General features: G+C 45.0%; 1 non-coding gene across 1 annotated transcript; it reads right to left on the bottom strand.

Annotated features, from left to right (window-relative positions):
• Window positions 1-53,963: 53,963 nt before the first annotated feature.
• On the bottom strand, window positions 53,964-54,037 carry trnat-agu (transfer RNA threonine (anticodon AGU)). Its single transcript has one exon. It is a non-coding gene; the product is annotated as a tRNA-Thr (tRNA).
• Between the last annotated feature and the right edge of the window lie 18,052 nt (window positions 54,038-72,089).

Genomic DNA, 72,089 nt, shown 5'->3' with positions numbered 1-72,089 from the left:
GAGACCGCACCTGGAGTATTGCGTGCAGTTCTGGTCACCGCATTATAGGAAGGATGTGGAAGCTATGGAAAAGGTGCAGAGGAGATTTACTAGGATGTTGCCTGGTATGGAGGGAAGGTCTTACGAGGAAAGGCTGAGGGACTTGAGGTTGTTTTCGTTAGAGAGGAGGAGGAGAGGTGACTTAATAGAGACATATAAGATAATCAGAGGGTTAGATAGGGTGGATAGTGAGAGTCTTTTTCCTCGGATGGTGATGGCAAACACGAGGGGACATAGCTTTAAGTTGAGGGGTCTTAGATATAGGACAGATGTCAGAGGTAGTTTCTTTACTCAGAGAGTAGTAGGGGCGTGGAACGCCCTGCCTGCAACAGTAGTAGACACGCCAACTTTAAGGGCATTTAAGTGGTCATTGGATGGACATATGGATGAAAATGGAATAGTGTAGGTCAGATGGTTTCACAGGTCGGCGCAACATCGAGGGTCGAAGGACCTGTACTGTGCTGTAATGTTCTAATTCTAATTCTAATTCTAATTCTAATTATCCCTGGTGTTATGATCAATATTTTCCCCTCAATCAGATCAGTTGGTCATTATCACATTGCTGTTTGTGGGTATTAGCTGCTGCATTTCTGACATTACAACAGTGATTACACTTCAAAAGTATTTCATTGTTTACAAAGTGCTTTGATATGTCCAGTGGTCTTGAAAGGTGTTATATAAATGCAAGTCCTTTCTTTCTTTATCACAACACATTGCTGTGTAAAAAATGGTTCTTCATGTCACCTCTGGTTCTTCTTCCAATCACCTGATATCTGTGTCCTCTGCTTACTGACCCTTTTACCACTGGAAGCAGTTTCGCCTTATTTAAAATGATTTTGAACAAATGTGTCAAATCTCTTCTGACCTTTCTCTGCTGCAAGGAGAACAACCCCAGCTTCTCCAATCTCTCCACATCACTGAAATCCCTCACCCTGCTACCATTGTGGTAAATCTCTTTTTTATTTTTTCATGGGATGTGGGCATTGCTGGCAAAGCCAGCATTTATTGCCCATCCCTAATTTCCATTGGGAAGGTGGTGGTGAGCCGCCTTTTTGAGCCATTGCAATACGTGCTGTTAGGAAGGGAGTTCCAGGATGTTGATCCAGTGACAGTGAAGGAATCATGATATAGTTCCAAGACAGGATGGTGTGCAGCTTGGAGGGGAACTTGCAGATGGTAGTGTTGCCATTCACCCAATGTCCTTCCTGGTGGTCGAGGTAGTGGTGGATGGAGTGCTGATCAAGTGAGCTGCTTTGTCCTGGATGGTGTTGAGCTTCTTTGGTGTTGTTGGAGCTGCACTCATCCAGGCAAGTGAGGAGCCTTTCATCACACTCCTGACTTGTGTCTTGGAGATGGTGGACAGGAGGTAAGTGATTCACAGTAGAATTCCCAGCCTCTGACCTGCTCTTGAAGCTGTGGTATTTATATGGCTGTTCCAATTCAGTTTCTGTTCATTGGCAAACCCCAGGATGTTGATAGTGAGGGATTCAGCAATGATAATGCCATTGAATGTCAAGGGGAGATAGTTAGATTCTCTCTTGTTGGAGATGATAATTTTGGGAATTGATAGGAAGCTGCTTCATGGTTGGTGGAACAAACGCCCGCCATTGGGGTGGAGCCAACAGCTGCATCCGTCCAATAACAGACAGAGTGGAAGTACTGTATCAGGCCTTGTTAGCTCAGTTGGTGGAGCATGAGACTTTTAATCCCAGGGTCTTCGATTTGAGACCCATGTTGTGTGGTTGTTCTTCCCTTTTTCAGACTTCGTCAGCAGAGAGTTCAAGGAGTGTGTCTGGTCCATTTCCCACACATCTGCCCTCCCCTCTTCCCATCCCTCCCTGAAACGCCACAGGTTTCCCCTTGTCCTTACTTTCCACCCACCTGCCTCCACATCCAAAGGATTATCCTCCGCCATTTCCACCACCTCCAGCGTGATGCCACCACCAAATGCATCTTCCCCTCCCCTGTCAGCATTCTGAAAGGATCGTTCCCTCCGCAACACTCTGGTCCACTCCTCCATTAACCCCAAGACCTCGTCCCCTTCCCACGGCACCTTCCCATTCAATCGCAGGAAGTGCAATAGCTTCCCTTTTACCTCCTCTCTCCTCACTATCCAAGGCCCCAAACACCCCTTTCAGGTGAAGCAGCGATTTACTTGTACTTCTTTCAATTTAGTGTACTGTATTTTCTGTTCACAATGCGGTCTTCTCTAAAGTGGGGAGACCAAACGCAGATTAGCTGACCGCTTTGTAGAACACCTCCACTCAGTCCGAAAGCATGACCCTGAGCTTCTGGTTGCTTGCCATTTCAACACTTCCCCCTGCTCTCATGTCAACATTTCTGTCTTTGGCCTGCTCCAGTGTTCCAGTGAACATCAACGCAAGCTCGAGGAACAGCACCTGATCTTTCGATTCGTCACTCTACAGCCTTGTGGACCGAACCTTGAGTTCAATAACTTCAGAACATGACTGGTGTCAGGAAAACCCCCCCACCCCACCTGCCAAGACTGAGGCGCACATGATTTTTGCCACATGAACATTAAAACTTAAAATTGCAAGCGCCTGACGGGAAAGAAATTTGCATAGTAACAAACAGTATTGAAACAAAGGGACGCAGTCTTTTGCTTCCCCAATACACAGCAGAAGTGGTCAGACCAGTTTTAGTCACATGACTAGTTGGCTGTTGGTTTTTTGAACTTGCCACAGATTTGAACTCAGAACACCATGTGCTCCCGGATGGGGCAGACCCTCTCCAGTCCTGCCTGCCTCCATCTCTTTCCCACAGGACTGAACCTTGTGAAAACATGTGAATCTCAAAGAGAGAAAAGTCTCCAACATGTACAAGGTTTAAGTAGAATACTGGGCCCTACGAAATGCAAGAATTACCTACAAAAGTGCTATACCGTGAGCTCGAAGCACAGTAACAAGATATTGCCTCAAACTGTTCCACTTTATCTTTTATTTTTTCTGTCCCCGCTGCATCTGTATATCATGTGTGCATGCTAGCATGGGTACATCGTATGTTTGTAGGCCTGAACCATATTAAAGTTTAAGCAAGTTTAATAAGTTTCACTTTTCTTCTTTAAACCAAAGAAAGCCTGTTTGTGTTCATTTCTTTGCATTATAATTGGAAAGCTGTGAACAAGGATTCACAAAAGGGGGAGCACAAAACACAGTGTGTTTAAAACCATGTGCCTGTTTTTCATATAGTCAGAGCTGCTCATTATTCTGCTATTAACACTCTCTCTGGACAAATGCTATGTCTTTGACCACAAACATTAACGGACTCTTTGCCTTTGTCCCAGGACAACTTTGTTATTTAATCTTTCCTGCCCTCTGCCCTATCAAACACCTTCCCCTTTGTTCTCTCCCACAGGCCCCTCTCCTTCACTTGTTTAAAACCCAATTCTTTTCTAACCTTTGCCAGTTCTGATGAAAGGTCACAGACTTGAAACTTTAACTCTGTTTCTCTCTCCACAGATGCTGCCAGACCTGCTGAGTATTTCCAGCACCTTTGTTTTTATTTCAGATTTCCAGCATATGCAGTATTTTGCTTTTACTATATCAGAAAGTCTCTCCTTGATTCAGGACTCTTATGTCTCTCCAGCGTCTCGTTGCTAAAGATTGAACTTTATCTCATTTCACTCTCAGCTCTGGGTAGGTGTGGATCAGTGGGACTTCTGGCTGTCTCCTGCTTCACATTCCATCAGTGCTGAGAAAACAATGGGAAATATTACTCATGTTGTGTTCTGTAAATTTTGACAAACACTTGAATGTAAATATTGTCTTCCAAAGCAATGAGCGAAGGCTGGTTTTAGTGTGTGGCTGAAATAGATCAGCTGGATTTGCATTGCACTAAAAATCGCAGTTCTTGGTTCAATCCCAGGTTTTGGCACTTTCAACCTCTCCTGTGTCTTTTTCTTTGGCTCCAATTGTCAAGCTGCATGATTTACTCTGAAATTAGCACCAGAGAATCAAGGCACCAGCGAGCATGAGGAGCTGAAATTAGCACAGATCGAAACCACTTAATACTTCTGACTGAAGATGGTTGCAAATGCTTCAGTTTTGCCTTTTGCACTGACGTGCTCGGCTCCACCATCATTGAGGATGTGGGTGTTTTTGGAGCCTCATCATCTGGTTAGTTATTAAATTATCCACCACCATTCACGACTGGATGTGGCAGGACTGTGGAGCTGTGATCTGATCCTGAGGGAGATATCCGTGCGTGGAGTGGCAGGATGTATGGAGAGTGATCCTGAAGAGGGTGTCCGAGCCTGGAGTGGAAGCTTTCTGTGGAGGTGCAGGAGTAGGCCATTCAGCCCCAGTGTTTTATAAAGGTTTAGTATAACTTATTTGCTTTTACTCTATGCCTCTATGAATAAAGCCAAGTGTCCTGTTTGCTTTTAGCAACATTTTCAAACCTTCTAAGATTGGTGCACATTGTCTCATTCTTCCTCCCAAACTTTATCACTTTACACTTCTCTGTGTAAAATTTTATCTGCCATGTGAAAGCCCATTTTGACAGTTTTTTTATCTTCTCCTGAAGTGTGTTACTGTCACTGGCATAAGACGAAATTCCCCAGCATTCTCTGATGCTATCTCCATGGAAAGAGCAATCTTACACGCCAGCTGAAATGTAGGATTTTGCGTGTTTAGTATCTTTTCTCATCCACCAATATAAGCACAAATCTGTCTCATAATGTACGGTCTAAGAATGTGCCAAAGTTGCAATGTAGTGATAAATTCTTCATGCCACAATGTACTCACCAACTATTTCACTACTTTTCTGCTTTCTGGTTCCAAATTTCTAGCTTGCCGTGATCTCTAGTGGCTTCGGGTTAAAATGTTCCTCCAACTTGGTGATGATTGTTTTGAATTCACATCTTTTGCCTTGATGGGAGCAGGAAGATTTGTTAGCATGTCATGCACTTCCAGGATAATTTACATTCGCAAAATTACTTTCTTGCCCTCAAGATTTGCCTTATTCTGAGTCTTGACCTCTTCACTTTCACCTTCAAGTTCCAAAATGTTATTAGCTCTGAAAAACATGTCCATTCTTTCAATCTATGAACTGAATGGTTCTCGAGCCCTCTCATAAGTTCCAAGTCTTCTGATGTATTCCTTGGGTGCAACCATATTGTCCCAAATAATCACTTTGAATCTGATGCACACTAAGACCCTGCGATAAAGGCCTGCTCATTTATGAAATTGAAACCCGACCCGGTCCGACCTGACCACATCCAACCTGAACCTGACCCGGGCCCGAGTCCTTTGATTTTTTTCCCGCACCCGACCTGAACCGACCCGACCCGACCCGACTACCATAATAAAGTTAATTATAACAAACATACCTTGTCCAAATGTTGTGATCCTCCATTCCGAAAGCTGGCTATTCCTGCGGAATCATGCAGAAGTTCCCTCCCTGAGCAAGGCAGCACTGTGTCGGCCTCCAGCCCGACCCGTCACGAACCCGAATGCCGGACACGGAAGAGAGACCCGACCCGAACCCGACACATGTCATCGGGTCTGGTCGGAGTCGGGTCGGGTAGCCATGCTTTACCCTAGGGCATCTCATTCAACTGAGGAGACAGTCTGTAGCACAGGCTTCACACAATCCACCCAAAATCTCCACCATCTGAGCAGGTAGGTCACCAGGAGCTGGCTGTTCTTGTTCACTGCAGTCCCTGCTGCTGTTTGCTGCCTGTATTTACAGACTTTTATCTCATCCTCATCACCATTTTCTCCAATATATTCAGGGGGCATCAGCAGAGAAAATGGACATCAAATGCGACAAGTGCAAGGAAATGTTTATTTACAATATTACATCATAAACATAATATACAAAAACATTACACGTGTGAAACACGTCCCGATCAAGATGTGTCTGAATAAATGGATCCCCTCACAATAAACACTGTCACCTTTCAATGTTTAGCGGACGAGTGTGAGGGCCAGATGTGTGTGATTCCCACAGTAATGTGTTTGTTCAAAGTTCAGGAAAAGATGGAGATATGAATAATTTACAGGGAAATCTTTGAAGCATATCTCCATGTCTCTCACTCACAAAGATCTGCAAACTTGTGGATTCAGAAAGAACCCAGAGACAGATAGTCCTGCAATAACCTGTAACTCCAGGAAAGGATGTGTTTGAGATTTTGCCCTGTAGCTTAGTTGGTTAAAGCCTCTGTCTAATAAACAGCAGAACCTCACTTCAAACCCCAACAAAGCCTCACTGCAGTGAAGAAATGGAAAGTTATGATTTAAAGATTACTCTGTCAATCATTCACATCTCTGTCTTCCCCTGAACTTTGAGTTCAAATTTGTTTGTGAAGTTGAGTGGCACGTTAAGACAGCACAGTCTTTGTCTTTGTGAAATAAGTGATTTCGGAGTGGCTGTTTGAAACTGCCCCTCCTTGCACAGAAATTCAGTGCAAATACTCAGATCACCCACAATTTCCACGAGAGAAATTTGTTCACAATTGCATTTGACGTGAAACCGCCTCAACATTAATCTCACTGAAGCAGAGTGTGACCATGTTGTATGTTTCAGAGTGTTGGTGCCATTATGTGTCGCCTTTAACCGAGACTGGGACACAGGGCAAGGTTGATCCAAGGTTGGAATATATTATCATTCAGGAGCAAGAAAAATCAAAAGGAACCAAATAAGAAAACCCAGTCTCCAGATTTGAGAATCTGTAGATCCGCTTTGGGAAAGTGAATCAGAGCAGAATGAAGGGTGAACTGTCTGACTGCCCAGAAGAGATGAAGACACAGCTCAGTCAGCACGTTCCCCTGGTTTCTGATGCTGGAACATTCCTCACACAGAAATTATTCAACCCAATGACAAACATTCTTACAGCTGATAATTTATGCTAACGATTGAAGGACTTTCTCATGTGGTTACCTAGTGGTGAGAAGATATTAAACTTAGTTTCAATCAATCCAGCTGTGATGAACTTTGAATTTTTCTGCCTTTTATAAACATTATTTGAAGGGTCTCAGTGACAATGTTCAGTGTTGATGAGAGTGGGGTCTGGGTGAGCAACTGCTGATCGTGACAGGGTCAGGACTGGATGCAGGAAGTTCTCAGACAGTCTGTCTCTCGCTCTCTCTCTGATGGGTTTGAGTTGGTTGACAACTGGCAGCTGTTGGTGTTTCGATAAATGAAGGAAGTTCCCTCTAACCATTTTTTTTGATTCACAGTGTAGTATAAGGATGTAAAGGGTTAATGCTGAAGACAGTGGGATCAACCCCTACCACTGTCAGAGTGATGATGTAACAGTCACATGAGATGAGGTTTGGGAGAAGAGAGAGCAGCACCAAGGATGCTGGCTGAGGAGGCTTGATGAGTGTGTATATAGTACTGTGTAAATTAGAAAAGAGTTCTTAGTTCTTTCAGCAGGAAATGTGTCCAGAAAATATCGAGAAACTCACAATTTTATTATTCAGGAGTCGGAACACAGATATTAACTCCAAGTTACATTTCTGGGTTCATTTAACAAAAAAATTTAGAGAATAATATTGCTCACTGATTGAAATCCCCCAGTGAGGAGACAGTTAAACAGTTGGGACATCCTTCAATCCATGGTTTTGGCAGCATTTGCAACTTTTGCAACTTTTTTTTATCCAGCTTTGATGGACGAGTGAAAAAACTGAAAAAACTGAACAATTCCATTCTTCCTTCTTCTCTTCTTTCTATCAGTTTCTCTTTTCTGTCCCAGATCAATATAATGATGAGAATCCCAATTTAATCTGCTGTTTCTGGTGTTTTATCCATTCCAATTAAAATTCAACATTCCAATCAAATCTATTTGTTGTTCCACAGTGTCTCTCCATGTGTTTTATTCTGTTGTATTCTCTCACAGTCTGTTTGATGATCAATGTTACATCTCACTCTCTGTTCTGGTGAAGATCAGAAGCAGTGATATCTGTTTACACCACCTGACAAGTCGGCTGAGGCTGTGCCTCACTGATCACGTGGAGTTGAAGCAATTCTTCCAGTCAGTTTTCTCAGTTGTCATTTCATGAGAAATTTGAAGTTATCATGACTTCGTCAGTGACCGAATGGTTCAGGTGTCTGAGTGATGTTAATCATGCTGTGATCAAATGATTGTATGTTCCAGTCTTTCCGTGGTGGGTTTTCACACTGAGTAGAAACGTGTTGGACATGGTCTGGAAATGTTTCACACCGCTCCATTCCCAACAGGCCATGACCTGATGTGATGGAAATTTCATTTACTTTCAGAAGCTACATTTCCATCATTGCGCATCTGGCTGCACAGCCAGGATCTGTGTGAAGGTGACGGTTGTGCTTCTATTACTTGCCAGGTGACGAGGTGGCTGCGGGCTTAAGGCGATGAGTTACTAATCCTTTGTGTTGTGCACGCATTGGTTTGAATCCCATCCTTGTCGTTAGTTTATCAACAGCCTGTTGCATTCTTGTTTGCAGCTTCAATGTAATGTCGGCCTGGTAACCTGTTCTTGTCAGTATCTTGACGGTGGTTCCAGAATTGTTTATACTTTATTAAAATTGAGACAGACAATTGGAATTCTTCACCCAAATTGGACTGGAATGAAGATCAAATAGGGATCACAAAACGGAGCAGGATTTTCCCTCCCCTCCTTCCTTCTTTCCATCTTTACTTTCTCTGGATTTACACCAAGTGAAAGACTAACGGGAAAAGCAAATGGCGAGGGAGCAGAAGCAGAACATTATCCTTTGGCAAGAAATTTATTTTCAAATCTTCTTGATAGATTAAGTGAGTGAGCAATGCTTTGGCAGATGGAGTTTAAAATGAGGGGTCATCTAGTACCTACGAAAGATAGATCAGAGTGTTTTTTGTTAAGTGGTGAGATGTTAGAAACTGCGGAGGTGCAGAGACCCGAGTACTGAATCACTAAAGGCTAGTGGACTGGTAGAAAAATAATGTGAAAAGTGAACGGAATATGAAGATTGGAACTCATGTTGCAGTTATATAAAGCTCTGTGCTCCTGAAGTAAATGTCCAAGCCCAGATTGTGGGGAATCTGTGGAGAGTGATTTGTTTTTTATTCATTAATGGGCGCGAGTATCGCTGATAAGGCTGGCATTTATTACCCATCCCTAATTGCCCTTGAGAATGTGGTGGTCAGCTGCCTTCTTGAACTGATGCAGTCCATATGGTGCAGGAACACCCACAGTGCTATTGGGGAGGGAGTTCCAGGATTGTGACACAACAACAGTGAAGAAATGGCGATATAGTTCCATGTCAGGATGGTGAGTGACTTGGAGGGGAACCTGCAGGTAGTGAGTTCCCATGCATCTGCTGCCCTTGTCCTTCGAGGTGGTAGTGGTCACGGGTTTGGAAGGTGCTGTTGAAGGATACTTGGCGAGATACTGCAGTGCATATGGAGATGGTACACACTGCAGCCACTGTGTACTGGTGGTGGAGGAAGTGAATGTTTAAGGTGGTGGGTTAGGTGCCGATCAAGTGGGCTGCTTTCTCCTGGATGGTGTTGAGCTTCTTGAGTGTTGTTGAGTGGGATGTATTCCATCCCACTCCTGACTTGTGCCTTGTACATGGTGGACAGGATTTGAGGTGGCAGGAGGCGAGATACTTGCTGCAGAATTCCTACTCTCTGACCTGCATTTATAGCTGCAGCATAGATGTGACTGGTCCAGTTTAGTTTCTGGTCAATGGTAACCCCCAAGATGTTGATGGTGGGGGATTCAGTGATGATTATGCTGCTGAATATCAAAAGGTAGATGGTTTGATTCTCTCTCAATGGAGATGTTCACTGCTTAGCACTTGTGCGGCCAGAAGGTTGTTTGTCACTTATCAGCTCAAGCCTGAAGTTTGTACAGGTCTCGCTGCTTGTGGGCACAGACTGCTTCAGTAGCTGAGGAGTTGTGAGTCATCAGCGAACATTCCCACTTCTGACTTATGTTGAAGGGAAAGTGATCAATGAAACAGCTGAGGATGTTTGGGCCGAGGACACTACCCTGAGAAAGTCCTGAGGCAATGTCCTGGGCTGAGATGATTGGTCTCCACTAACCACAACCATCTTGCTTTGTGCGAGGTATGACTCCACCAAGTGGAGAGTTTTCCCCTTGACTCTCATTGACTTCAATTTTGCTAGGGATCCTTGATGCCACACTCACTCAAGGGCAATCACTCTCACCTCTCCTCTAGAACTCCACTCTTTTGTGTCTGTTTGAACCAAGCTGCAATAAAAAATAAGAACAGTAGAAATATTAGCAGGAGTAGGCCATTTGGCCCCTCGAGCCTGCTCCACCATTCAATAGGATCATGGCTGACCTGATCATGGCCTCAACCCCACTTTCTTGCCTGCCCCCCATAACCCTTGACTGCCTTGCAGATAAAATTCTGTGAAACTCAGTCTTGAAGACATTCAATGACCCAGCCTCCACTACTCTCTGTGGTAGAGAATTCCAAAGATTAATGACTCTCTGAGAGAAGAAATTCCTCATTTCCTTCTTAAATGGAAGACCATTATTCTGAAACTGTGTCCCCTAGTTCTAAATTCCACCATGAGGGGAAACATCCTCTCAGCATCCACCCTGTCAAGCCCTCTCAAAATCTTATATGTTTCAATACGATCACCGATCATTTTTCTTAACTCCAATGAGTATAGGTCCAACCTGATCAACTCTCCACATAAGACAACCACTTCATCACAGGAATCAATCCAGTGAACCTTCCCTGAACTGCCTCCAATGCAAGTATATCCCTCCTTAAATAAGGAGACCAAAACTGTACACAGTACTCCAGGTGTGTATTCACCAACACCCTATACATTTGCAGCAAGACTTCTCCTCTTTTATACTCCATCCCCCTTGAAATAAAGGGCAACATTCCATTTGCCTTCCTAATTATTTGCTCTACCTGCATGGTAACTTTTTGTGATTCATGTACGAGGACACCCAGATCCTTCTATACCACAGCATTCTGTAATCTCTCACAATTTAAATAATATTTTGCTTTTCCATTCTTCTTACCAAAGTGGATAACCTCACATTTTCCCACATTATACTCTACCTGCCAAGTATTTGCCTGGAGTCGAGGAACCCTGGCAGAACCTAAACTGAGCATCGATGAGCAGATTATTGCTAAGTGTCTGGTGCTTGATAGCACTATTGATGACATCTTCCATCACTTTGCTGATGATTGATAGGAGACTGATGGGGTGGTAATTGGTCAGATTGGATTTGTCCTGCTTTTTTTTTATGGAGTGGGCACACTTGGGCAATTTTCCACATTGTCGGGTAGATGCCTGTGTTGTAACTCTACTGGAACAGTGTGGCTGAGAGCGCAGCTAGTTCTGGAGCACAGGTCTTCAGTACTAGAGCCGGGATGTTGTTAGGGCCTATTGTCATTGCTGTATCGAGTGACTTCAGCTGTTTCTTGCTATCATGTGGAGTGAATCGAATTGGCTGAAGACTGGAAACTGTGATGCTGGGGACCTCAGGAGGCCGAGATGAATCATCCACTGAGCAATTTCTGATGGAAGATGGTTGTAAATGATTTAGCTTTGGCTCCACCATTATTGAGGATGGGGATTTTTTGCAGCCTCCTCATCTGGTTAGTTATTTAATTGTCCACCATCATTCATGACTGGATGTCGCAGGACTCAGGACCTGTGATCTGATCATGAGGGAGATATCCATGCATGGAGTGGTGGGATCTATGGAAAGTGATCCTGAAGAGGGTGTCCGAGCCTGGAGTGGCGGGATCTGTGGAGAGTGATCCTGACGAGTGTGTGCAAACCTGGAATGGAAGCTTTCTGTGGAGGTACAGGAGTAGGCCATTCAGACCCAGTATTTTATAAAGGTTTATCATAACTTATTTGCTTTTACTATATGTCTCTATTAACAAAGCCAAGTGTCCTGTTTGCTCTTAGAAGCCTTTTCAAACCTTCTAAGATTGGTGTACATTGTCTCTCTGTTCCGGCACCCACTTTAGAATTGTACCATTTCATTTCTATGGCCTCTCCTTATTCTTCCTCTCAAATTGTATCTCTTCACAATTCTCTGTGTAAATTTTATCTGCCATGTGAAAGCCCATTTTACCAGTTTTGTTAAGCTCCCCTGAAGTGTGTTACAATCACTGGCACAGGATGAAATTCTCGAGCATTCTTTGATGCAATCTCCATGGAAAGAGCAATCTTACATGCGTGCTCGAATGTGAGATTTTGTGTGTTTAGTATCTTTTCTCATCCACCAATATAAGCACAAATCTGTCTCATAATGCACGGTCTAAGAATATGCCAAAGTTGCAATGTAGTGATAGATTCTTCAGTGCCACAATGTACTCACCAACTGTTTCACTACTTTTCTGATTTCTGCTTCCAAATTTCTAGCTTGCCGTGATCTCCAGTGGCTTAGGGTTGAAATGTTCCTCCAACTTGGTGATGATTGTTTTGAATGGCACATCTTTTGCCTTGATGGGAGCAGGAAGCTTTGTTAGCTGGTCATACACTTCCAGGCTAATTTCCATTGGCAAAATTGCTTTCTTGCCCTCAAGAATTGCTTTATTCTGAGTCTTGACCTCTGCACTTTCACCTTCAAATTCCAAAATGTTATTAGCTCTGAAAAACATGTCCATTCTTTCAATATATGAACTGAATGGTTCTCAAGACCTCTCATAAGTTCCTCACCTTCCGATGTATCCCACATGTGTGCAGCCATATTGTCCCAAATAAGCAATTTGAATCAGATGCACAGGAAGACCCTGCGGTATCTCATTCAACTGAAGAGACATTCTGTGGCCCAGGCTTCACACAATCCACCAAAAATCTGCACCATCCGAGCAGGTAGGTCACCAGGAGCTGCCTGATCCTGTTCACTGCAGTCCCTGCTGCTGTTTGCTGCCTATATTTACAGACTTTTATCTCATCCTCATCACCATTTTCTCTAATATATTCAGGGGGCATCAGCAGAGAAAATATACACCAAGCGTGGCAAGTGCAGGAATTGTTTATTTGCGTCATTATGTCATGCACATAATATACAAATACATTACATGTGTGAATCATTTCTTGAGCACTTTTATACCAGATGTGTCTGAATAAATGGAACCCCATCACAATAAACACTGTCACCTTTCAATGTTTAACGGAGAGGTTTGACGGCCTGATGTGTGTGATTCCCACAATAATGTGTTTCTACAAAGTTCGGAGAAAGACGGAGATATGAATAATTTGCAGGGAAATCTTTAAGCATATCTCCATGTTTCTCACTGACAAAGTTCTGCAAACACATGGATTCAGAAAGAACCTGAGTGCAAAATCAACAAAAATAAACACAGCCAGAGAGACTTGCAATAACCTGTAGCTCAGGGAAAGTACATGATGTTATGGAAGTGATTTTGATTTTTTTTTTGTGAAATTTTTTTTGAGGAATTCATCGTCAAACTTAATAAATGTCAGACCAGTTCTTTTTCAAGAGGGTACTGAAAGTACTAATTTGGCAACTATGTTTACTGGTTGTCACATGACTCAAGTTAAATGTAGAACAGAAACCCTGGTAACAGGGGGAAATGTGGACAGAGAAGTCAGTTGCGCCTCTTGATTGGACAAACCCGGCAGCAGCAGCACTCACCGAAGAGGGCAGAAAAATCACAAGCTTTTATTTGTCGCAGTCATTGTGTTTTACCTTCTGGAGTGAGCAGCTGATAAAGTTAGCCTGAAGAAGTGTCAAGGAAGGAGAGAAGATCACAACCCACGTTGTTTTGCAGCAAATCTTTAAAAGACCCTGAGAACTTCACTGTGTCAATTTATCTCTTCTCCTGTCTTTGAAGAAAGCCTGCTAAAATTAATTCTCAACACTGCCTCTAAAAAACTGTTCTAAAAGACCCTGGTGACCTGTCTACGCATACTCAGAAGTTAGACTGTTTGCCAGTTTTGGAACAACATATCTCATCTGCTGTTTTCTTCAGGAATGAACAAGTAATCAGCCCAAGTGTTGTTTTTGTCTTTAACAGAACTCAGAATTGTAAACAATAATTCTTTTTTTACAGTTAACCGGTGTATGTGTGTGTGCGTGTGTGGGGCTGTGGTAAGAAAGGGGCTTTCAATGTTGGTTAAAGTAAAAAGGGAACTTTTAAAATTTCTACCTGTGTATTTATGCTTTATTTCATGACTAGTTAAAACTTGTTCTGTAATAAACTGATAATTTTGCTGTTCATTAAAGAAACCTGGTCAGTGTCTTCTATTCTGGGAAGAATAGAGTATATGATTGACTGTTTCAGGAAGTGGGAAAAGTTAAAATATATGTTGTGACCTGTGGAGAAGTGGGATGAGAATATATAGAAGGGAATGAAGAAGGGTCATTGACCTGAAACGTTAACTCTGCTTCTCTCTCCACAGATGCTGCCAGACCTGATGAGTATTTCCAGCGTTTCTTGTTTTTATTTGAGATTTCCAGCATCTGCTGGATTTTGCTTTGATATTGTTATTATATGAGAATAAATAGTGTACTCCTCTGATGTTAACAGTCACAACTTCTGGCTCTGTAGTTTAGTTGGTTAAAGCACGTGTCTTGTAAACAGGAGATCCTGGGTTCAATTCTCAGTAAAGTCTTATTTCACATTTGTGATGTAGAAATTACCTTATCAATCACTTCTAACTGTGTCTTTTGACCTTGAAGTGAGAATTCAAATTACATGATTAATTTTCGTTCCAGGAGATAACAGCCTTTGTGAAGGATGTGAGTTTGGAATGGCTGTTCCTCCTTGTACAGAAATCCAGTGCTGATATTTCAAAGGCAACTTCTTTGATACAAATTTGTTCACAGTTGTATTCAACCTGGAAAACAGCTCGACATTATTGTCACTGAAGGAAAATGTGACTGCGTTGCATGTTTCAGAGTGTTTGTGTTGTTATGTGTTGCTTGTGACTGAGACTGGGACATGATGCAAGTGGGAGGGTTGATCTGAGGTTTGGAATATTTGTTAATCAGGAACAAGAAAAATCAAAGGAACCAAATAAGAAAACCTATGTCTCGTGGTTACCGAGAAACGGTGAGAAGATATTAAACTTTGTTCTATTCAATACAGCTGTGTGAACTTTGACCTTTCCTGCCTTTTATAAACAGTATTTGAAGTGTCTCGGTAACAATGTTCAGTGTTGATGAGAGTGGGGCCTGGGTGAGCATCTGTGAGTGTGACAGGGTCAGGACTGGATGCAGGAAGTTCTCTGACAGTCTCTCTCTCTCTCTCTCTCTCGCTGATGGGTTTGAGTTGATTTTCAACTGGCAGCTGTTGGTGTTTCGATAAATCAAGTTCCCTCCACCCATTTTTTTGGACAGACAGTGTAGTATAAGGATGTAAAGGGTTAATGCTGAGGACATTGGGATCAATCACTCCCACTGTCAAAGTGATGATGTAACAGTCACAGGAGATGAGGTTTGGGAAAAGAGAGAGCAGCACCAAGGATGCTAGCTTAGGAGGCTTGATGAGTGTGTATATAGTATTGTGTAAATTAGAAAAGAGTTCTTAGTTCTTTCAGCAGGAAATGTGTCCCGAAAATATCGAGAAACTAACAATTTTATTATTCAGGAATCGGAACACAGATATTAATTCCAAGTGACCGTTCTGGGTTCATTAACAAAAAAAGGTAGAGAATAATATTGCTCACTGATTGAAATCCCCCAGTCAGGAGACAGTTAAACAGGTGATCTGTTGGGGCATCCTTCGTTCCAAGGTTTCTGCAGCATTTAATCTCCCTTTTTGGTGAAATTCTCTGTTATATGCAACTTTTTTTTTATCCAGCTTTGATGGGCAAGTGAAAAAACTGAACAGTTCCATCCTTTCTTTTCTTCCTTCTTCCCTTCTTTCCAACAATACTCTTTTCTGTCTCAGATCAATATAATGATGAGAATCCCAATTTAATCTGCTGTTTCTGGTGTTTTATTCATTCCAATCAAATTCAACATTCCAATCAAATCAATTTGTTATTCCACAGTGTCTCTCCATGTGTTTTATTCTGTTGTATTCTCTCACAGTCTGTTTGATAATCAATGTTACATCTCACTCTCTGTTCTGGTGAAGATCAGAAGCAGTGATATCTGTTTGCACCACCCACCAAGTCGGACTGAGGCTGTATCTCGCCGATCATGTGGAGTTAGGAACATAGGAACATAGGAGCAGGAGTCGGCTATTCACCCCATCGAGCCTGCCCCGCCATTCAATAAGATCATGGCTGATCATCCACTTCAATGCACTTTTCCCCACACTTTCCTCATATTCCCTTATGTCATTTGTATTTAGAAATCTGTCAATCTCTGCTTTAAACATACTCAACGACTAAGCTTCCACAGCTCTCTGGGGTACAGAATTCCAAAGATTCACAACCCTCCGAGTAAAGAAATTTCTCCTCATCTCTGTCCTAAGGAGCTTCCCCCTTATTTTGAAATTGAGCCCCTGGTTCTCGACTCCCCATCCAGATGAAACATCTTAGCTGCATCTACCCTGACTGTCCTTTAAATATTTTGTAGGTTTCAATGAGATCACCTCTCATTCTTTGAAACTCTAGGGAATACAGCCCCAGTTTCCCAATCTCTCTTCACAGAACCGTCCCACCATCCCAGGAACAAGTCTGATGAACCTTCGTTGAACTCCCTCCATGGCAATAATATCCTTCCTAAGGTAAGGAGACCAAAACTGTACACAGTACTCCAAGTGCGGTCTAACCAAGGTTCTATACAATTGAAGCAAGAATTCACTACTCCTGTACTCAAAGCCTCTTGTGATAAAGGCTAACATACTGTTAGCCTTCCTAATTGCTTGCTGCACCTGCATGTTAGCTGTCAGTGACTTATTGACATGGACACCCAGATCACCCTTATATTCTATACCTCAGTTAATAAAGGAAAGGATTCCATATACCTGCTGAACCACCTTATTGACCTGTCCTGCTACCTTCAGGGATCTGTGGACATTCACTCCAATGTCTCTCACTTCCTCTGCACCGTTCAGTGTTCTCCCATTAATTGTGTATTCATTTGCCTTTTTTGACCTCCCAAATGCATCACCTCACCCTTGTCCAATTTGAATTCCATTTACCACTTCTCTGCCCACCTGACCAGTCTATTGATATCTTCCTGCAGTGTACAGCTATCCTCCTCCCTATCAACAACACGGACAATTTTTGTTTCATCTGCAAACATCTTGATTGTGCCCTCTACATTTATGTCCATATCATTAATATATACCACAAAAAGCAGGGGACCTAGTTCTGAGCCCTGTGGAATACCACTGGAAACAGTCCTCCAGTTGCAAAAACACCTGTAACCAATTCCTTCGTGTTTCCTGCCACAGAACCAATTTTGTGTCCAGCTTGCTACATTCCCCTGGATCCCATGATCTTTTATTTTTTTTAACCAGTTTGCCATGTGGGACCTTGTCAAAAGTCTTGCTAAAATCCATGTAGATCAGATCAACTGCACTATCCTCACAATCCTCCTTGTTACTTCTTCAAAAACATTCAATCAAGATAATCAGACAGGAGCTTTCCTGAACAAATCCATGCTGATGATACTTGATTAATCTGTGCCTTTCTAAGTGACAGTTTATCCTGTCTCTCAGAATTAATTCCAATAATTCGCCCACTATTGAGGTTAGGCTGACTGGTCTTTAATTATTCCGTCGATCACTCGCTTCCTTTTTCAAGAATGGTGCAATGTTAGCAATAAAAACAAAAAGTGCTGGACATACACAGCAGGTCTGGCAGCATCTGTGGAGAGAGAAGCAAAGTTAACATTTCAGGTCAGTGACCTTTCATCAGAACAGAAACGTTAACTTTGCTTCTCTCTCCACAGTTGCTGCCAGATCTGCTGTGTATTTCCAATGCAACTAGTTTTTATTTCAGATTTGCAGCATCTGCAGAATTTTGCTTTTATTGCAGTGTTACGAGACCTCCAATCCTCTGACATCACACCCGTATCCAGTGAGGGATTGGAAACTGATGGTCAGACCTTCCACTATTTCCTCCCTGACTTCTTTTAACAGCCTGGGGTACATTTCATCCGGCCCTGATGATTTATCCACTTTCAAGGATGCTAATCCCATTTATACTTCTTCTCTCCCTCAGTTTATCATGTCCAATACTTCACACTCCTTCTCCTTAATTACAATATCTGCATCACCCCCCTCATTTGTGAAGACAGTAAAATATTCATTAATAAACATCCCAACATCTTCCACACTGACACATAGGTTACATTTTTAGGTCTTTGATGGGCCCAACTCTTTCCTCAGTTGCCTCTGACTGCAATGTATTGATGAAACATCTTTGGATTTGTTTTGATTTTGCTTGATTATATTCTTTCATGATCTCTGTTTGTTCTTCATCGCTACTCCCAAATACCTCTAGTCATGTCAAAACACAACTTGTCAGAAGGGGAATTTGAACCCACCCCTGCAGAGAGAATTGTGATCTGATTGATCCGTCTCAGACTGCTCGACCATCCTGACAACCCCATGTGTATGTTTAATGCTGACGAAATTATCCATTCATTGTGATAGTATTTGTGAGATTGTGGAAATGTCTGGAAGAGGAAAGACCAACGGGAAAGCTCGGTCCAAGGCCAAGTCTCGCTCCTCTCGGGCTGGACTGCAGTTCCCGGTGGGCCGCGTTCACAGGCTCCTGAGAAAGGGTAACTATGCTGAGCGTGTGGGTGCCAGAGCCCAGGTCTATCTGGCTGCTGTGCTCGAGTATCTGACTGCTGAAATCCTCGAGCTGGGCGGTAACGCGTCCCGGGACAACAAGAAGACCCGCATCATCCCCAGACACCTACAGCTGGCCGTCCTCAATGACGAGGAACTCAACAAGCTGCTGGGAGGGGTGACCATCGTTCAGGGTAGGGTGCTGCCTAATATCCAGGCCGTGTTGCTGCCCAAGAAAACCAGCACTCCGGGCACCAAAACCAAGTCAATCTGCCAGGATTTTTTCAAATACTCAAAGGCTCTTTTCAGAGCCACCCACAATATCTGAAAGGGCTGATTACTGTCTGAAGTCTGCTGTACTCACACCTCTGTCTATCCCTCTTCATTTGGAACAACCAATGCCATCTTCCATTCCTTTCACCATTATGTGTTTAACTAGCTTCTCCTTATAGTCAGTCCAATATCAATGTACTAATGAAATGATCTGTGTCAGTGCTGGCAATTTCCATAGAATCATAGAAAAATTAGGGCACAGAAGGAGCCCAGTCAGCCCATCGCGTTTGCTCTGGCCGAAAAAACTAGCCACCCAATCTATTCCCACCTTCCAGCACCTGATCCGTAGACTTGCAGGTTACAGCACTTCAGGTGCATGTCCAGGTATTTTTAAATGAGTTGAGGGCTTCTGCCTCCACCACCATTCCTGGCAGCGATTTCCAGACACCCACCACCGTCTGGGTAAAAACGTTTCCCCTCATGTCCCCTCTAATCCTTCTACCAATCACCTTAAATCTGTGCCCCCTGGTAACTGACCTCCCCACCAGGGGAAACAGGTCCTTACTGTCCACTCTGTCTAGGCGCCTCATAATTTTGTACACCTCATTCAAGTCACCCCTCAGACTCCTCTGTTCTAAGGAAAACAACCCGAGTTGCTCCAATATTTGCTCATAGCTGCAACTTTCAAGCCCTGGCAACGTTCTTGTAAATCCCCTCTGTACTCTCTCCAGAGCAATTATGTCCTTTCTGTAATGTGGTGACCAGAACTGTACGCAATACTCCAGCTGTGGCCGAACCGCCGTTTTATGCAGTTCTAGCATTACATCCCTGCTTTTCTATTCAATACCTTGGCCAATAAAGGAAAGCATTCCATATGCCTTCTTCACCACTCTATCTACCTGTCCTGCCACTTTCAGGGACCTGTGGACATGCACTCCAAAGTCTCTCACTTCTTCTACCCCTCTCAATATCTTCCCGTTTATTGTGTATTCCCTTGCTTTGTTTGCCCTCCCCAAATGCATTACCTCACACTTCTACAGATTGAATTCCATTTGCCACTTTTCCGCCCACTCAACCAATCCATTCATATCATTCTGAAGTCTACAGCTATCCTCCTCACTATCAATTACACGGCCAATTTTTGTGTCATCAGCAAATTTCCCAATCATACCTCCCACATTTAATTCCAAATCATTAATATATACCACAAACAGCAAGGGACCCAACACTGAGCCCTGTGGAATGCCACTGAAAACTGCTTTCCATTCGCAAAAACATCCGTCGATAACTATCCTTTGTTTCCTGTCACTGAGTCAATTTTGGATCCAACCTGCCACATTCCCCTGTATTCCATGGGCTTTCATTTTACTGACCAGTCTGCCATGTGGGTCCTTATTAAAATCCATGTAGACCACATCCACCACACTATCCTCATCAATGTTCCTTGTTACTTCCTCAAAAAACTCAATCAAGTTAGTGAGACATGACCTTCCCTTAACAAATCCATGCTGACTATCCCTGATTAATCCGTGCCTTTCTAAGTGGCAGTTTATCCTGTCCCTCAGAATTGATTCTAATAATTTACCCACCATCGAGGTCAGACTGACCGGCCTATAATTATTTGGCCTATCCCTCACATCCTTTTTAAATAATAGTACAACGTTCGCAGACCTCCAATCCTCCGGCACCTCCCCCATATCCAGTGAGGATTTGAAGATGATCCTCAGCGCATCCACTATTTCCTCCCTGGCTTCCTTTAACAACCTTAGATGCAAATCATCCGGCCCTGGTGACTTATTCATTTTGAAGGATGTCAGACTCTCCAGTACTTCCACTCTCATTATGCTTATCATATCTAATATGTCACACTCCTCTTCTTTGTCTGCATCATCCCTCTCCTTTGTGAAGGCAGAGACAAAAACTCATTAAGAACCCCACACACATCTTCTGCATCCACTCATACGTTCCCTTGTACATCTCTGATAGGCCGTACCCTTTCCTTAGTTATCCTCTTGCTCTTAATGTACTGACAGAACATCTTTGGTGTTTCCTTCAAGTAGTTGTATCCAGTCCACATCCACCAAGTCACCTCTCAGTTTTGTAAAATTTGCCTTCCCCCAATTTAGAACTTTTACTTCTGTTGTATCTTTGTCCTTTTACATGATTATGCCAAAACTAATTGCAGTATGGTCACTAGGGGTGGTGGTGGCGTAGTGGTCTTGTCAGTGGACTTGTCAGTGGATTAGTAACCCAGACACCTAGGGTATTGCTCAGGGGACGTGGGTTCAAATCCCACCATTGAAATTTAAATCCAAATAATAAATCTGCAATTAAAAAGCAAGTCTAATGATGGCCATGAAACCATTGTTGATGGTTGTAAAAACCCATCTGGTTTACTAATGCCCTTTAGTGAAGGAAATCTGCTGTTCTTGTCTGGCCTGCATGTGACTGCAGACCCACAGCAATGTGTTTGACTCTTACATGCCCTCTGAAATGGCCGAGCGAGCCACTCAGGTGAAACTAAACACTACGAAGTCAATAAAAAGGAATGAAAGCAGACGGACCACCCGGCGTCGACCTGGGCACCAGAAATGACAATGGCAAACCCAGCGCTGTCGACCCTGCAAAGTCCTCCTTAGTAACATCTGGTGGCTTGTGTTAAGTTGGGAGAGCAACAGCCTGACATAGTCATACTCACAGAATCATACCTTACAGGCAATGTCGCAGACACTGCCATCACCATCCCTGGGTACGTCCTGTCCCACGGGCAGGACAGACTCACCAGAGGTGTCGGTACAGTAGAGAGGGAATTGCCCTGGAAGTCCTCAACATCGACTCTGGACCCCATGAGGTCTCATGGCATCAGATCAAACAATGGACAAGGAAACATCCTGCTGATTATCACCTACTGCCCTCCCTCAGCTGATGAGTCAGTACTCCTCCATGTTGAACAGCACTTGGAGGAAGCACTGAGGGTGGCAAGAGCACAGAATGTACTCTGGGTGGGGGACTTCAATGTCCATCACCAAGAGTGGCTCGGGAGCATCTCTACTGGCCGAATCCTGAAGGACATATCTGCTAGTGCTGCTTGATGGCAATGTTGATGACACCTTCCATCACTTTAGGCCCCATAGGTCTCCTCTCAATCATCAGTAAAATGATGGAAGGTGCCATCAAGCGGCACTTGCTTAGCAATAACCTGCCTCAGTGACACTCAGTTTGGGTTCTGCCAGGGCCACTCAGCTCCTGACCTCATGACAGCCTTGGTTCAAACATGGACAAAAGAGGTGAGGTGTGAGTGATTGCCTTTGACATCAAGGCAGTATTTGACCGAGTATGGCATCAAGGAGCCCGAGCAAAACTGAGGTCAATGGGAAAACCCTCCACTGGCTGGAGTCATACCTAGCGCAAAGGAAGATGGTTGTGGTTGTTGGAGGTCAATCATCTGAGCTCCAGCACATCACTGCAGGCGCTCCTCAGGGTAATGTCCTCGGCCCAACCATCTTCAGCTGCTTCATCAATGACCTTCCTTCAATCATAAGGTCAGAAGTGGGGATGTTCGCTGATGATTGCACAATGTTCAGTACCATTCATGACTCCTCAGATACTGAAGCATTTCTGTGTAGAAATGCAGCAAGACATGGACAATATCCAGGATTGGGCTGAAAAGCGGCAAGTAACATTCGGGCCGCACAAGTGCCAGGCATTGACCATCACCAACAAGAGAGATCCGAACTAACTCCCCTTGACATTCAATGGCATTACCATTGCTGAATCCCCCACTATCAACATCCGAGGGGCACCATTGGCCAGAAGCTGAACTGGAGTAGCCATATAAATACCGTGGCTACAAGAGCAGGTCTGAGGCTAGGAATCCTGAGGCGAGTAACTCACCTCCTGACTCCCCAAAGCCTGTCCACCATCTACAAGGCACAAGTCAGGAGTGTGTTGGAATAGTCTCCACTTGCCTGGATAGGTGCAGCTCCAACAACACTCAAGAAGCTCAACACCATCCAGGACAATGCAGCCCACTTGATTGGCACCCCATCGACAAACATTCACTCCCTCCACCACCGACGCACAGTGGCAGCAGTGTGTACCATCTACAAGATGCACTGCAGCAATGCACCAAGGCTCCTTGAACAGCACCTTCCAAACCTGTGACCTCTGCCAACTAGAAGTACAAGGGCAGAAAATGCATGGGAACACCACCACCTGCAAGTTCCCCACCATGACACACACCATCCTGACTTGGAACTATATCGCTGATCCTTCACTGTCACTGGGTCAAAATCCTGGAACTCCATTCTGAATAGCAGTGTGGGTGCACCTATCCCAAATGGACTGCAGCGGTTCAAGAAGGCAGCTCACCACCACCTTCCCAAGGGCAATTAGGGATGGGTAATAAATGCTGACCTGGCCAGCGATGCCCAAAATCCCATGAATGAATAAAAAAAGCTATCTCCAAAATGGTCACCCACTGCTACTTGCCCAGCTTCATTACTGAAGACTACATCTAGAATTGTGCCTCCTCTCATTGGGCTTGTGATGTGCTGGCTATTAAAGTTCTCTTGAATGCAGTTCAGGAATTTTGTGCCCTCTGTGCCCTTCACACTGTTTGTACCCCAGTTGATATTGAGATAGTTGAAATCCCCAACTATTATTTCCCTATAGTTTTGCACTCAGAAATTTGCCTACATATTTCTTCTTCTATCTCTCTCTCACTATTTGGTGGTCTACAGTACACTCCTAGTAGTGTGGCTGCCCCTTTTTTATTTCTGAGCTCCACCCATATGGCCTCATTTGATGATTCATTTAACAAATAATCCCTCCTCAAAGCTGTATGCCTTCCTTAACTAATAATGCTACACTCCCACCTTTTTTATCCCTATGCCACATGAAAACTCTATACCCAGAGATGTTGAACTGCCATTCTTGCCCTCTTGAAGCCAAGTTTCCCTTATTGCAATGATATTGTGTTACCATGTGCGGGCACAATGGCGCAGTGGTTAGCACCACAGCTCCAGGAACCCGGGTTCGATTCTGGGCACTGCCTGTGTGGAGTTTGCAAGTTCTCCCTGTGGGTTTTCGTCGGGTGCTCCGGTTTCCTCCCACAGCCAAAGACTTGCAGGTTGATAGGTAAATTGGCCATTGTAAATTGCACCTAGTGTAAGTAGGTGGTCGGGAATATGGGATTACTGCAGGGTTAGTATAAATGGGTGGTTGTTGGTCAGCACAGACTCAGTGGGCCAAAGGGCCTGTTTCAGTGCTGTATCTCTAAATAAAAATAAAAAGTGTGATGTTACTTTATCAGCGCAGGCTTGGAGGGCCGAATGGCCTGTTCCTGTGCTGTATTGTTCTATGAGTCTATCTGTGCCCTCAGTTCATCAGCTTTATTTACTATATGAATATGCATACAAGTATAAAAATTAGGAGCAGGAGTAGGCCATTCGACCCCTAGACCCTGCTTCCCCATTCAATAAGTTCACGGCTGAACTGATTACTCCACATTCCCGCCTACCCCCGATAACCTTTCACCCCTTTGCTTATCAAGAATCGATGTCCCTCTGCCTTAAAAATATTCAAAGTCTCTGCTTCCACCGCCTATTGAGGAAGAGAGTTCCAAAAACTCACCACCCTCTGAGGGAAAACAATTCTCCTCATCTCTGTCTTAAATGGGTGACCCCTTATTTTTTAACAGTGACCCCTAATTCCAGATTCTCCCACAAGGGGAAACATCCTTTCCACATCCACCCTCTCAAGACTCCTCAGGATCTGATATGTTTCAATCAAGTTGCCTCTTTAAATAAATAAATATCCTTTAACACTGCCAAATTCCTCTGCTGCACACTTTTGAAACTTTGCTTCTTCTGTCTTTCAGAGTCATTCGCTAATTTTCTGCCTCCCGTTCCCTGCCCTGAAATTGCCCTGTCTGAAACTGCCCTCAGGTTCCCATCAAGCTGCCAAATTAGTTTAAACAATCCCCAACAGCACCTGCAAGGATATTCATCCCAGTCCTGTTCAGGTGTAGACCGTTCGACTTATATAGGTCCTACCTTCCCCAGAACTGGTCCCAATGCCCCAGAAATCGGAAGTCCTCCTTCCTGCACCATCTCTCCAGCCATGCATTCATCTGGTGTATTCTCCTATTTCTACACTCACTAGCATGTGGCCTTGGGAGTAATTTGGAGATTACTACCTTTGAGGTCCTGTTTGTTCATCTCTTTCCTAACTCCCTAAACTCAGCCTGAAGGATCTCATTCCTCTTTCTTCCTATATCGTTGGTACCAATGTGGACCACGACCTCTGGCTGTGCATCCTTGCCCTCCAGAATGCTCTGTAGCCACTGAGTGATATCCATGATCCTTGCACCAAGGAGGAAACCTGGTTTGCGAGCACTGAAATACCTATCTGTTCCCCGAACTATACAATCCCCTACCAGTATTGCTCGCTTGTATTTTCTCCTCCCTCCCTGCACAGCTGAGCCACCCATGGAGTTCTGGTCATGACTCTCACTGCACTCTCCAGAGGAACCCTCTCTCCCATCAGTACTCAGAACTGAATACCAGTTAGAAAGTGGGATGCCCTCCAGGGACTCCTGCACTGCCTGCCTTGACCTTCTTGTCTGTCTGGCAAACTCCCAATCCCTCTCAGCGTGTGCTCTCTTCAACTCCGAGGTGACAACCTGCTGAAAGGTCCTATCCACGTAGTTCTCTGCCTTGCGGATGCACAACACTGACTCCAGTTGCTGCTCGAGTTCTGAAACCTGGAGCTCAAGCTTCTGCAGCTGGTGACACTTCCTGCAGATGTGTTTGTCAAGGACACATGGTGCATCCATGACTTCCCACATACCCCGGGAGGCACATTCCACTTGGCCGAGCTGCCCTGCCATAACTTAGCTTTACAAACTCATTCTTGCTCGTGTAATAAGTGTAATAAGTAGATTAATTTACCAGTTACTCACCAATCAGCTTCTTCCCCTGTACCATGGAGGCTGAAAAAGCAGAAAAGAAAAGAGACCAAACAGCACCTCCTTCCCCTAGTCAGTGAAGTCCCTCACACATCAACTCACAGCTTTACACTCTGTCCAAACAGCACTTTCTAATTAGTAATTATTATAAATTACACTAACTGAAACATTAGTAACCTGACCAATGACAAGGTAGCTATTTGAGGGTTTTTAAACAAAGAGCTTTTTCCCCCATCCTGATTTCAGGCCCCACTCTGGACACTTGCTTTTGATTCCAGGACACTGAGGACAGGGTGCTGCCGAATATCCAGGCCGTGTTGCTGCCCAAGAAAACCAGCGCTCCGGGCACCAAAACCAAGTCAATCTGCCAGGATTTTATCAAATACCCAAAGGCTCTTTTCAGATCCACCCACAGTATCTGAAAGGGCTGATTACTGTCTGAAGTCTGCTGTACCCACACCTCTGTCTATCCCTCTTCATCGAGAACAACCAGCGTCATCTTCCATTCCTTTCACCATCATATGTTTAACTCGCTTCTCCTTATAGACAGTCAGATATCAATGTAATAATGAAATGATCTGTGTCAGTGCTGGCCTTTTCCCTGTCCTGATTTCAGACCCCACTCTGGACACTTGTTTCCCATTCCAGGACCTACTTGTATTAATATTCAGCACCACCTGTCAGTCAGAAACTTGTCTCAATGAACTGATCCTTTCACTGAACTTCCAACTGCTGCTGTCTATTTCTAGAGGGAAAGAGCTGCTCACTGTGTAAGGATGTGAGGGGAATGTAACCCGGCTGCTGGTGAGAAGGTCCCGTCTTCTCAATCAAAAGCCTTTTATTTTACTACAGTGATTCCCAGATTCCCAGCTGGTCCGCTGAGGATTTTGTTTTCACAGAAATATCTTGTTAAATACAAATCTGATTCCAACATGTCAGTAACAGGACAGATTGGGAACCTTTAAAAGAATGAAGCAACTATTTCAGTGGCTTCTCACTGTCCCCCTGAAGCCTGTGTGAAGGGGAATTACCAATAGTCTGTAATTTATTACTTCCACACCGAGTTTGAGTTATTTTTCACGTGAAAGATTGCTGAACGGAGTCTTTTCCTGTCAGTTACGGATAAGAAGTTGACAAAAATTGGCAAAATAAAGCTGTTCATAAAATAGCACCAGCAATTTGAGTCGGTAAAAGCAAAATTGCGTTTTAAAAGCGTTTTTTTAAAGCGTGACGGAAAATAGATTTTTATGTACTTTTCCAGTCGATCATTTCTTTTCCACAGTGAAATTGGCAGCTTTCACGAATTCAAATATTCTGCCAGGTTGACAGGTTCAGCCAATGAATTTTTGTATTTTGTGCTTCGAGGTTCTCCGATTGGATCATTCATTTCATCTAATGGCCGTGTGGGCTAATGAATAAGGCGTTTGACTTCAGTGTATTTTATGAGGTTATTGGAAGATTGTAGGTTCGAGTTCTGCCACGGTCATTTTGACCCAAAGGGGTTATGCAGGGCTTTGGGGATCGAGTCAGGGACTGAACAGATTGGAAACCCGACATGGACTTGATGGGGCGAATGGCCGCCTCATGTGGAAAGAGATGCAGTGGTTTTTGTCGAGGTTCATCCCAAGCAGCTCTGTAACACAGGAGTCTGTGCTCGACGGGCTGTTCCCAGGGACGCACACCGAGACAGACATCAACTGCTGCTGGAGGACTATCAATTCGGTGAAAGACGCCCTTTGGTCTGCCCGAAACCTGCTGGTCTTCCAGCGCAAAGAGTTGTCCACCACCGAATGTTGCAGACTGGCACATTCCAAGGTCCAGGACTACGTGCTGAGGGACACACTAAAGCTTGGGGCAGCCGCAGCAAAGGCTCAATGGGGAAAGACCACAGTGTAAGGACCCCCACCAAGCTGAACTGAGGGGCTGGATCCATGGGAAACCCCTCGAACTGTATCGTTGATATTTTCATTTGCTGTAAATGTGAAACTGTAATTGGCATGACAATAGTGAAATGGAAGGGTTGTGAAGAAACTCATGATAGTATAGAAGGAAACTGATCTCCCTTGCAATGTTTCTATTTTTTGGTGCTGTTTGAAACTGTTTGGCAATGTAATTTTTGCAGATTTTTATGAATAAAGTATATTTTGGAAATAAAGAAAAAGTGCTGTCACTGACTTTATGAGAAGAGGGTGACCAATCAGAAGTGGGCTGGGGTTACAGCAGGTTCAAACTGCAGGAATTCCAGGTCCCTGAATGAATGAGCTGAAATTGATCAGTTTCACTGCAGGAAACACCGTCTCGGGGGACATAACATCACAAATAATTCCATTTGACTAATTATTCAATTATAAAACAATGGGCAGATGTGAAGGTGTGATGTTACTTTTCACTGTGAGGGGAGAATCCGAAATCTGGGTAAATCAGCAACTTTATAACATCGTCTGTACGTTTGGAAAAGAAACGATGAAAACTCTCCCCATACCCTGGTGCGGTGGAAAGGCTCAATTCAGAGATTGGAATATAACGAGAGCACAACACAAATCATTAACTGTTATTTCCGGCATAAAACACACCCCAGCTCCCGTTCCCAGGTCACTGCTGTCCCTATGAGGCGGTGGGTGACTCTGAAAAGAGACTTTGTTTTGTGTTTGAGAGAAACGGTCGAGTTTTTCGACTGCCGAATCCACAGGGAATGCAGCCCTCCAGTTTCAGAGCGGACACCACATGGTTACATCTTGCGCTTGACCTGCTCAGTGCAAGTGACCGCTTCACTGATGCTGCATTCTGCAGGAAAACCACAAAGATCCTCCCAGGCAGTGAAACTCATCTTCCCAGAATCTCCATACCAGATTGAAACAGAAAACATAGACAAAGTTCAAGAGAGTTACTTAGCATTAAAACCAATTAAATAAACCAATTCTGGAGAGATGTTGGTGCAGCTTTTTCAGAGAGATTGTGGGTGGCTCTTAAAAGAGCCGTTGTGTTTCGAGTGTTTTCACTACATGGTGGAGTTTTACTTGGAGTTGATGTACTTGGTCACTCAATTTGTCCCTTCTCACATTCCGAGCGCTTTGTTGGGTGGAAATGTTTCTTCAGGCAGTTTCAACAGCTTTGAGCCGACTTTGAGTCAGAAACCAGAAATGGGAGTACGGGACACAGACAAGGAATTGAGGCTGAACCTTTATAAATCTCACTGGTTATAGGCCTCAGCTCGAGCATTGTGTCTAATTCCATGTTCCACACTTTAGCAGGAATGTCAAGGCCTCAGAGAGGGCACAGAGGAGATTTACTAGAATGGTATCAGAGATGCATGAATTCAGCTAATGTGGAAAGAATAGGGGTCTGGTGTGTGTGAAGCTGGGGTCCTTCTTCTTCGAGCAGAGATGTTAATGAGGTAGTTAATAGTTGTGTTCAACATTGTGAAGAGTTTTTATAAGAATAAAGAAGTTTGACTACAATTAGACAGAGCCTTGGTGAGATCACACCTGGAGCACTGTGCACAGTTTTGGTTCCCCTTACCTAACGAAGGACATACTTGCCTTAAAGGAAGTTTAACAAAGTGTCACTCGATTGCTTCCTGGGATGAGGGAATTGTCCTTTGAGAAGAGATTGAGTCGACAAGGCCGATATTCCTCGTACTCGGCCCTGTGGGACTGGGTCGGCCCGGACCTGCTGGAAGTATACGAGAGTATGCTCCTGGCCGGCAGCATGTCAGAATCCATGAGGAAAGGCATCATCACCCTCATTTACAAGCGGAAGGGCGAGAGGGCAGAAATCAGAAATTGGCGGCCCATCTCACTGCTTAATGTTGACTACAAGATTCTGTCCAAAGTCACAGACAGTCGAGTCAAGTCTGCTCTGGAGTTGGTGATTCACCCCGATCAGACCTGTACTGTACCCGGCAGGAAGATCTCTGATAGTCTCGCACTACTCAGGGATACGATCGCCTACGTATGGGACAGAAGGGTGGACACCTGCCTCATCAGCCCGGACCAGGAGAAGGCTTTTGACAGGATATCGCACACCGACATGATGGACGTGCTTTCCAAAATGGGGTTTGGGGAGGGAATGTGCAATTGGATCCAACTGCTCTACACAAACATCAGTAGCGCAGTCTCAATCAACTGGTGGGAATCGGAAAGTTTCCCGATCAAATCTGGAGTCAGACAGGGCTGTCCTCTCTCCCCGGTCTTGTTTGTTTGCTTTATTGAACACTTTGCTGAGTCTATTAGGAAGGATGCGAGCATAAGAGGGTTGACAATCCCAGGCAGCGGAGGCACTCAGGTGAAAACCTCCCTGTACATGGATGATGTTGCCGTCTTCTGCTCGGATCCGCTGTCCGTGCGCAGACTGATGAGCATCTGCGACCAGTTCGAACTGGCCTCGGGAGCCAAAGTTAACCACGGCAAGAGCGAGGCCATGTTCTTTGGGAACTGGGCTGATCAATCCTTTGTCCCCTTCACCGTCAGGTCAGACTACCTGAAGGTGCTGGGGATATGGTTCGGAAGGGCCGGGGCGTGCACCAAAACATGGGAGGAGCGAGTAGCCAAGGTACGACAAAAGTTGGGTATGTGGGGGCAGCGATCTCTCTCCATTGTGGGAAAGAACCTGGTCATCAGGTGCGAGGCGCTCACGTTGTTGCTCTACATGGCGCAGGTCTGGCCCATACCCCACTCCTGCGCTGTGGCAGTCACCCGAGCCATTTTCTGCTTCATCTGGGGATCTAAAATGGACCGGGTCCGGAGGGACACGATGTTCAAATCTCTGGACAAGGGCGGGAAAAATGTACCCAACGTGGCTCTCATCCTGATGACCACCTTTGTGTGTGGCTGCATCAAGCTGTGTGTAGATCCCCAGGACGCAAACTCCAAGTGTCACTACGTGCTGAGGTTCTACCTGTCCCTGGAGTTGTGAAGGATGGGCTTGGCCACATTGCCGCGGAACGCTCCATGCAGTTGGACCGTGCCATACCACCTATCCTTCGTGGAGCAGTTTCTGCGGGAAAACACCTTTGACCACCGGTCCATCAGGCAGTGGTCTGCACGGAATGTCCTCAAGGCCCTACGGGAAAAGGAGACGGTGGATCCTGTCGGATGGTTCCCTGAGCAGACTGTCAAAGTCATTTGGCGGAATGCCTCATCACCAGAACTTTCAAACAAGCACCAAGACGGAGCTTGGCTGGTGGTGAGAAGGGCCCTCCGCCCTCCCCATCAGATCCTTCATGCACACCCGACGTCTCGCCCCCTCCGCACAGTGCCGCCGCGGTGGCTGTGTTGGGGAAGAGACGGTCGCCCACCTCCTCCTGGAATGGGTTTTCGCAAAGCAGGTGTGGAAAGAGATGCAGTGGTTTTTGTCGAGGTTCATCCCAAGCAGCTCTGTAACACAGGAGTCTGTGCTCAACGGGCTGTTCCCAGGGACGCACACCGAGACAAGCATCAACTGCTGCTGGAGGACTATCAATTCGGTGAAAGACGCCCTTTGGTCTGCCCGAAACCTGCTGGTCTTCCAGCGCAAAGAGTTGTCCACCACCGAATGTTGCGGACTGGCACATTCCAAGGTCCAGGACTACGTGCTGAGGGACGCACTAAAGCTTGGGGCAGCCGCAGCAAAGGCTCAATGGGCAAAGACCACAATGTAAGGTCCCCCCCACCAAGCTGAACTGAGGCGCTGGATCCATGGGAAACCCCTCGAACTGTATCGTTAATATTTTAATTTGCTGTAAATGTAAAACTGTAATTGGCATGACAATTGTGAAACGGAAGGGTTCTGAAGAAACACATGACAGTATTGAAGGAAACTGATCTCCCTTGCAATGTTTGTATTTTTTGGTGCTGTTTGGAAACTGTTTGCAATGTAATTTTTACAGATTTTTATGAATAAAGTATATTTTGGAAATAAAAAAAAAATATTCCTCAGAATTTCGAAGAGTGAGAGGTAATCTTACTGGCACCTAAAAATCTTAAGGGATTTAACAGGGTAAATGCTGGGAGGATGTTTCCTCTGGCTGGGGAATCTTGAACTAGGGATCACAGTCTCAGTATAAATGGCTCAATCATTTAGGACTGAGAAGAGGAGAATATTTTTTCACTCAAAGCATTGTGAATCTTTGGAATTCTCGACGCACAGTGGTTAGCACCGCGGCCTCACAGCTCCAGTGACCTCGGTTCCGTTCAGGGTATTGCCTGTGCAGAGTTTGCAAGTTCTCTCTGTGACCGCGTGGGTTTCCGCCGGGTGCTCCAGTTTCCTCCCACAGCCAAAGACTTGCAGGTTGATGGGTAAATTGGCCATTGTAATTTGCCCCTAGTGTAGATAGGTGGTAGGAGAATGGTGGGAATGTGGTAGGGAATATGGGATGAATGTAATATTAGTATAAATGGGTGATTGTTGGTCGGCACAGACTCGGTGGGCTGAAGGGCCTGTTTCAGTGCTGTATCTCTCTATGACTCTAGAGCTGTGGATGCTCAATCATTGGGTATATCCAAGAGAGAGATTGATAGGTTTTTGGATACTAAGGGAATCAAGGGATCTGTGCTAGTGTGGTAAGATGGAGTTGATGTAGGAGATTAGCTGTGATCTTATTGAATGGCAGAGCTATTTCGATGGGCCGAATGGCCCACTCCTATTTTTTATGTAAAGTTCCATTCCTCTCAGGGAATATTTTATTTTCAAAAAGAGAAATACTGCACACTGGAAATCTGAATAATAACAGAAGATTCTGGAAACACTCAGCAGTTCCAGCAGTATCTGTGGAGAGAGGAAGGTAGGAGCAATGTTTCAGATCCATAGAAGGGTCACAGAACTGGACCACTATCCCGAGCTTCTCTTCTCCACAGTTGTTTCCGGACTGGCTGAGTGTTTTCAGTATTTTAGGCTTTTTCTTTCTGTATTTCATCCATTTCCCATTTGACTATTTGCTGTGAAACTTTCAGCGTTGTGCTCAATTCTTTGTGTCGTTGTGTTTTCTTTATTTGAAGTAATGTAAATAGTATCCTGAAATGAATTTGCCAAATGATTGGGCAAATTGTTACAACCAGTTTTTGAGCAAGTTCTTCACATACACAGTGAAGGATTCCTTCACATTTGTGAAGACCATACAGGACTTGCATATCGATAGCAATGCCGTGTCCATGTGTCATTTGACATTGCTAGCCGATTCACCAATGTACCACTTCAGGAAGCCATAGATATTTGCACTGCAGTGCTATATCATGGCGATCTAGACCCGTCACCATTGTGTGAATCAGTATTCATTGAACTTATGAACTCGGCAACTTGCACAGTTGAGTTCAGTTTTATTGACACCATGTATCGCTGGTGTTGCCATGGGATCCCCTCGAGGCACAGCTCTCACAAACATCTTTGTTGGATTCCATGACAAACCTGTTTTTAAGGGAATGACACCTAACCTCCGACCTCTTGCATATTTCCAATATGGAGATGATACGTTTGCTATATTTGAATCCACAGCTGCATGAAATAATTTCCTTGCACGTCTTCATGGGCTCCATCCTACACTCAAATTCACCTTTGGAATGGAGCAGTCAAATGAGTTCCCTTTCCTTGATGTACTACTTGAGAAATCTGCTAAGGGGTTTTCTACCACGGTCTATTGCAAACCTACCTTCCCAGGTCAATGCACGCGTTGGGATTCTTACAGTTCCATGAGCTATAAGATTGGCCTTATCGGCAACCAATCACTGACCGACGTTGGCTCCTGGTCCAGCAACAACTCAACCTCAAAATCCTCTGACCTGCTGAGTGGTTCCAGCATTTCTTGTTTTTATTTCAAAATACTCATCCTTGTTTCTAAATCCTTATGTGTTCTCACCTGTCCCAACGTCCTTCCTCCCTCCGTAACCACCTCCCTCCCTCCCTCCATAACCACCTCCCTCCCTCCGTAACCACCTCCCTCCCTCCCTCCGTAACCACGGAGTCTTATCGAAAACCTCATAAATAGGGCTGAGCCATTTGCTCACCATGCAAGCTTGATGCTGAAATAGGGCAAATCAAAGACATCGTGCATTACAATGGCTACACTGATCAGATCATTTATATCTGTATATCACACAAACGTATAAACGGGCTGGAGGACGTCATTTTGAGCCCTGAAAAGTGCCCAGTCTCCTCAAATTACCCTGGAAAGGTAATATATCCCCAGTATTTGAGTAACAGGTGAAGCTCGCTGTTTCCTGCTGTTGCTATGCAGGAGCAACAAGTGTGCTCTTCGCCACTAACAGGATGCTGCTGTCAAGCAAAAGAGACGTCCTGCCTATCACACAAATAAGTAACGTGATATATGAATTTCAATACCAGTGTGATGCTAGGTTTCGAGACCGTACATCCCAAAACTGGCGGATTGTATCAAATAACATGTCCCTTCCGCTGTTCGCAATGGGCCCTACCCAACCAACCCGTGCTTGCAAAACTCAAAACACAGTATCCAACATGAGATGTGATTCCACAATAGGACAACATTTGCTAAACAATTCTCAGTGTGCTAAGAATTACACTGACAACTGATTTAAGACTGTCAGTTGGGCTCGCAGTGTGGTGCATTGGTGTGTACTGTAAGCTACATATATTAATACACAGGGCCCTGTTCTTTGCAAGCAGAAAGAACATGCACACATATTGTGCCAGTTTCAGCTAAACAAAATAAGTGACAGCCATTCACTGGCTCATTCCACAGGGCAATGCCTTGACCAATCAGAGTCAAGCTGCCTGGTTTAAATTTCAAACAAAGCTGGGCAGTTATCTGTCAGTTACCATAAACTGGTGCATTCTGAATGGCAATGCCTCGACCAATCAGAGTTCACTTGCCAACCAATCAGCACTCTCTTCTCATACAGAAGAAAGTTGTTGTTTTCCTTTAAATTGGTATTCTTGTGGATTGCCCTGCTGAGTGCAAGACTAAAACAACTGGATACCAACGTTTGGACAACATGTCACTATTTTCACGAAATGATTACTTTTATTTTCAATATAAAAATATAAAGCAATATGAGTGTAACATTTACAGACAAATTCTATTACCTCACATTGCCTGATTCTTTCACACTGACAGACTATGTGAAGTACTGTCCCGATTTTGCAGTTCTCACTTCCAGTTAGCAAATGTCAGCAATCTGTGATACAGTGCAGTTTACAGACCAGACCATCAATCACAACATGCAATAATTGTTCAGCTTATGTTGGACTGGTGGGATTTAGAAATACTAGGAATTGAGATGAGCTGTTATTGTATTTAATTATTTGTTTCATGGGATGTGGACGTCGCCAGCCAGGCCAGCATTTATAGTCCATCCCTAATTGCCCATGAGAAGGTGGTGGTGAGCTTCCTTCTTGAACCACTGCAGTCCATGTGGGGTAGGTACACCCACAGTGCTATTAGGAAGGGAGTTCCAGGATTTTGACCCAGCGACAGTGAAGGAATGGCGATTTAGTTCCAAGTCAGGATGATGTGTAGCTTGGAGGAGAACTTTCAGGTGGTGGTGTTCCGATGCATCTGCTGTCCTTCTCCTTCTAGGCAGTAGAGGATGTAGGTTTGGAAGGTGCTGCCTGAGTAGCCTTGGTGCATTGTTGCAGTGCATCTTGTAGATGGTACACACTGCTGCCACTGTTCGTCAGTGGTGAAGGGAGTGAATGTTGTGGACGTGGTGCCAATCAAGCGTGTTGCTTTGTCCTGGATGGTGTCGAGCTTCTTGAATGTTGTTGGAGCTGCACCCATCCAGGCAAGTGGATAGTATTCCATCACACTCCAGACTTGTGCCTTGTAAATGGTGGACAGGCTTGGGGAGTCAGGAGGTGAGTTACTCACCGCATGCTTCGTACCTTCTGACCAGCTCATGTAGTCACAATATTTATAAGGCTACTCCAGTTCAGTTTCTGGTCAATGGGAACTCCCAGGAAGTTGATAGTGGGGGATTCAGCGATCGTAATGCCGCTGAATGTCAATGGGAGATCGTTAGATTCTCTCTTGTTCGAGATGGTCATTGCCTGGCACTTGTGTGGCGCGAATGTTACTTGCCACTTATCAGCCCAAGCCTGGATATTGTCCAGGTCTTGCTGCATTTCTACATGGACCTCTTCAGTATCTGAGGAGTCGCGAATGGTGCTAAATTTTGCATACATCAGTGAACATCCCCACTTCTGACCTTATGATTAAAGGAAGGTCACTGATGAAGTAGTGAAGAAGGTTGGGCCGAGGATACTACCCTGAGGAACCCCAGCAGTAATGTCCTGGAGCTGAGATGATTGACCTCCAACAATCACAACCATTTTCCTTTGTGCTAGGTACGATTCCAACCAGTGGAGAGTTTTCCTCTTGATTCCCATTGACTCCAGTTTTGCTCTGGCTCCTTGATGCCATACTCAGTCAAATGCTACCTTGATGTCAAGGGCAGACACTCTCACCGCACCTCTTGAGTTCAGCTCTTTTGTCCTTGTTCGAACCAAGGCTGTAATGACGTCAGGAGCTGAATGGCCCTGGCGGAACCCAACTGAGCGTCACTGAACAGGTTATTGCAAAGCAAGTGCCCCGTCGATGACATCTTCCATCACTATACTGATGATTGAGAGTAGACTGATGAGGCAGTAATTGGCTGGGTTGGATTTGTCCTGCTATTTGTGTACAGGACATACCTGGGCAATTTTCCACATTGCCGGGTAGATGCCAGTATTGTACCTGTACTGGAACAGCTTGGCTAGGGGCGCGGCAAGTTCTGGAGCATATGTCTTCAGTACAATTGCCGGAATATTGTCAGGGCCCGTAGCCTTTGCTGTATCCAGTGCCTTCAGTCGTTTCTTGATATCACGTTGAGTGAATCGAATTGGCTGAAGACTGGCATCTGTGATGCTGGGGACTTGAGAAGGAGGCCGAGATGGATCATCAACCCAGCACTTCTGGCTGCAGATTGTTTCAAATTCTTCATCCTTATCTTTTGCACTGATGTGCTGGGCTCCCCCATCATTGAGGTTGGGGATATTTGTGGAGCCACCTCCTCCTGTTGGTTGTTTAATTGTCCACCACCATTCATCATTGGATGTGGCAGGGTGTAGATCTGATCCGTTGGTTGTGGGATCACTTAGCCCTGTCTATTACATGCTGCTTCTGCTGTTTGGCATGAAAGTGGTCCTGGGCTGTAGCTTCATCAGGCTGACGCCTCATTTCAAGGTATGCCTGGTGCTGCTCCTGGCATGCCCTCCTGCACTCTTCATTGAATTAGGGTTGATCCCCCAGCTTGTTGGTAATGTTAGAGTGGGGGAATATGCCGGGCCATGAGGTGACAGATTGTGGTTGAGTACAATTCTGCCGCTGCTAATGGTCCACAGCACCTCATGGATGCCCAGCTACGCATTGCTAGATCTGTTCAAAATCTATCCCATTTAGCACAGTGGTAGTGGCACACAACACAATGCAGGGTATCCTCACTGTGAAGACGGGACATCATCTCCACAAGGACTGTGCAGTGGTCACTCCGACCAAAACTGTCATGGACTGATGCATCTGCGGCAGGCAGTTGGGTGAGGATGAGGTCAAGTATGTTTTTCTCTCTTGTTAGTTCCCTCACCACCTACTGCAGACCCAATCGAGCAGCTATGTCCATTGGGACTCGGCCAGCATGGTCAGTAGTGGTGCTACCGAGCCACTCATGGTGATGGACATAGAAATCCCCCAGCCAGACTACATTCTGTGCCCTTGCCACCCTCACTGCTCCCTCCAAGTGGTGTTCATCAGTCTCTCGCTGTCTCTTGCTGGTTTGCTCAGTACCTTTCTCTGTCTGTTCCTTTCTGAGTCCTGATAAACTCAATTGCTGGTTTTCTATGTGTCTTTCTCTGCCTGTTCATTTCTGGATCCTGATAATATCTTCCTGGTTTTCTGTGTGTCTTTCTCTGCCTGTCTACAATCCTGTTTTTGCAAAAACATTGGGGAAATGAACATATTTCACTAACGGGCAGCTAAAATTTAAAACAGCAGTTAGCAGAGTGGCGCAGCGGAAGCGTGCTGGGCCCATCACCCAAAAGTCGATGAATCGAAACCTTTCTCTGTTATTTATGTTTGGTAATAACACAAACAGTTCACTTTCAAAACATCAAGTATTTACCCATCATAACAAGATGCTTCCAAAGGCACTCTATTGCAATCAGCTTCTTCCTTCTAGTGAACACATCAATCATCAACCAAATCACTTTTGCTCACACGAACACAAACTGCAAACACGGACCAGCCGAGTCTCTCCCACTTTGTCAACCCATTCCTGCAGAGCCTCCTCTCCACCACCCGATGGTGATGTTGGCCACAATAAAACCAGGACAAATGGTCACAGTGAGGAGACGGTCAGTAACAGAAAATAAAACAATAACAGGGAAAACCTTTACACAACAACAGGCTACATCTTTACACAACAGAAAACATATTTACACACCAGGAAATACCTTTCGACAACAGGGAGAATACAATCATACAAATGCCTTGTTTCTCCATCTCAGTCTCGTTGTCTCTCTCTCTGTCCCTCACTTTTGCTTCCTCACAGTCTATTCTTGGTTTTATGTGTGTTTTTCTCTCTGTCCCGTTGTCGATGGTGTTACTCAGCGTCCTTGTAACATTGTGTAGCCTGGCTGAGCCTCCCAACACCTGTGTTGCTGTAATAAAAACAGAAAATGCTGGAAATGCTCAGGAGGTCTGGCAGCATCTGTGCAGAGAGAAACAGTTAACAGTTCAGGTCTGTTTCCTTAGCTCACATTAACTTTGTTTCTTTCTCCACAGATGCTGCCAGACCTGCTGATTATTTCAAGCATTTTCTGTTTATATTTCAGATTTCCAGCATCCGCAGTATTTTGCTTTTGTACGTGTGTTGCTATGTCTGGGACTGATTCAGTGCAATGCCATTGCTTTATAAACAGCGTTAAAACAAACATTTATCTCGTTAACACACATCGCTAATACACAGCTGGATATAAACAGCAGCCTGCAGCAGAGGGTGCAGTGGAAGTTTATTAACACAAATAATTCACCAGCACTATATTTACTGCTATCCACAATGACACCACACTTCATCTTAACACGTTTTACTCTTTATTTACATCAACTTCTTCCTTCCAGTAAACACTTCAATTTGGAACACAGCTTCCAAATCACCTTTATTCACAAACCCGAACACACACCAGCCCAGACTTTCCCCTTTCTGTTAACCCATTCCTGCATCACTGCCTCTCCACCAACAGTTGTTGCTAGAATCATACAATCAGAGAATGGCTACAGCACAGAAGGAGGCCATTCGGCCTGTCGAACCCGTGCTGGCTCTCTGTTAGAGCAACTCCCCTCATTTCACTCCCCAGTCAGTTCAATTTTGGAGGTGGGAAAACTTCTCGAAAGAATAATTCGGGACAAAATTAATAGTCCCATGGACAAATGTGGGTTAATTCAAGAAAGCCAGCCTGGATTTCTTGAGGGAAAATCATGTTTAACTGTCCTGCTGGAGTTTTTTGATGAGGTAACAGAGAGGGTTGATGAGGGCAATGCTGTTGATGTGGTCTTCATGGACTTTCAAAATGTCTGGCAGCATCTGAAAGGTCACTCACCTGAAACGTTAACTTTGCTTCTCTCTGTGCAGATGCTGCCAGACCTGCTGAGTATTTCGAGTATTTCTTGTTTTCATTATGGCACAGAGTTCCCTTTTCAAACTTACAGAATTAACCACAATAATGTACTCTGAGATTCAAGTTAAATATCAGCCCAATATTTACACACATTATGAGTTTATAAGTTTCAGTATTAATTCCCATAGTGCATCCTGACATATACATTAGATATAACATAAGAACAGAAGAAATAGGAGCAGGAGTAGGCCATTCAGCCCTTCAAGCCTGCCCTGCCATTTAGTAAGATCATGGCTGATCTGCCCCAGACCTCAACTCCTCTTTCATGCCAGCTCTTCATAGCCCTCAACTCTCCAATATTTCAAAAATCTATTTACATCCTCTTTAAATACTTTCAGTGATTTAGCCTCCAATACTGTCTGGGGTAGAGAATTCCAGACATTCACTACCCTCTGAGAGAAGAAATTCCTTTGCATCTCAGTTTTAAATGAGTGTCCCCTTATTCTGTAACTATGTCGCCTAGTTTGAGATTCCCCCACTAGTGGAAACATTTTCTCAACATCTACCCTGTTAATAAAAAAAAGAAATGCTGGAAATACTCAGCAGGTCTGGCAGCATCTGTGAAGAGAGAAGCAGAGTTAATGTTTCATGTCAGAGACCCTTCTTCACCCTGTTAAGCCCCCTCAGAATCTTGTACGTTTCAAAAAGATCACCCCTCATTCTTCTAAACACGAATGAATAACCTGTTTAGCCGTTCTTGATAAGTCAACCCCTTCATCTCAGGAATCAGCTGAGTGAATCTCTTTTGAACTCCTCCAATGCCAGTACATCCTTTCTTAAGTCTAAATCCCAAGTGCGATATCAGATTGAGAGAATCTGAAAGATAGTATAACCTGAGATACAAACTGAGATTTCAGTTTAAAACTCACCCGGATTGTGAAAATAAAAGATACAATAGCAATTTAATTTGTATAGACTGTGCATTGGATCACATTCCAGCCCTCATACAGTATCAGACTGGAAGATACTGTAGCAATTCCATTAGTGCAGACTCATCCGTACATTACAGAGCAGGGAACATGTTTAAACAACCGGGAACACTTTTACACAAGACGGATCATATTTACACAACTGAGAAGATCTTCACCCAACAGGGGTGAATTTTACACAATAACAGAGAACATATTACACAGCAGGAAATATCTTTAAAAGAACACAGGTAACATCTTTATACAACAGAGAACACAATTACATAAACCATCAGTCTTTCGCTGTCTCTTGCTGGTTTGCTCAGTACCTTTCTCTGTCTGTTCCCTTCTGGGTCCTGATAATCTCTTCCTGGTTTTCTGTGTGTCTTTCTCTGTCTGTTCCTTTCTGGGTCCTGATAATCTCTTCCTGGTTTTCTGTGTGTCTTTCTCTGTCTGTTCCTTTCTGGGTCCGAATGATCTCTTCCTGCTTTTCTGTGTGTCTTTCTCTGTCTGTTCCTTTCTGGGTCCGAATGATCTCTTCCTGCTTTTCTGTGTGTCTTTCTCTGTCTGTTCCTTTCTGGGTCCGAATAATCTCTTCCTGCTTTTCTGTGTGTCTTTCTCTGTCTGTTCCTTTCTGGGTCCGAATGATCTCTTCCTGCTTTTCTGTGTGTCTTTCTCTGTCTGTTCCTTTCTGGGTCCGAATGATCTCTTCCTGCTTTTCTGTGTGTCTTTCTCTGTCTGTTCCTTTCTGGGTCCGAATGATCTCTTCCTGGTTTTCTGTGTGTCTTTCTCTGTCTGTTCCTTTCTGGGTCCGAATGATCTCTTCCTGCTTTTCTGTGTGTCTTTCTCTGTTTGTTCCTTTCTGGGTCCGAATGATCTCTTCTTGCTTTTCTGTGTGTCTTTCTCTGTCTGTTCCTTTCTGGGTCCGAATGATCTCTTCCTGCTTTTCTGTGTGTCTTTCTCTGTCTGTTCCTTTCTGGGTCCGAATGATCTCTTCCTGGTTTTCTGTGTGTCTTTCTCTGTCTGTTCCTTTCTGGATCCGAATGATCTCTTCCTGGTTTTCTGTGTGTCTTTCTCTGTCTGTTCCTTTCTGGGTTCGAATGATCTCTTCCTGCTTTTCTGTGTGTCTTTCTCTGTCTGTTCCTTTCTGGGTCCGAATGATCTCTTCCTGCTTTTCTGTGTGTCTTTCTCTGTCTGTTCCTTTCTGGGTCCGAATGATCTCTTCCTGCTTTTCTGTGTGTCTTTCTCTGTCTGTTCCTTTCTGGGTCCGAATGATCTCTGCCCGGTTTTCTGTGTGTCTTTCTCTGCCTGCCTCATTGTCGGTGCTGTTACTCTGTGTCCTTGTGTCATTGTGCAGTGAGGGTGAGTCCGTCAGCACGTGTGTTGCTGAGTCCGGGATTCTTGAGAAATCCGACTGCAATCCTATTTTTATAAAAACATTGGGGAAATGAACATATTTCACTAACGGGCAGCTAAACTTTAAACCAACAGTTAGCAGAGTGGCGCAGCGGAAGCGTGCTGGGCCCATAACCCAGAGGTCGATGCATCGAAACCATTCTCTGCTATTTATGATTGGTAGTAACACAAACAGTTCACTTTCAAAATATCAAGTATTCTACCCATAATAACAAGATGTGCTCGACTGCAATCAGCTTTTTCCTTCTAGTGAACACATCAATCAGTAACAAATCACTTTTGCTCACACGAACACAAGCTGCAAACACGGAACAGCCGAGTCTCTCCCACTTTGTCAACCCCTTCCTGCAGAGCCTCCTCTCCACCACCAGATGGTGATGTTGGCCACAATAAAACCAGGACAAATGGTCACAGTGAGGAGACGGTCAGTAACAGAAAATAAAACAATAACAGGGAAAACCTTTACACAACAACAGGGTGCATCTTTACACAACAGAAAACATATTTACACAACAGGAAATACCTTTAGACAACAGGGAGAATACAATCATACAAATGCCTTGTTTCTCCATCTCAGTTTCTTTGTCTGTCTCTCTCTCTCCGTCCCTCACTTTTATTTCCTCACAGTCTATTAGTTTTCTGTGTGTTTTTCTCTCTGTCCCGTTGTCGATGGTGTTACTCAGCGTCCTTGTAACATTGCGTAGCCAGGCTGAGCCTCCCAACACCTGTGTTATAGAACATAGAACAGTACAGCACAGTACAGGCCCTTCGGCCCACGATGTTGTGCCGAACCTTTAACCTACTCTAAGATCAAAACTACCGACATACCCTTCATTCTACTATCATCCATGTACCTATCCAAAAGATGCTTAAATGTCCCGAATGTATCTGCTTCTACTACCACCACTGGCAGTGCATTCCACGCACCCACCACTCTCTGTGTAAAGAACCTACCTCTGACATCTCCCCGAAACCTTCCTCCATCACCTTAAAATTATGCCCCCTGGTGATAGCCCTTTCCACCCTGGGAAAAAGTCTATGACTATCCATTCTATCTATGCCTCTCATCATCTTGTACCCCTCTATCAAGTCACCTCTCATCCTTCTTCGTTCCAATGGGAAAAGCCCTAGCACCCTCAATCTTTCTTCGTAAGACATACCCTCCAGTCCAGGCAGCATCCTGATAAATCTCCTCTGCACCCTCTCTAAAGCTTCCACATCCTTCCTATAATGAGACGACCAGAACTGAACACAATATTCCAAGTGTGGTTGAACCAGGGCTTTATAGAGCTGCAGCATAACCTCACGGCTCTTAAACTCAATCCCCCTGTTAATGAACGCCAACACACCATATGCCTTCTTAACAACCCTATCAACTTGGGTGGCAACTTTGAGCGATCTATGGACATGGGCCCCAAGATCCCTCTGTTCCTCCACACTACCAAGAATCCTGTCTTTCAGCCTGCATTCTGCATTCAAATTCGACCTTCCAAAATGAATCACTTCACACTTTTCCAGGTTGAACTCCATCTGCCACTTCTCAGCCCAGCTCTGCATCCTGTCAATGTCCCGTTGCAACCTACAACAGCCTTCCACACTATCCACAACTCCAGCAACCTTCGTGTCATCGGCAAACCTGCTAACCCAGACTTCCACTTCCTCATCCAAGTCATTTATAAAAATCACAAAGAGCAGAGGTCCCAGAACAGATCCCTGTGGAACACCACTGGTCACCGAGCTCCAGGCTGAATACTTTCCATCTACTACCACCCTCTGTCTTCTATGGGCCAGCCAATTCTGTATCCAGACAGCCAACTTTCCCTGTATCCCATGCCTCCTTACTTTCTGAATGAGCCTACCATGGGGAACCTTATCAAACGCCTTGCTGAAATCCATATACACCACATCCACTGCTCTTCCTTCATCAATGTGTTTTGTCACATCTTCAAAGAATTCAATAAGGCTTGTGAGGCATGACCTGCCCCTCACAAAGCCATGCTGACTGTCTCTAATCAAACTATGCTTTTCCAACTAATCATAAATCCTGTCACTCAGAATCCTCTCCAATAATTTGCCCACTACCTACGTAAGACTGACTGGTCTGTAATTCCCAGGGTTATCCCTATTCCCTTTCTTGAACAAGGGAATAACATTTGCCACCCTCCCATCATCTGGTACTACTCCAGTGGACAGTGAGGACGCAAAGATCATCGCCAAAGGCGCGGCAATCTCTTCCCTCGCTTCCCTTAATATCCTTGGGTATATCCCGTCTGGCCCCAGGGACTTATCTGTCCTCATGTCTTTCAAAATTTCCAGCACATCCTCCCTCTTAACTTCAACCTGTTTGAGCATATCAGCCTGTTTCACGCTGTCCTCACAAACGACCAGGTCCCTCTCACTAGTGAATACTGAAGCAAAGTATTCATTTAGGACCTCCCCTACCTCCTCCGACTCCAGGCACAAGTTCCCTCCACTATCCCTGATTGGCCCTACCCTCACTCTGGCCATCCTCTTGTTCCTTACAGATGTGTAGAACGCATTGGGATTTTCCTTAATCCTACCCGCCAATACTTTTTCATGTCCCCTTCTAGCTCTCCTAAGTCCATTCTTCAGTTCCTTCCTGGCTACCTTGTAACCCTCTAGAGCCCTGTCTGATCCTTGCTTCCTCAACCTTAAGTAAGCTTCCTTCTTCCTCTTGACGAGCTGTTCCACATTTCTTGTCATCCAAGGTTCCTTCACCCTACCATCCCTTCCTTGCCTCATCGGGACAAACCTATCCAGCAGTCGCAGCAAGTGCTCCCTAAACAACCTCCACATTTCTGTCGTGCATTTCCCTGAGAACATCTGTTCCCAATTTATGCACCCCAGTTCCTGCCAAATAGCATTGTAATTACCCCTCCCCCAATTAAATATTTTCCCATCCCGTCCGCTCCTGTCCCTCTCCATGACGATAGTAAAGGTCAGGGAGTTGCGATCACTATCACCGAAATGCTCTCCCACCGAGAGATCTGCCACCTGGCCTGGTTCGTTGCCAAGCACCAAATCCAACATAGCCTCCCCTCTAGTCGGCTTATCTACATATTGAGTCAGGAAACCTTCCTGGACACACCTGACAAAAACTGTTCCATCCAAACTATTTGCACTAAGGAGGTTCCAATCAATATTAGGGAAGTTGAAGTCACCCATGACAATAACCCTGTTACTTCTGCACCTTTCCAAAATCTGCCTCCCAATCTGTTCCTCGTGTCTCTGTTGCTATTGAGGGGTCTATAGAAAACTCCCAATAAAGTGACTGCTCCTTTCCTGTTTCTGACTTCCACCCATAATGACTCAGTAGACAAACCCTCCTCGATGACCTCCCTTTCTGCAGCTGTGATACTATCCCTGATTAACAATGCCACTCCCCCACTTCTTTTACCTCCCTCCCTATTCCTTTTGAAACATCTAAACCCCGGAACATCCAACATCCATACCTGCCCCTGTGATATCCAAGTGTCCGTAATGGACACAACATCCTAGCTCGAAGTACTGATCCATGCTCTAAGTTCATCAACCTTATTCCTGACACTTCTTGCATTAAAATAGACACACTTCAACCCATCATACTGGCTGAAACTTTGCCCTGTCAACTGTCTAACCTTTCTGACAGACTCTCTGCACTCTGTATCTGCCTGTTCAACAGCTACCCCATCCACTTATCCATAGCTCCGGTTCCCATCCCCCTGCCAAACTAGTTTAAACCCTCCCGAAGAGCTCTAGCAAACCTCCCGCCCAGGATATTGCTGCCCCTCCAGTTCAGATGCAACCCGTTCTTCTTGTACAGGTCCCACCTTCCCCAGAAGGTATCCCAATGATCCACATAACTGAAGCCCTCCCTCCTACACCAGCTCTGTAGCCACGTGTTCAGCTGCACTCGCTCTCCGTTTCTAGCCTCATAAGCACGTGGCACCGGTATCAATCCTGAGGTTACTACTCTGCTCGTCTTGCCTTTTACCTTCCAACCGAACTCCTATATTTGCTTTTCAGGTCCTCATCCCTTTTCTGAGCTATGTCATTGGTACCGATATGTCCCATGACTTCTGGCTGCTCCCCCTCCCCCTTAAGAATCCTGTAGACTCGATCCGAGATATCCCTAACCCTGGCACCCGGGAGGCAACATACCATCCGGGAGTCTCGTTCGCGACCACAGAATCTCCTGTCTGTTCCTCTAACCATTGAATCTCCTATCACTATCGCTCTCCTATTCTCCACCCTTCCCTTCTGAGCCGCAGAGCCAGACTCAGTGCCAGAGACCTGGCCACTGTGGCTTTCCCCTGGTAGGTCCCCCCACCCCGCCAACCAAAGGGGATCCCTGCACTGTGCGCCTATTCCCTTTCCCTCCCCTGACTGTCACCCAGCTACCTTTATCCTGTGATTTCGGTGTCAGTACTTCCCTGTAACTGCTCTTTATCATCCCCTCTGCCTCCCGCATGATCCGAAGTTCATCCAGCTCCTGCTCCAGTTCCCTAACGCGGTCTCTGAGGAGCTGGAGTTGGGTGCACTTCTCACAGGTGAAGTCAGCAGGGACACAAGTGGTGACCCTTACCTCCCACATCCTGCAAGAGGAGCATGCAACTGCCCTAGTTTCCATCCCCTCTGCTCTAAATTGACAACAGAGAATAAAAAAATATAAAGGAAAACCTTACCTTACCAAACCCTCCACACAAGAGTCCTTTTTTTTGGTTGGAGGAGGAGGATGGCATGGAGGAGGAGGATGGGTGGGAGACACTACACGTGTAGTGTTTCGGGTTTAGCCACTGCCCGAATATATAAGTTCACTTACCCAGAAGTCCTCGTGTCCGCGTCCGCCTAATCGCCAGGTAAGTACTTTATAGTGAAACTTACCTTCCCGGCTGCCCCCTGGCTCGCACTATCACCGCTACTGCTGATCAAAGGTGTTGCTGTAATAAAAACAGAAAATGCTGGAAATGCTCAGTAGGTCTGGCAGCATCTGTGCAGAGAGAAACAGTTCACAGTTCAGGTCTGTTTCCTTAGCTCACATTAACTTTGTTTCTTTCTCCACAGATGCTGCCAGACCTGCTGACTATTTCAAGCATTTTCTGTTTATGTTTCAGATTTCCAGCATCCGCAGTATTTTGCTTTTGTACGTGTGTTGCTATGTCTGGGACTGTTTGAGTGCAATGCTATTGCTTTATAAACAGCGTTGAAACAAACGTTTATCTAGTTAACACACAGCACTAATGCACAGCTGGATATAAACAGCAGCCTGCAGCAGAGGGTGCAGTGGAAGTTTATTAACACAAATAATTCACCAACACGATATTTACTGCTGCCCACAATCACACCACGCTCACTCCCCAGTCAGTTCAATTTCGGTGGTGGGAAAACTTCTCGAAAGAATAATTCGGGACAAAATTAATAGTCCCATGGACAAATGTGGGTTAATTCAGGAAAGACAGCATGGATTTCTTAAGGGAAAATCATGTTTAACTGTCCTGCTGGAGATTTTTGATGAGGTAACAGAGAGGGATGATGAGGGCAATGCTGTTGATGTGGTGGACATGGACTTTCAAAAGGTCTGACAGCATCTGAATGGTCACTGACCTGAAATGTTAACTCTGTTTCTCTCTCTCCAGATGCAGCCAGCCCTGCTGAGTATTTCCAGCACTTTCTGTTTATATTTCAGATTTCTAGCATCTGCAGTATTTTGCTTTTATTGACTTTCAAAAGGAGTTTGATACAATGCAACACAACAGACTTGTGAGCAAAGTTATAACCCATGGAATAAAAGGGACAGTAGTGACATGGACATGGAATTGGCTGAGTGACAGGAAACAAAGAGTAGTGATCAATGGATGTTCTTCGGGCTCGAGGAATGTTTGTAGTGGAGTTCCCCAGGAGTCAGTGTTGGGACCCTTGCCTTTCCTGATATATATTAATGACCCAGACATTGGTGTACAGGGCAGAATTTAAAAATTTATGGATGATACGAAAATTGGAAGCATTGTGAACTGTAAGGATGATAGTGTGGAACTTCAAAAGGACATAGACAAGTTGGTGGAATGGGAGGACAGATGACAGGTGATGTTCAATGCAGAGAAATGTGAATTGATTCATTTTGGTAGGAAGAACATGGAGTGACAATATAGAATAAAGGGTACAATTCTAAAGGGGGTGCAGGAGCAGTGGGACTGGGGTTATATGTCATTGGTTGAGAGAGTGGTTAATAAAGCATACAGTATCCTCGGCTTTAGTGATAGAGGCATAGAGTACAAGAACAAGGAGGTCATGTTGAACTTGTATAAGACACTAGCCTCAGCTGAAGTATTGCGTCCAGTTCTGGGTGCCGCACTTTAGGAAAGATGTGAAGGCATTGGAGAGATTATGGAAAAGATTCATGAGAATGGTTCCAGGGATGAGGAATTTCAGTTATGAAGATGGATTGGAGAAGTTAGGATTGTTTTCCTTGGAGAAAAGAAGGCGAAGAGGAGATTTCATAGTGGTATTCAAAATGATGAGGGGTGTGGACAGAGTGGATAGGGAGAAACTGTTCCCACTTGTGAAAGGATTGAGAACGAAAGGTCACAGATTTAAAGTAATTGGTAAAAGAAGCAAAAGCGACATGAGGAAAAACTTTTTCACACAGCGAGTGGTTAAAGTATGAACTGCCTGAGAATGTGATGGAGGCAGGCTCAATTGAAGCATTCAAAGGGGAATTAGACTGTTATCTGAAAAGGAAGAATGTGCAGGATTATGGGAAGAAGACGGGGAAGTGACATGAGGTGAATTGCTCATTTGGAGAGTCAGTGCAGACACGATGGGCCAAATGGCCTTCTTCTGTGCAGTAACAATTCTGTGATTCTGTGATTCCAATATTCAAGTCATTTATATATATGGTGGTCCTGACACTGACCCTTGTGGACATCACTGTTCACCATCTTCCATTCTGAAAAACAACCAAATATCACAACTCGCTTTTCTTGATATTTCATCCATTTTTTAATCGAAGCAGATACTGACCCTCCTATTCCAGGAACCTCAGTTTTGTTACCCAGTCTTTTATGTGGTAGTCTGTCAAACGCTTTCTTAAAATCCATATAGACAACATCCATTGCTTTCCCTTCATCAACCTTTTCTCTTTCTTCATCAAAAAAATCAGTTATATTAGTGAAGAAGTGGAAAGGTGCTGAACCTCTCAGTTTTCGGTCTTCCCAAACCAAGTTCAAGGCCTGAATAATGAACCGATTGCCTCATCAGTTCTGTGAATAATACAATGATTTAATAGACAAAGTTTTGAAACATTCCTGCCCATAAATCTTGATAACAGAGAGTGTGTGGATCTCCTGACTCAGAATGTTTAATGGATACAGTCCTCAGATCCGACAAGGAACCCCTGAACATCCACAGTAAAGACAGTGTGGATGAGGAAATGTAAGAGCTGGGAGCTGAAACTCAGGGACGGCCGAGCTCTCCTGTCATTGAGCTTGTGTGTCTGCTCTGCTCGCCGCACTTCCGGCTCTACTTTGTTTCCAATGAAAAGATGAAAAAGGCCGTTCGGTTTTCCTCTCACTGACAGCGTGTTTCACTCGGGTTAATATAACCCGGGACTTTTGCTGCTGAAATGAATTCTGCAAGGTCCCAGCAAACACACCGGCTCCCTCCTTTCTCCCCTCTTTCTATCTGATTGTTTTATCAGGAGGGGCTCAATAATAACAAACCCCCTGCAGGGAATGACCGCAAATTGAGCATCTAAATGGGGCAAGTGGGCAGCTTCCTGGGTTCTAGGTTCCCCCTACACCGCCCCTCCCTCCCTCCAGTCCAAGCCCTTCTTCACTTTCTTTGGGACTTTGAAGAGGGTGAAATGGGGAAAGTTCCCATTGATGTTTGAATGCTGAATTGCTGCAAAGATCTGCGCACGCGCGACATAGCCCCGCCCCCTGTGAGACGTCACAATGAGGAGTGGTGCGCACACGCAGCCTTTCCCCAACCCAGTCTGTGAGGCCATTCACTCAATCAGGGGAAGATGCTTTAAATCAGCTGCTAATGGAGACTTCCCGGACCCGGGGGAAGGGAACAAACAGCATCTGCTTCCAGCAGCCACTGCTTTGGGAGCGTGTCCGCAGATGTGCTCAGAGATTAGCATTGAGTGGTGGGAAGTTGAGGGGGAGTCGGGGAGTGTTTGTAACAGACACTGTGGAGCAGGAGCTGCTCCCGGAACATGAAGTGAGCCGGGGACACGGGGAAGGGAGAGTTCATTCTCGGACAGTGTCTGTACAGGCTCAGGGAGACACAATGGGAAGAAATCACTATTGAAAATCACTGACAATTTCACCACCCAATGGAGAGGGAATTTTCCTGCTTTAGTTCCAGTCTCTCACTGTTTGTTGGATCGTGAACAGTGGGGGGAAAATAGCTGCAAAATAACGATGTGGACAGTTAGACAAAGAGCATTTATTGCAGACACAAGGTGAGAAGTGTGAAAGGCACATTTTAAACAGTGGCTGCTTGCTTTCTGTTGAAATAGAAATGTGACTGTGTAAAGGTCACTGCTCCATCGGACAGTCCCAGTCATTGAGCAGTGCAGGACTTGTGTTGTTTCTGAATGTCACAAACTTGTTGTAAACCACTGCAAACACCTGGTAAACAGAAGCTGAATACTGCAGTACTGCAGTGGCGTCAGACACTGACACTGTTTGTGTTCCTGGTTTTCATTTTGTGATTGTTCATAATGATTATTATTGGGACGATTACATTGATCGCTTTTCTATCTTCTACCTCACCAGTTCTTTCATTCCTGCAGGAAAATACATGAAGGAACCTGAATGGATGTGGTGATTCTTGGACACAAGGAAAAGTGCAGTGATCTCGTTCCAACACACAGTCGGTACAGGATCACTCCCAAAGCACAGAGATACTGCCAGCTCATCAGTTCCACTGGAACAAACAAAAGAAGTAGTCAGACAGACACTGATCCCAAAGTCAAGAGACACATTTTCAATCCAACAGTCAAACAACGGCAGGAGAGACAGAAGTTGTTTCTATTTCACTCCAATTCAGTACAGCTGACAGGTTGATACATCAATCACAGTCCAAAAACAAACTCACTATCAGATCTAAATAAACGCTGTCACCATGGTCACATTTTAAATATAAAATCTGAAATAGAACAGACAAAATTTACAGAATTGAAAGGTACAGAATGAATGGGTGGCACAGTGGTGCAGCGGTCAGCACTGCAGCCTCACAGCTCCAGGGACCCGGGTTCGATTCTGGGTACTGCCTGTGTGGAGTTTGCAAGTTCTCCTTGTGACCGCATGGGTTTTGGCCGGGTGCTCCAGTTTCCTCCCACTGCCAAAGACTTGCAGATGATAGGTAAATTGGCCATTGTAAATTGCCCCTAGTGCAGGTAGCTGGTAGGGAAATATAGGGACTGGTGGGGATGTGGTAGGAATATGGAATTAATATAGGATTAATATAAATGGGTGGTTGATGGTCGGCACAGACTCGGTGGGCCGAAGGGCCTGTTTCAGTGCTGTATCTCTAAATAAAATAAATAAATAAATATTGATACATTAAGAGAGCGGGAAACAGTGAGAGCAGAGTGGAGCATCAAGAGCCCAGGAGAGGGAGCAAGAGTTCACTCGGAGAGCAGGGAACAGCAAGAGCAGACGTCAAAAAAGGCAAAGGAATGCACAATTAATGGGAGAACACTGAATGGTGTAGAGGAAGTGAGGGACGTTGGAGTGAATGTCCACAGATCCCTCAAGTAGCAGTACAGGTCAATAAGGTGGTTCAGCAGGTATATGGAATCCTTTCCTTTATTAACTGAGGTATCGAGTATGAGGGTGACCTGGCATCCATGTCAATAAGTCATTGACCGCTAACATGCAGGTGCAGCAAGCAATTAGGAAGGCTAATAGTATGTTAGCCTTTTTCGCAAGAGGATTTGAGTACAGGAGTAGTGAATTCTTGCTTCAATTGTATAGAACCCTGGTTAGACTGCACTTGGAATACTGTGTGCAGCTTTGGTTCCCTCCCCTAAGGAAGGATATTATTGCCACAGATGGAGTGTAAAGAAGGTTCATCAGACTTGTTCCTGGGATGGTGGGACTGTCCTATGAAGAGAGATTGGGGAAACTGGGACTGTATTCTCTAGAGTTTTGAAGAATGAGAGGTGATCTCATTGAAACCTACAAAATATTTAAAGGACAGTCAGGGTAGATGCAGCTAAGATGTTTCCCCTGGTTGGGGAGTCGAGAACCAGGGGACGCAATTTCAAAATAAGGGGCAAGCCACTTAGGACAGAGATGAGGAGAAATGTTGTTACTCAGAGGGTTGTGAATCTTTGGAATTCTGTAACCCAGAGGGCTGTGGAAGCTCAGTCATTGAGAATGTTTAAAGCAGAGATTGATAGATTTCTAAATACAAATGATATCAGGGAATATGAGGAAAGTGTGGGGAAAAGGGCATTGAAGTGGATGATCAGCCATGATCATATTGAATGGTGGGGCAGGCTCGATGGGCTGAATGGCCGACTCCTGCTCCTATGTTCCTAACTCCACATTGTCGATGAGACACAGCCTCAGGCCGACTTGTCGGGTGTTACAAACAGATATCACTGCTTCTGATCTTCACCAGAACAGAGAGTGAGATGTAACATTGATCATCAAACAGACTGTGAGAGAATACAACAGAATAAAACACGTGGAGAGACACTGTGGAATAACAAATAGATTTGATTGGAATGTTAAATTTTGATTGGAATAGATAAAACAGCAGAAACAGCAGGTTAAATTGGGACAGAAAAGAGAAACTGATGGGAAGAAGGAAGAAAAGAAAGGATGGATCTGTTCACTTTTTTCAGTTTTTTCACTGGTCCATCAAAGCTGGATTAAAAAAAGATGCAAATAACAGAGAATTTCACCAAAAAGGGAGATTAAATGCTGCCGAAACCTTGGATCGAAGGATGCCCCAACAGATCACCTGTTTAACTGTCTCCTCACTGGGGGATTTCAATCAATGAGCAATATAATTCTCTACTTTTCTTTTGTTAAATGAAACCACTACTGTCACTTGGAGTTAATATCCCTGTGTTCCAACTCCTGAATAATAAAATTGTGAATTTCGCGATATTTTCTGGACGCATTTCCTGCTGAAAGAACTAAGAACTCTTTTCTAATTTACACAATACTATATACACACTCATCAAGCCTCCGAAACTAGCATCCTTGGTGCTGCTCTCTCCTCCCAAACCTCATCTCATGTGACTGTTACATCATCACTCTGATTGTGGGAGGGGTTAATCCCACTGTCTTCAGCATTAGCCCTTTACATCCTCATCCTGCACTGTCTGTCCAAAAAAATCGGTGGAGGGAACTTGAATTATCAAAACAGCAACAGCTGCCAGTTGAAAATCAACTCAACCCATCAGAGAGAGACTGTCAGAGAACTTCCTGCATCCAGTCCTGACCCTGTCACATGAAGCAGCTGCTCACCCAGACCCCACTCTCATCAACACTGAACATTTTTACTGAGACCCTTCAAATACTGCTTATAAAAGGCCACAAAGATCAAAGTTCACACAGTTGTATTAAATACAACAAAGTTTAATATCTTCTCACCGTTTCTCGGTAACCACATGAGACATAGGTTTTCTTATTTGGTTCCTTTGATTTTTCTTGTTCCTGACTGACAAATATTCCAAACCTCAGATAAACCCTCCCACTTGCGTCATGTCCCAGTCTCGGTTAAAAGCAAAACATAATGACACAAACACTCTCCTTCAGTGAGATTAATATCAAGCTGTTTTCCAGGTTGAATGTGACTGTGAACAAATTTATGGCAAAGAAGTTACCTTTGATGTATTAGCACTGTAATTCTGTCGAAGGAGGATTAGCCATTCCAAACTCATATCCTTCACAAAGGCTATTTTTGTATGCAATTGAAATTCATCATGTATTTTGAATTAAAGTTCACAAGACACAGGTGTCAATGTTGATAATGAAACTTTTCAAGCATGTTGCTGCTGTGAAACAAGGCTCTGCTGGGAGTTGAACCCAGGCTCTCCTGTTTACTGGACAGATGCTTTAACCAACTAAGCTACAGAGCCAAATTGCAAATGTGTAAGCAATTGAAATCAGAGGAAGACCATGCAGATAGTGGGCAGACTTTGGCGAGTCAAGAGCTGAGTTCGTCACAGCAGAGTTCCCAGCCTCTGACCCGCTCTAGTAGTTGTAGCTATAGTTGCAATTGTAATTGGCAACCGTCCGTCTCGGAAGACGATGGGCTACACCCGGGGTGTACGTTACTTCTGTATTAAACATCGTTTGTTGTGGCTGTAGAGGACGACTCGTGAGTGACAATCCCTTCCGCAGCTGGTACAGATGAATATCATTGGCCCGAGGTCGACTGATAATTTTTCCTTCCTCTGAGCTCTCTTTCCCACCATCTGGTCATTTCTTTTGTCCTCTGCTTTTCCCATGGTCTTCCTGAATGCCTTTCTCCAGGAATTCCAGTCAGCAGGAAGGACATCCCATGCATCGACTCCAATCCCAGTCGGCTTGAGATCTCGCTTTGCAGATGTCCTTGTATCACAGACGTGGGTGACCTGTTGGTCTCGTGCTGATAGCAAGCTCACCAAAGAGCATGTCTTTGGCAAAGCGACCGTCATCCATTCAGCACACATGACCCAGTCAACAGAGTCACCGCTGACTCAAGAGGGCAAACATGCTGCAGATCCCTGCACGCTGGTGTACTTCTGCATTCGGCACTCTGTCCTGCCAGGAGATGCCCAATATCCATCTGAGACAGCGGAGGTGGAAGCTGTTCAGCTGCTTTTCTTGGCTTGCATAAGTTGTTGATGCTTCTCTACTATAAAGGAGGGTGCTGAGAACACAAGCCTGGTACATGTGGAGCTTTGTATTTTCGATCAGTTTGCTGTCGGTTCACATTCGTCTTCTCAACTTTGACATGACAGCTGCAGCATTGACAATCCTGGTGCTGATTTCAGTTTCAAGGGACAGATTGCTGGTGATTGTTGATACAAGGTATGTGAAGCTGTTGACAGCCTCCAAAGTGAGGCTGTCGATGTTGATGGAAGGTGGAGTCTCTACGTCCTGGCCCATAACTTTGATCTTCCTGATGCTGATCGTCAGTCCAAACTCCTTGCAGGCCAGGGAGAACCGATATACAAGCTGCTGTTAATTAACTTCATTATGGGATGTCAGCACAGCGTCATCAGCAAACAGCAACTCACAGACCAAGAACTGACTCATTTTGGTCTTGGTGCGCAGTCTTGCCAAGATGAACAGCTTGTCATCAGCTCTGGTATGCAGGTGGACACCCCCATCTGAGTCACAGAAAGTTTAAAATAGCAGCATGGAGATATATGACAATTGTAAAGGATGTGAGCTGTGAGGAGGGTACAAGGAGGCTTCCAGGGGACTTGGACAGGATAAGTGAATGAAATGACAGATGGAATATAATGTGAATAAGTGTGAAGTTATCCACTTTGTAGAATAAACAGAAAGACAGAATATTTCTTAAATGGTGAGAGGTTGGGAAGTGTTGATGTTCAAAGGGACCTGGGTGTCCTTGTTCATGAGACACTAAAATCTCGCATGCAGGTGCAGCAATCAATTAGGAAGGCAAATGGTATGTTGGCCTTAACACGAGGGGGCATGAGTACAGGAATAAAGATGTCTTGCGGCAATTGGATAGAGCCTTGGTGAGATCGTGCTGGAGTATTGTGTACAGTTTTCGTTTCCTTATCTAAGGAAGGATATACATGCCACAGAGGGAGTGCAACGGAGGGTTACCAGACTAATCCCAGGGATGGTGGGATTGTCTTATGAGGAAACTGGGATTGTATTCCTTAAAGTTTCATTTAAAAGGCCATTTCAAACTGAGATAGGGTGGAATTTCTTCACTCAGAGGGTGGTGAATCTTTGGAATTCTCTACCTCAGGGGTTTGTGAAAGTTCAATCATTGAGCATGTTCAAGACAGAAATTGATAGAAATCTTGATACTCATGACATCAAGGAATGTGGGGAGAGCGCGGGAAAGTGGTGTTGAGGGAGATGATCCGCAAGGATGTAATTGAATGACAGAGCAGGCTCGACAGGTGAAACTGCCTCCTCCTACGTTCCGAAGAGAGTTTTCACCAGGACACAGCCCTGTTTTACCCCACTGCTGATCGTGAAAGTGTCTGATGTTGCTCCATTGTAACTGACGGAAATGTGCATGTTCTCGTGGAAAGAAGAGATGACGCCCAAGAGTTCAGGAGGGCAGCCTAGTTTCCACAGCAGTTTGAAGAGTCTGTCTCTGCTAACAAGATCGAAGGCCTTGGTGATGTCTATAAAGACAATGTAGAGTGGTCTGTACTGTTCACAGTACTTCTCCTGTAACTGCCGAAGTGAGAAAATCATGTCGACTGTCGATCTACCAGCTCTGAAGCTGCACTGAGACTCAGGATAGATGTGATGTCAGGGTCTGCAATCTGGTCAGAGCAATGTGAGCAAAGACCTTCCCCACAATACTTAGCAAGGAGATGCCTCGGTAATTGCTGCAGTCACTGCGATTGCCTTTATTGTTGCACAAGGTGACAATGTTTGCATCACGCATGTTTAGAGGCGCAGATCTCCCCTTCCAACAGAGACACAGAAGTTCATGGAGATACTGCAGCAGAGCTGCTTTTCCACTTTTGATGATTCCAGGTGGAATAACATCATTTCCCGGGGTTTTACCACTGGCAAGACGGTCAATGGCGTTGTTGAGCTCTGTGGTGGTGTCGCTGTCCAGCTCCTCCATGACAGGGAAGTCTGGAATGGCGCTGAGAGCTACTTCAATGACAATGTTCTCCGTTATGTAGAGTTCAAGGTAATGCTCCACTCACCTTTCCATCTGCTTGTTAGGTTTAGTGATGATTGTCCCTGTCTTTGTCTTCAAAGGTGCTGATTTAGTTACTGCTGGGCCGGTTGCTTCCATAATTTTTTTTTTATTCATTCATGTGATGTGGTCATCACTGGCTAAGCCAGCATTTATTGCCCATCCCTCATTTCCCATGAGAAGGTGGTGGTGAGCTGCCTTCTTGAACCGCTGCAGTCTGTGTGAGGTAGGTACACCCACAGTGCTGTTAGAGAGGGAGTTCCTGGATTTTGACCCAGCGACAGTGAAGGAAAGGCGATATAGTTCCAAGTCACGTAGTGTGTGGCTTGGAGGGGAACTTGCAGGTGGTGGTGTTCCCATGAATTTGCTGCCCTGTCCTTCTAGTTGGTAGAGGTTGCGGGTATGGACGGTGCTGTCTAAGGAACCTTGGTGTGTTGAATTCCTTCATATGTCCCTCTAGCATCCCCCAGATTCAGTGGCAGATTGTATGCTGTTGCAGAGTTTTAACCAGTATTGATTGGTGCAGTGCCGAGCAGTCTGCAGAGACTTGTTTCTGGCAGCTCTGAGAGCATCTAGAGTTTGTTTGCTGGGGACTTGTTTGTAGTTCATGAGGGCTCTCTTCTTAGTTGCAGTAACTGACTCCATTTCAGTAGTGTTTCTCTTTGAGGGATCCACTTTGAATGAGTCTAGTTTCTTGCAGCACAGCAATGTCCACATTGAGCCTTGTGAGTTCCTTGTCAATCACAGCTGTCTTGTGTGTGCTATCAACCTGCAGAAGTTTGTCAGTAAGGCCAGGACACATGGTCCTTACATTCCAGCTTGTGATGCAAAGCACTGGTGTCTTCTTTGTTGCGTTTGTCTTGCCTGGTGCATAGATTATCAATCTGCCAGTTGAGAGATATCTCTCGAAGCTGCAAGCACCCATTGAAGCAAGTAGGTCGTGGCAGGACAGCACCTAACTGACTGGGGGCTGCACAGCTTGGAGGAGGTGGTAGTTATCCATTGAGACGCGATGATCTCTCCCACTGTCAAAAGTAACCCCTGGTGCTCATACTCTACACCAATTGAGTGAGAGCTTATAATCGGTAACTGTTTCTTCCCATGTTTTGCTAATGTTTAGCCATGAAGCTGGAGAGTCCTCTCCAGGGCACAGGCCTGGGCAAATAGTATGGAGACACTGAGCATCAGGAACCCCTCTCAGCATTGCTAATATTGTCCAAAGGAAATGAAAAAACCAGTACTATATGGGACCAGCTCTGCTGGAGGAGTTGCTGGAAAACTACCTGATAAGTAACAGGTAACCGCCGACGGGACTCCACTCCGGTTTTACTGGCCAGGTTTACTCCCTCAGCCTTCTTCTCTCTCAAGACACCCACAGGGAAGTGAGACTTTTTGCCCATAGATGGGGCTCTGTTTCTTGGCATCAGGATGGAACCACACGCCAGTGGGCCTGCATGACATGCACAAGGATATCACACACTGCCCCATCCCTGTGACAGCTCAGAGAGATCCCCTGATGATAATACACCCCACAGGAACATCACAAACAGCCCCCTCCCGAGGACAGCTCAGGGTCAGACACTGCACACACTGCAACAACAGTGACATTACTGTATTAGTCCCTCTATTCTGAAAAACAAGCATTCACCCTACTTTATGCTTTCCGTCTCTCAGCCAATTTTATATCCACGCTGCCACTGCCTCTTTAATCCCATCTGCTCAAATTTTGTTAACAAGTCTATTTTATGGTACTTTTTCAAACACAATTTTGAAGTGCAGACACACACCATCAACCTCACCACCCTGGTCAACTCTCTGTGAAACTTCATCAAAGAAATTAATTAATTAATTAATTCATACACAATCTTCTGTTAACCAATCTGTAATGGCTGTCATTTATTCGCCCATGTTCTACCAAGTGCCAGTTAATTTTCTCCTGGATAATTGTCTCTAAAAGTTTCCCCACCACTGACATTATACTAACTGGTCTGTAGTTCCTGGGTTTATCTCTCTTTTTAAACAGGGCTGTAAAATTAGTAATCCTTGCAGACTTATCTTTCAGTTCTGGAAAGTCTATTGTGGACAATCTCTTTGGGCATGACTTTAACCAATTAAAGCAACAGGATACTTGATTAATAAGTCCAGAACTTTTATTGAGAGTAAAATAGTACTTAATAATTGGAAGTAAAATTATCTTGAACAAACTTGGGGAATATAACTTTACAGCTCTAGCAGGTGTGTGGACTGGTCGAGCTTGGTCTCAGAGTGTCACGGTCCTCTTTGTCCAGCCTAGATCCCTCATCAGGTGGAGAACTTGGTCGATGATCTGAGCCTTTACCCCTGAGATCTTCTCATGTTCCTGCACACTGAAACCTTACAAGATCCCTACTTTTAACCCCTGGATGGCCATCACACCACCTTGTAAAATAATAATTGGTCTGAGCTGTTGCTAGGTACATTTAATTAATGATGTCTTCCACTAACAGCCAACTGTCCTCAGAATCGCAGACATGAGTACAATGGAGTGGTTTCACACTGTCTCCCAATCTGATCTGAAACAAGTTTCCTATTCATTAAATCGAGACTCTTGAAAATGCTGGAAATACTCAGCAGGTCTGACAGCATCTGTGGAGAGAGAAACAGAGTTAAAGTTTCAGATCTGTGATCTTTCATCAGAACTGGGCTGAAATTGTCTGAGGAACTGAGATTGTGGAATCAATTTCAGGGTCAAAAACATTGTATTCTGTAAGGAAAGGAAGATGGTGATTATTAAGTATAGTGTAAGAATATAGATGCTTTTACATTATTTGAATCAACATTGATTTAAACCTTGTGCTCACGAAACCTATCTTTTGATCAAAATGACACTGATAACAATGGAAAATGCAACACATGCATTTCATGACCACAGGACTTTGTAAAGCCTTTTACAGCCAATGAAGGACTTTCCAAGTGTAGTCAATGTACAGTACAATACAATACCCTACAATAAGGATATTTCACATTCGAGTCACGCAAGTCCCAGGCAATGACCTTCTGAAACAAGAGAGAATCTAACCCTCTCCCCTTGACATTCAACAGCATTACGATTGCTGAATCCCCCACTATCAACATCCTGGTGGTTACCATTGACCAGAAACTGAACTGCAGTAGCCAAATAAATATCATGGCTTCAAGAGCAGGTCAGACACTAGGAATCCTGCGGCAGGTAACTCACCTCCTGACTCCCCAAATCCTGTCCCCTATCTACAAGGCACAAGTCAGGAGTGTGATGCAATACTCTACATTGCCTGGATAGGTGCAGCTCCAACAACACTTAAGAAGCTCAACGTCATCCAGGACAAATCAGCCCACTTGATTGGCGCCTCATTCACTATATTCACTCTCTCCATCTCCAACGCATAGTGGTAGCAGTGCGTACCATCCACAAGATGCACTGCAGCAACGCAGCAAGCCTCCTTACACAGCACCTTCCAAACCTGTGACTTCTATCACCTAGAAGGACAAGGGCAGCAGATGCATGGGAACACCACCACCTGCAAGTTCCCCTCTTTGCCACACACCATCCTGGAATTGGAACTATATCACCGTTCCTTCACTGTGGCTGGGTCAAAATCCTGGAACTCCCTTCCTAACAGCACCACATCGACTGCAGTGGTTCAAGAAGGCAGCTCACCACCACCTTCTCGAGGGAATTAAGGATGGGCAATAAATGCAATAAATAAAAATAAAATCAATAAAAAAAGACAATATCCTGTAATCCCCAAAAGTAGAAAATCCATATGAAAATGAAAATATAATAAAGCACAGTCAGCATGGATTTCACAAAGAAAGTCTTGATTAACCTTATCTTTGAAGAATCAACAGCAAGAGTAATACAGCAGATGTAGAAGAGTTTAAGTTAATAAAGCCTCATTCTTTTAAGTGCTTGAACCAACAAATTGTGGGTTAACAAACAAGCACGCTAACTGACAGAGCTGGGTGTTGTGCTTTCTCGATTCCCCTAAAGTAGGGTGTTAATGAGTTAAATCTTCAGGTTGCTGCAACCAGAATTGCCATTGTCCACGATCAGTTTTACTGTTCCAAATAAAGGGTGGAACATTCATTGTGAATCTATAGAAACAGTCTGGTCCTGCACACTGCAGACACATCCACGTCATCACCAACCAGCTCCCCATTAATTGATGCTGTTATTTGACTTTTCCCCATTAGCTCCATGGAATTAATTTTGAAAGATTTTAAATTCCAAGAAGTTTTGTTAATATTCAGCCCTTGAGAAGAAATCATTCCCTGGCCACAGTGGAGAGAGCATTGAATATAAAACAGTAGACTACCAGGAAACACAGTGAAAGCTCATCAGCTAATCTATAATTGCTCAGTTTTCGTATTTTTGCTCTTGCTATTCGGTTTTTCATCATTTTAAGTTCCTGACTGTGGATATTATTGTGATTAAATGTGAAAAGATGCACTGTGTCTCAGCCCCGGTATATTGGCTCTTTCTCTGTACAGTGCTGTCTCCACTCAGATACTGACACTGTCTCTCCCTCCCTCCATTTTCCAGCCCTGACGGTGCAGAAAGCGCTGCTCAAAGTTACACATTCTGACTGTTTGCAGTTGATTAGTGAGAGATTATTAACGTATCCTTCTGCAGCGCTGCCTCGGTTAATAACAGCAGATCGAAGTCACATTTCAGATACAGAAACAGACGCATCAATTATTCACTCTTTCCCAGAGTGAGTGAGGCCCGGACAAGCAGCAACATTCCAGCCCCACGCTCTGCAATTACCCAGCACCAGCGGAAAGCAGTGAATACAGATTCAATCAGTGGGTTAATGTCCATTACAGGGATGCAAGATTCCACGGCCCAGGACAAACATCCCCATGCACCGAGAACAAGCTCAGGAAAACCAGGGGGAGTTAATATCCCAGTCACTGAGCATTCCAGTCACATTGAACAAGTTCCTGAACTGAGTGAACCTTTCAAAGTACAGAAGTGATGACGAGGTCAAAAAGGTCTGAACAGTTGAGGTGACTGAGCGGTTTCAGCTTCTCTGTTCAGGTTGCAGCTTTCACTGGAGGCATGTGTTTAAATCCCACTTCTGACAACTTGATTTTCAGTTACTTTACAGAGTTTCCTTGAAGGTTTGAGGTGGAGTAAATACTGAGGAACTGTTTCTAACTGCTGAACGGTCAATAACCGAAAGTTACAGATTTAAAGTGACTCACAAATCCAGAAGGAACATGAGGAAAAATTCCTTTCTGCAACGTGTGGTTAGCATTTCAGTTATGTGGATAGATTGGAGAAGCTGGGGTTGTTCTCCTTAGAGAGGAGATTTGGTAGAGGTGTTCACAATCATGAGGGGCTGTGACAGACCTGATAGAGAGAAACTGTTGGTCGAAGGATTGAGACTCAGGTAAAAGCTGTGGCTCAGTTGGTCACACTCACCTCGAAATCACAAGCTTCTGGGTTCAGATTTCACAGCTGATACTCCAGTACAGCACTGAGGGTGTTGAAGGTGCTGCCTTTCAGGTGTGATGTTCAACCAAGACCTGGTCTGCATGTTTGGGTGAATGTAAAAGATCCCATGCTGCAATTTCAAACAAGTGAAGAGCAATTCTCCCTGGTGTTGTGATCAATATTTGTCCCTCAATCAGATCAGTTGGTCATTATCACATTGCTGTTTGTGGGTATGAGCTGCTGCATTTCTGACATTACAACAGTGATTACACTTCAAAAGTATTTCATTGTCTCCAAAGTGCTTTGATATGTCCAGTGGTCAGGAAAGGTGCTATATAAATGCAAGTCTTTTCTTTCTTTATCACAACACATTACTGTGTAAAAAATGGTTCTTCGTGTCACCTCTGGTTCTTTTGCCAATCACCTGATATCTGTGTCCTCTGCTTACTGACCCTTTTACCACTGGAAACAGTTTCTCCTTATTTAAAGTATTGAAAACCTTCATGATTTTGAACAAATGTGTCAAATCTTTTCTGAATTTTCTCTGCTGCAAGGAGAACAACCCCAGCTTCTCCAATTTCTCCACATAACTGAAATCCCTCACCCTGCTACCATTGTGGTAAATCTCTTTTTTATTCTTTCATGGGTTGTGGGCACTGCTGACACAATGTGATTCCTGTCAACGGAGCGGCCCTCTGACATCATCGGAGAGCGCCAAGCTGCGCATAGGCACAGCTACATCTTGCCAGGGTTAAGTGGCACATGCACAGGATGATGTCATGGCTCAGCACCAACATCATCGCATATCCGCCCATGGTCCAACTTCGCACATTCACGCTAAAGCGTCATCGTGTATCCAGCCTCTCACTCAGCTGAAGGAAGCGGCTGAATGGGAGACTTTGAGGTTGGAGCTCTCCCCCCTCGGCCTTGACGCTTCTTCTCCTCAACTGCTCGCTCTCCACCTCGCTGCTCCCCTGGATGATTGTTCCCCACTCGAATCACCCAGCTCTCCTGCCACTCGCTCCCAGCCCCCCAACCCCCACTCCAGCCATTAGCTCTAGGCCGTGCCACTTCCCTCCTCTTGGCCACTCGTTCTTTACTCCTACGTCACACTTTATGAGAGGCATAGATAGTGTAGATAGCCAGAGTCTGTTTCCCATGGTAGGGGTGACTAAAACAAGAGGGCATAGATTTAAGCTAAGAGGGAGGAGGTTTAAAGGGGGTCAAAGGGGTAAATTTTTCACAGAAAGAATAGTGGGTATCTGGAATGAGCTGCCTGGTGGAGGTAGGAACAGTAGTCACATTTAAGAGGCATCTGCACAGGTACTTGAATGAGCAAGGCATGGAGGGATATGGAATTAATGCAGGCAGGTCGGATTAGTATAGATCGGCATTATGGTCGGCATGGACGCGGTGGGCCGAAGGGCCTGGTTCTCTGCTGTGTGACTCTATGACTCTCTGTGACTCCTGTTAATTGTTTAATTATCCACCACCATTCAGGACTGGATGTGGCAGGACTGCAGAGCTTTGATCTGATCTGTTAATTGTGAGATTGCTTAGCTCTCTCTATTGCATGCTGCTTCCGCTATATGACATGCAAGTAATTCTGTGTTGTCGCTTCACCAGGTTGACACCTCATTTTTAGGTCTGCTTGGTGCTGTTCCTGACATGCCCTCCTGCACACTTCATTGAACCACTATTGCTCCCTTGGCTTGATGGTAATGGTAGAGTGAGGGATATGCCAGGCCAGGAGGTAACATATTGTGTTTAAATACAATTCTGCTGCTGCTGATGGCCCACAGTGCCTCATGGATGCCCAGTTTTGAGCTGCCAGATCTGTTCATTTCTTCCCTCAGATATAAATGAAAAAAAAATTCTGAAGAAATGCATGAGCTAAATAAAAAGGAGAGAGAAATAAATACTGACAAAATAGATGGCAGCATTTGGAATGTAAAAAGATTTCAGTTTTATTATTGATGAGTGAGAGGAATTTCTCACACTTTGGGGCTTCTGGAAGTGGATTCAGAGTAGAAGTACTGTCTCAGGCCTTGTTAGCTCAGTTGGTAGAGTATGAGACTTTTAATCTCAGGGTCTTGGATTTGAGACCCTTGTTGTGTGGTTGTTTTTCCCTTTTTCAGTCTTCATCGGCAGAGAGTTCAAGGAGTGATTGAAATTAAATTCAACAACATCACCAGATTTCAACCCCCCCCCCCTTGCCCCCATCCCAGTGTAGTTGACAGGACCCTCAACCTCTGCCTTCCCCCTTCCCCTCCCTCCCAGAACTGCGACAGGGTTCCCCTTGTCCTCACTTTCCACCCCACCTGCCTCCACATCCAAAGGATCATCTTCCACCATTTCCACCACCTCCAGCGTGATGCCACTACCTACCTCATCTTCCCCTCCCCTGTGAGCATTCCGAAGGGATCGTTCCCTCCACGACACCTTGGTCCGCTCCTCCATTATCCCTGACACCGCGTCCCCTTCCCAAGGCACCTTCTCATGCAATCGCAGGAGATATAATACCTGCCCTTTTCCCTCCTCTCTGCTCATTATTTAAAGCCCAAACACTCCTTTCAGGTGAAGCAGCGATTTACTTGTACTTCTTTCAAGTTAGTGTACTGTATTCGCTGCTCACATTGCAGTCTCCTCCAAATTGGGGAGACCAAACGCAGATTATGTCGAACACCTCTGCTCAGTCCGAAAGCATGACCCCGAGCTTCTGTTTCCTTGCCGTTTCAACACTCCCCCCTGCTCTCATGTCAACATTTCTGTCTTGGGCCTGTTCCAGTGTTCCAGTGAACATCTCCATGGAAAGATCAATCTTACACGCTAGCTCAAATGTTGGATTTTGTATGTTAAGTATCTTTTCTCATCCAAAGATTACACCATCAATCATTCACCACTCTGTCTTCTCCTGAATTTCGAGTTCAAATTTGTTTGTGAAGTTGAGTGACACGTTAAGACAGCACAGTCTTTGTCTTTGTGAAGGAAGTGATTTCAGAATGGCTGTTTGAAACTGTCCCTTCTTGCACAGAAATTCAGTGCAAATACTCAAATCACCCACAATTTCTTCGTGAGAAATTTGTTCACAATCGCATTCGACATGGAAACCGCCTCAACATTAATCTCACTGAAGGCAAGTGTGACTGTGTTGTTTGTTTCAGAGTGTTGGTGCCGTTATGTGTCGCTCTTAACCAAGACTGGGACACAACGCAAGGTTGATCCAAGATTGGCATATATTATCATTCAGGAGCAAGAAAAATCAAAAGGAACCTAACAAGAAAACCCAGTCTCCAGATGTGAGAATCTGTAGATCCGCTTTGGGAAAGTGAATCAGAGCAGAATGAAGGGTGAACTGTCCGACTGCCCAGAAGAGATGAAGACACAGCTCAGTCAGCACGTTCCCCTGGTTTATGATGCTGGAACATTCCTCACACAGAAATTATTCAACCCGATGACAAACGTGCTTACAGCCGATAATTTATTAAGATAATTTTTTTTTGAGCTACAACACAAACAGCCACTCGACAATGTGGATAATTGCCCAGGTGTGTCCTGTCCATAAAAAAAAAAGCAGGACAAATCCAATCTGACCAATTACCGCCCCATCAGTCTACTATCAATCATCAGCAAAGTGATGGAAGATGTCATTAACAGTGCTATCAATCACCACGCATTTAGCAATAATCTGCTCATCGATGCTCAGTTCAGATTCCGCCAGGGCCTCTCAGATCCAGGCAAACATTTGGAAGCTGGAGTATAATGTGGGAAAATGTGAGGTTATTCACTTTGGTAGTAAGAACAGATAAATTAAATATTATTTAAATTGCGAGAGACTACAGAATGCTGCGGTATAGAAGGATCTGGGTGTCTTCGTACATGAATCACAAAAAGTTAGCATGCAGGTAGAGCAAATAATTAGGAAGGCAAATGGAATGTTACCCTTTATTACAAAGGGGAATGGAGTATAAAAGGAGAGAAGTCTTGCTACAAATGTACAGGGTGTTGGTGAAACCACACCTGGAGTACTGTGTACAGTTTTGGTCTCCTTATTTAAGGAGGCATATACTTGCATTGGAGGCAATTCAGAGAAAGAGGTGGGCAACTGTCTCTTCCCCACCACAGCCACCTTGAGGGCATTGTGCGGAGGGGGTGAGACTTCGGGCGTGCAGGAAGGATCTGATGGGGAGGGCTCTTCTCACCACCAGCCAAGTTTCATCTTGGTCCTTGTGTGAAAGTTCTGGTGATGAGGCATTCCGCCAAATGACTTTGGCAGTTTGCTCGGGGAACCATCCGACTGGATCCACCATCTCCTTTTCCTGTAGGGCCTTGAGGACATTCCGTGCAGACCACTACCTGAAGGATTGGTGGTCAAAGATGTTTTTCCACAGAAACTTTCCCACGAAGGATAGGTGGTACGGCACGGTCCAACTGGATGGAGCATTCCGCGGCAATGTGACCAGGCCCATCCTTCACAACGCTGGGGACAGATAGAACCTCAGCACGTAGTGACACTTGGAGATTGTGTGCTGGGGATCTACGCACAGCTTGATGCAGCCGCACACGAAGGTAGTCATCAGGATGAGGGCGACGTTGGGTACATTTTTCCCGCCCTTATCCAGGGGTTTGAACATCGTGTCCCTCCAGACCTGGTCCATTTTGGAACCCCATATGAAGCGGAAAATGGCTCGGGTGATCGCCACAGCGCAGGAGTGGCGTATGGGCCAGACCTGCACCACGTACAGCAATGTGAGCGCCTCACACCTGATGACCAGGTTCTTACCCACAATGGAGAGAGATCGCTGCTCCCACATGCTCAGCTTATGGTGTATCCTGGCTACTCGCTACTTCCAGGTTTTTATGCACGCCCCGGCCCTTCCGAACCATATCCCCAGCACCTTCAGGTAGTCTGATCTGACGGTGAAGGGGACAAAGGATCGGTCAGCCCAGTTCCCAAAGAACATGGACTCGCACTTGCCGTGGTTAACTTTGGCTCCCGAGGCGAGTTCGAACTGGTCGCAGATGCTGATCAGTCTGCGAACGGACAGCGGATCCGAGCAAAAGACGGCGACGTCATCCAGGTACAGGGAAGTTTTAACCTGAGTGACTCCACTGCCTCGGATTGTAACACCCCCTTATGCTTGCATCCTTCCTAATAGACTCAGCAAAGGGTTCAATACAGCAAACAAACAAGACAGAGGAGAGAGGACTGCCCTGTCTGTCTTTGCAAAGCAGGTATAGAAAAAGATGCAGTGGTTTTTATCGCGGTTCATCCCAAGCAGCTGTGTAACACAGGAGTCTGTGCTCTGCAGGCTGTTCTCAGGAATGCACACCGAGATAAACATCAACTGCTGCTGAAGGACTATCAATTCGGTGAAAGACGCCCTTTGGTCTGCCCGAAACTTGCTGGTCTTCCAGCGCAAAGAGTTGTCCACGACCTAATATTGCAGACCGGCACATTCCAAGGTCCAAGACTACGTGCTGAGGGACGCACTACAGCTTGGGGCAGCCGCTGCAAAGGCTCACTGGGGAAGACCACTGTGTAAGGCACCCCCACCAATGTGAAGTGAGGGACTGGATCCATGGAAATCCCCTCGGGCTGTATCCAGAAAATATTTCTCCGCCTCCAGGCTCACTTCTTTGACCAGGAATCCTCCTCCCGACCAGCAGACCCATTCACCCACCTCCAGCATTCTCCCTCTACCTGGACCCCTCCCCCTGGCCACTTACCCACTCTAGATCTCTTCATTGAAAACTGTTGGCGAGACATTTGTCATCTCAATTTCTCTGCCCCCCTCACTCACTCTAACCTGTCCCCCTCTGAACTTGAGGCACTCCGTTCTCTCAGGTCTAACCCCGACATGGTCATCAAACCTGCAGACAAGGGTGGTGCTGTTGTTGTATGGCGTACTGACCTCTACCTTGCAGAGGCACAGCGCAAATTCACAGACACTTCTTCCTACCTCCCTCTGGACCATGACCCCATCGCCGAAAATCAAGCCACCATCCAAAGGACTGTCACTGACCTCATCTCCTCTGGAGATCTTCCCTCTACAGCTTCCAACCTCATAGTCCCGCAACCCCACACAGCCCGCTTCTACCTCCTTCCCAAAATCCACAAACGGGAATGTCCCGGCAGACCCATTGTGTCAGCCTGCTCCTGCCCCACTGAACTTATTTCTTCCTATCTTGACTCTATCTTTTCTCCGCTGGTCCAGTCTCTTCCCACCTACATCCGTGACTCTTCTGATGCCTTCCGTCATTTTGACAATTTCCAGTTTCCTGGTCCCAACCGCCTCCTCTTCACTATGGACGTCCAATCGCTCTGCACCTCCATCCCCCGCCAGGATGGTTTGAGGGCTCTCCGCTTCTTCCTGGAACAGAGGACCAACCAGTCCCCATCCACCACCACCCTCCTCCGCCTGGCTGAACTTGTTCTCACATTGAACAACTTCTCCTTCAACTCCTCGCACTTCCTTCAAGTCAAAGGTGTCGCTTTGGGTACCCGCATGGGTCCTAGTTTTGCCTGTCTTTTTGTGGTAATGTCGAGCATTCTTTGTTCCAGTCCTACTCAGGTCCCCTCCCCCAACTCTTTTTCCGGTACATTGATGACTGTATCGGTGCCGTTTCCTGCTCCCGCCCCGAACTGGAAAACTTTATCAACATTGCTTCCAATTTCCACTCTTCTCTCACCCTTACATGGTCCATCACTGACACTTCCCTTCCCTTCCTCGACTTCTCAGTCTCCATCTCTGGGGATAGGTTGTCTACTAATATCCATTAGAAGCCCACCGACTCCCACAGCTACCTCGACTACACTTCTTCATACCCTACCTCCTGTAAGGATTCCATTCCATTCTCCCAGTTTCTCCGTCTTCGATGCATCTGCTCTGATGATGCTGCATTCCATGACGGTGCTTCTGGTATGACCTCCTTTTTCCTCAACCGAGGAATCCCCCCCACTGTTGTTGACAGGGCCCTCAACCGTGTCTGGCCCATTTCCCGTACCTCTGCCCTCAACCCTTCTCCTCCCTTCCAGAACCGTGACAGGGTTCCCCTTGTCCTCACTTTCCACCCCATCAGCTTCCATATCCAAAGGATCATCCTCTGCCATTTCCGCCACCTCCAGCATGATGTTTTTACCAAACGCATCTTCCCCTCCCTTCCCCTGTCAGCATTCCGAAGGGATCATTCCCCCCGCAACACCCTGGTCCACTCCTCCATTACCCCCACCACCTCGTCCCCATCCCATGGCACTTTCCCCTGCAATCGCAGGAGGTGTAATACTTGCCCATTTACCTCCTCTCTCCTCACTATCCCAGGCCCCAAATACTCCTTTCAGGTGAAGCAGCGATTTACTTGTACTTCTTTCGATGTAGTATACTGTATTCGCTGCTCACAATGTGGTCTCCTCTATATTGGGGAGACCAAGCGCAGATTGGGTGACCGTTTTGCGGAACACCTCCACTCGGTCCGCAAGCAGGACCCTGAGCTTCCGGTTTCTTGCCATTTCAACACTCCCCCCTGCTCTCATGCTCACATCTCTGTCCTGGGATTGCTGCAGTGTTCCAGTGAACATCAACGCAAGCTGGAGGAACAGCATCTCATCTACCGATTAGGCACACTACAACCTGCCGGACTGAACATTGAGTTCAATAATTTCAGAGCATGACAGCCCACCATTTTACTTTCATTTTTAGTTGTTTTTTTCTTTTTTCTTCTTTTTTGCTTTTTTACATTTTTTGCAACCTTTTATATTGCATTTATTTCATTTCATCTTAGTTTATTCAGTTTGCTTACCCACTGTTTTTTTTCGGGTTTGCACTTGCTGCTGTTCAATATTCAGTCCGTTAACACCTATTCTGTACCAATGCTTTGTCTTTCAACACACCATTAACATATTCTTTGCCTTTGCTCCATGACCTTTTGGTCAGCTATGTGGCCTTGTCCAACCTGCACCTTCTCCTTTGTTATCTCTTGCCCCACCCACACCTCACTTGCTTATAACCTGTGACATTTTTAATATTTGTCAGTTCCGAAGAAGGGTCAGTGACCCGAAACGTTAACTCTGCTTCTCTTTCCACAGGTGCTGCCAGACCTGCTGAGTGGTTCCAGTATTTCTTGTTTTTATTCCAGAAAATATTTGTTTGCTGCAAAAAGTACATGGCAGGTAAAATGAAATGGAAGGGTTGTGAGGCAATTCACTCCTGTACTGAAGGAAACTGATCTCCTTTGCAATCTTTGTATTGTTGACTTGGTGCTGTTTTTGAACTGTTTTGTAATGTATCTTTTTATAGTTTATTTAACGAATAAAGTATATTTTGGAAATAAAAAAAAAGTTCAGAGAAGGTTCACTGGTTTTATTCCTGTGATGAAGGGTTGTCTTATGAGGAGGATTGAGCAGGTTGGACCTATACTGATTGGAGTTTAGAAACATGAGAGGTGATCGTATTGAGACATATAAGATTCTGAAGGGTCTTGACAGGGTAGATGCTGAGAGGATGTTTCCCCTCGTGGTGGAATCTAGAACTAGGGGACACAGTTTCAGAATTAGGGATTTTCCATCTAAGAAGGAAATGAGGAGGAATTTCTTCTCTCAGACAGTCGTTCATCTTTGGATTTTTATCTACAAGGAAGTCAAGAGTTATGGGGGGCAGGCAAGAAAGTGGGGTTGATGCCATGATCAGATCAGCCATGATCCTATTGAATGGCAGAGAAGGCTCGGGGGGCCAAATGGCCTCCTGCTGCTACTATTCCTGTTCTTATGATCTCATTGCAGCTTGTTCCAAATAGAGACAAAAGAGTGGAATTCCAGAGGAGAGGTGAGAGTAATTACCCTTGAGTGAGTGTGGCATCAAGGATCCCTAGCAAAATTGAAATCAATGGGAATCAGGGGAAAATTGTCCACTTGTTGGAGTCATACCTAGCACAAAGCAAGATGATTATGGTTGGTGGAGGCCGATCATCTCAATCCAGGACATTGCCTCAGGAGTTTCTCAGGGTAGTGTCCTAGGCTCAACCATCCTCAGCTCTTTCATTAATGAGTTTCCCCTCAACTTAAGTCAGAAGTGGGAATGTTAGGTGATGATTCACAACTCCTCAGATACTGAAGCAGTCCGTGTCCACAAGCAGCGGGACCTGAACAACATTCAGGCTTGAGCTGATAAGTGACAAGCGACTTGGTTGCCACAAAAGTGCCACGCAGTGAACATCTCCAATGAGAGAGAATCAAACCATCTACCTTTTAATACTCAGCAGCATTATCATCACTGAATCCCTCACCAGCAACCTCTTGGGGGTTACCATTGACCATAAGTTAAACTGGACCAGTCACATCTATGCTGCAGCTTTTAGCGTAGGTCAGAAATTGGGAATTCTGCAGCAAGTATCTCACCTCCTGACATGCCAAAGCCTGTCCATTGTCTACAAGGCACAAGTCAGGAGTGTGATGGAATACTCTCCACTTTTCTGGATAGCTGCAGCTCCAACAACACATAAAAAGCTCAATACCACCCAGGACAAAGCAGTCCTCTTCATCGGTACCTCACCCACCACCTTAAACATTCACTCCCTCCACCACCAGAGCACAGTGGCAGCAGTGTGTACCACCTACAAGATGCACTGCAGTAACTCGCTAAGTAACGTTCGACAGCACCATCCAAACCCGTGATCACTACCACCTCGAAGGACAAGGGCAGCAGATGCATGGGAACACCACCACCTGCAGGTTCACCTCCAAGTCACTCACCATCATGACTTGGAACTATATCACCATTTCTTCACTGTTGCTGGGTCAAAATCCTGGAACTCCCTCCGC

The sequence above is a fragment of the Heterodontus francisci genome, unplaced genomic scaffold (assembly GCF_036365525.1).
Source record: "Heterodontus francisci isolate sHetFra1 unplaced genomic scaffold, sHetFra1.hap1 HAP1_SCAFFOLD_102, whole genome shotgun sequence".
In the NCBI taxonomy this organism is placed as follows: domain Eukaryota; kingdom Metazoa; phylum Chordata; class Chondrichthyes; order Heterodontiformes; family Heterodontidae; genus Heterodontus; species Heterodontus francisci.
This window is presented reverse-complemented; position numbering and strand designations above follow the sequence as displayed.